General features: G+C 39.0%; 3 protein-coding genes across 5 annotated transcripts; 1 reads left to right on the top strand and 2 right to left on the bottom strand.

The window, feature by feature from the left end:
* Positions 1–22975: 22975 nt before the first annotated feature.
* LOC107793428 (alpha-galactosidase) lies at positions 22976–31803 on the bottom strand. The gene is made up of 15 exons (XM_016615778.2): positions 31398–31803; positions 30908–30966; positions 30748–30804; positions 30441–30475; positions 29174–29277; positions 28676–28751; positions 28514–28572; positions 28262–28327; positions 28089–28172; positions 27840–27904; positions 27662–27744; positions 27478–27568; positions 27312–27361; positions 23808–23948; positions 22976–23227 (listed from the first exon to the last, which is right to left on the bottom strand). The coding sequence occupies exons 1-15, from the start codon at positions 31580–31582 to the stop codon at positions 23138–23140; spliced, it is 1245 nt and encodes a 414-aa protein (XP_016471264.1). The 5' UTR covers positions 31583–31803; the 3' UTR covers positions 22976–23137.
* A 1882-nt stretch (positions 31804–33685) lies between these two features.
* On the bottom strand, positions 33686–38590 carry LOC107793427 (uncharacterized). Of its 3 annotated transcripts, none has more exons than XR_012710896.1 (5): positions 38304–38542; positions 35073–37320; positions 34360–34706; positions 34186–34261; positions 33686–33969 (listed from the first exon to the last, which is right to left on the bottom strand). XR_012710896.1 is itself a non-coding variant. In XM_016615775.2 (2 exons), the coding sequence occupies exon 2, from the start codon at positions 37263–37265 to the stop codon at positions 35334–35336; it is 1932 nt and encodes a 643-aa protein (XP_016471261.1). In that variant the 5' UTR covers positions 37266–37320; positions 38304–38590; the 3' UTR covers positions 34883–35333. The 3 variants fall into 3 exon arrangements, 1 of the variants encoding a protein (XP_016471261.1); XR_012710897.1 differs by having other exon boundaries at positions 38333–38516; XM_016615775.2 differs by lacking the exons at positions 33686–33969; positions 34186–34261; positions 34360–34706 and having other exon boundaries at positions 34883–37320; positions 38304–38590.
* Positions 38591–56728: 18138 nt separating this feature from the next.
* Positions 56729–57187, top strand: LOC107811472 (uncharacterized). Its single transcript, XM_016636403.1, has one exon. The coding sequence runs from the start codon at positions 56729–56731 to the stop codon at positions 57185–57187; it is 459 nt and encodes a 152-aa protein (XP_016491889.1).
* The last annotated feature ends 14902 nt before the right edge of the window (positions 57188–72089 follow it).

Genomic DNA, 72089 nt, shown 5'->3' with positions numbered 1-72089 from the left:
ATCCCCCGTGGGTTGGTTTGACCCGGGTGACGGTAGATTATTGGGCACAGACTTGGTTTAGGATGCTTTGGAAAAGGATAAGGTGATTCAGGATAGACTTCGCACAGCCCAATCCAGACAGAAGAGTTACATGGATCGGAAGGTTCGTGATATTTCCTATATAGTTGGAGAGTAGGTTCTGCTTCGGGTTTCGCCTATGAAGGGTGTTATGAGATTTGGGAAGAAAGGAAAGTTGAATCCGAGGTTTATTAGTCCTTTTGAGATATTGAGACGTGTTGGGGAGGTTGCTTATGAGCTTGCCCTACCTCCCAGCTTGGCAGGAGTTTATCCGGTATTTCATGTTTTGATGCTCTGGAAGTATCACGGTGATGTGTCTCACGTGTTGGATTTCAGTTCAGTTCAGTTGGACAAGGATCTATCTTATGTTGAGGAGCCAGTGGAAATATTGTACAGGCAGGTTCGGAAGCTGAGGCCAAAGAATATTGCATTAGTGAAGGTTCAGTGGCGGGGTCAACCAGTCAAGGAGGCGACCTAGGAGACCGAGCAGGATATGTGCAGCCGTTATCCTCATCTTTTCACCACTTCAGGTATGTCTCTATGCTCGTTCGAGGACGAACAAATATTTTGAGAGGGGGAGGATGTAACGACCCGTCCGGTTATTTTAAGAATTTATCCCTTGATCCCCTATTAACTGCTTTCCCCGTATTTGTTTCTGCTATTTTGATTTGCCAGGATGATTTGTTTTGAGTTTTGGAGTGCTTTGGGACACTTAGTACCTAAAAGAGAGTTTAAGCTTTAGAATTTGGACCGTAGTTGGAGCAGTGTGAAGACGGCCCCGGAATGGAATTCTGTCAGTTCCGTTAGCTCCGTTGGGTAATTTCGGGCTTAGGGGCATGTTCGGATTGTGTTTTGGAGGTCCTTAGCTTATTTATGCTTGAAATGCTGAAAGTTGAATTTTTGAAGTTTCCGGTTCGATAGTGAGATTTTGATATCGGGGTCGGAATGGAATTCCGGAAGTTGGAGTAGCTCCGTAGGGTTGAATGTGATGTGCATGCAAAATTTCAGGTCATCAGACGAGGTTTGATAGACTTTTTGATCGAAAATGGAATTTGGAAGTTTTAGGAATCCTTAGGCTTGGATTGGAGAGCGATTTATGGTTTTAGCGTTGTTTGATGTGATTTGGGGGTTGGACTAAGTTCGTATGATGTTTTAGGATTGGTTGGTGTATTTGGTTGAGGTCCCTGGGGCCTCGGGTGTGTTTCAGATGCTCAACAGACCATTTTTGGACTTGGAGAAGGATAAGATTTTTTTGGTTTTTGTTGTAGACATTCCTTCATCGCAATCGCGAAGACTTAGATGAGGCAGAGGGGATTTCGTTCTACGTGATCGCGGGAAAAGGAGTGCGAATACGTAGTATTGGTGGAAATTGAATCGCGAACGTGTGGGATACGCCGCGTTCGCGAAGAGGAAGAAGTGAGGCAGCTGTGGAGTGGGAGTTTCTCTTGGCGATCGCGTGATGTCAACCGCGATCGCGTAAAGCTGAGCAGTGCAAGCATCGCATTCGCGTAGGGTTAATCTGGGGGTCTGTGAAGTTGCTCTTCGTGATCGCGACGCGATCGCGATTAAGGTCGCGCCTGGGCAGATTACAAAATTTCAAAGTCGAAAGTTTAGCTATTTTTATAAAACCAGAATTTGGGAGCTCAGATTTGAGCGAGATTTTGAAGAATTTTCAGAGATATCGATTGGGTAATGTATGATGACCTAAAAGATCATCACTTGTTTTAAAATAAATTCTGCATTCTGAGGCCTTAAAAATCTCTTTCAGCATCACCTCGATATGCGTATGCAGTCCGGGCGCATAGCCGGGAAGCCATTATGTGAAATCTGTGAAAAAAATGATGAATTTTGACCTTAAAATGCATTTAAGTTGACCTCGGTCAATATTTTGAGAAAACGGACCCGGACCTATGATTTGAAGGTCCTTGAGGATCCGTGGAAAAATATGGGACTTGGGCTTATGCCCGGAATCGAATTCCGAGGCCCCAAGCCCGAGAAATGAATTTTTAAAGAAAATTATTTTTCGGAATTATTTATGAGTTTTGGAAATGAAATGCGTTTAGAATTTGATGGTATCAGGCCTGTATTTTGGTTCTGGAGCCCATTACAGGTCTTATATATGATTTAAGATGAGTCTGTGGAATTTGGTAAGAAACGGAAGTCGTTTGAGGTGATTCGGACCCGTAGTTGTGAAAATTGATATTTTGAAAGTTTTGAGATTTTTCTTAGATTTCTATGCTAAATTCGATGTTTAAGAGGTTATTTTGGTGATTTGATCACACGAATAAGTTCATATGATATTTTTGAGTTAGTATGCATGTTTGGTTTGGAGCCCCGAGGACTCGGGTGAGTTTCGGAAGGTTTTGAACTTAGGAAAAATTGCAGGTTTTTGCTGTCTCAGTGCACAGAGGTTTTGTTTTTCACATTCGCGTGGTCCCACGCGCGAACGCGTAAGGCAATTTCCTCAAGTGCCAGTTTACTCTTCGCGAACGCGGAACTTGGGACGCAAATGCGAGACTGTGGGGGGAGTACCCTTCGCGAAACCGTCCAGGCTCTCGTGAACGCGTAAGGCTAATGGCCTGGGGGAGGGGTTCACATTTGTTCTACGCGAACGCGGCCATCTGACCGCGAACGCAAAGGCTCCAGGAGCTAAAGCTCCGTGAAATGCGAGCCAATGAATGCAAACGTAAACTAGGTCTGACCCATCGTGAATGCGACAGGCCTATCGCGAATGCGGTGAAGGCCTGCCCAGTGATTTTTAAACAGTAGCAAAACACTCGGGATTTCACCAAAAATTTCATAACTTCTTCTTCCAAACTCGAAATTGGGCGATTTTTGAAAGAGAACTTCACCACAAATTCATAGGTATGTAATCTTAGACTCATTTTCTTCAATTTCCATTAACACCCATTACATTTCTAGGCCTAAATCACGTTCTTAAGGGTAGAAAATTAGGGATTTGGGTAGAGTTAGGGCTTTTTGCATAATTGGGATTTAGACCTCATTTTGGGGTCAGATTTTAGAACTAATTACATATTCAGGCTCGTGGGTGAATGGGTGATCGGGTTTTGGTTCCGAACCTCGTGTTTTGACCAAGCGGGCCCGGGGTCGATTTTTGACTTTTTAGGAAGAATGATGGGAAATCTATAATTAAGCATTGGAATTGGATTGTTTAGCGTTTATTGATGTTATTAAGTCGATTATGTCTAGATACAATTGATTTGGAGCCAAATTCAAAAGGAAAAGCGGTGCTTGAGGCTTGAGTTGGTCGTGGAAATTCGAGGTAAGTGTTCGGTCTAACCTTAGCTTGAAGGATTAGGAGTTGTATCCTATTTGATACATGTTACTTGTTGAGTACGGTGTATAGGCATGGTGATGAGTATCTATACGTTGGTGTCAAGCATGACCATGAGTCTTAAATTGGAATTGTTGTGTTCTTAACAAATACTACGGATACCTAAGTTGTTGATTCACTGTGTTGAGCAAGGATTATGAATATTCTCGTGGAGATTACTTATGATTGAGTATTGGCAGTAGTTGAGGTAGTTAGATGTTGGAACAAGTTTGGTTATAGCTGATTTTCTCTTGCCGGAACGTATTTACTTATACCGTTGATTCCCTTGCCGGGATAGTGTTGTTTCTTTATTGATCCTTTGCCGAGACTCTTGTTGTGATTGGTGTTGAACTGTATATGTGGATCGGGTTGCGCGCCGCAATAATATTATAATTGGATCGGGTTGCATGCCACAACAGTGATAAATAATATGGATCGGGTTGCACGCCGCAATAGTGTTATTATATTTTGGGATCGGGTTGCGCACCGCAACAATTGATAATACAAAGTGTTTGTGGATTGGTTACGAGTTCCTTAATATTTTGCTGTAAATTATAGATTTGTCCTTATGCTTTTCTCTTAATTTACTGTTGGTATTGATATTCCTCAGAAGCATGTACCCCCTCCCATCTTTACTTGTTTATTCCTATTTTATTTTCCGCTGCATATTATTTAACTGCACAGGTTTATTTGGTAGTCTGGTCCTAGCCTCGTCACTACTTCGCCGGGGTTAGGCCAGACACATAACAGCATATGGGATCGGTTGTGCTAATACTACACTCTACACTATGTGTAGATCCCGGAGTAGCAGCTTTTGGACCGTCGCATTGGGTGGCTGCCTTCACTCCAGTTAGAGATCCCGGGGTAGTCCTGCAGGCATCCGCAGGCCCGACATTCTCTTCTATCCTTATATGTATTCTATTTTTATTTACTTCAGAGACAGATTGTACCTTTCTTTCCAGACATTTGTATGACGTATTCGTAGATGATCTGTGATATTGTGACACCGGATTCCAGGTAGAGATGTATGTTTGTATTATCATACTGGTTTTGGCTAAGTTATCAGATTAAGTCTTCCGCATGTATTTATTTATCGTTAATATTTCATTATTGATTGCATGTTAATTTAAATTGTTAAAAAGTCTAAATAAAAGAGTTTGTGATTCCATATTACGCGGCTTGCCTAGCTTTCATGAGTAGGCACCATCACGACTCCCGATGGTGGGAAATCCAGGTTGTGACAAGTTGGTGTCAGAGCTCTAGGTTACATAGGTCTCACAATTGACGGACAAGCTTAGTAGAGTCTGAGGGATTGGTACGGAGACGTTTGTATTTATCCCCAGAGGCTACAGAGTTAGGAAAAACTTCACATTTATTCTTTCCTGTCGTGCGATTTGGTTTCTCAATGCTAATTAAATTTCTACTATGTTCTTTCGCAGATGGCTAGAACACGCGCTTCCTCATCCACCGATCAACAGCCCAAGCTCCCAGCAGCAGCTCCCACGAGGGGTAGAGGGTGAGGCCGAGGCCGTACTAGGGGCCGAGGTAGGGGCAGAGCTCAGCCCAGAGCAGCAGCACTAGCGGCGGAGCCTCAGGTTGACTTTGATGATGAGGTTTCGGCCCAGACAATTCCGGTGGGCCAGCTTAGGTCCCAGAGGGGTTTATTGCTACCCCAGTCCTCCAGGATACTCTGGTCCGTCTAGTGGGACTCATGGAGAGTGTCACCCGGGCAGGCTTGTTTCCTATAGCACCAGCCGTCTCTCAAGCTAGAGGAGGAGCCTAGACTCCTGCTACTCGCACTCCGAAGCAGATGGCTCCCCCATTTCAGACTCCAGCAGCCCAGCCAGTTAGAGCAGTTCAGCCGAGTGTAGTAGCTCAGACTGGTGATGGAGCAGCTATGTCTGCCGATGCTTTGTGGAGATTGGACAGGTTCACCAAGCTCTTTACTACCACTTTCAGTGGTGCATCTTCTGAGGATCCCCAGGATTATCTAGAGATGTATGTTGGTATTGTCGTACTGGTTTTGGCTAAGTTATCAGATTAAATCTTCCACATGTATTTATTTATCGTTAATATTTTGTTATTGATTGCATGTTAATTTAAATTGTTAAAAAGGCTAAATAAAAGAGTTAGTGATTCTATATTACGCGGCTTGCCTAGCTTTCACGAGTAGGCGCCATCACGACTCCCGATGGTGGAAAATTTGGATTGTGACATAATAATTCCTAACTCCTTTTTACTTATAACCCATTAATGTAAACGTGAATTCATCATCTAATTTGGGATTTGAGGTGAGAAATTGGGGAAAATTTTGGAAAAGTTCTTAGGCCTAATTTTCGAGTTTTGATTGGGAATTTGACATCGAATTTGGATAATTTTGGTATGGTTAGACTCGTGAGTGAATGGGAGTTCATATTTCATAACTTTTAACCGATTCTGAAATGTGGGCCCAGGGAACTTTTTGGGCGATTTTCCTAATTTCGCGTATTAGATTCGAATTAATTAGTCGAATTAGTTCTTTGAAGTTATATTTACATTATGCAATTGATTTAAATAGATTTTGACTATTTGGAGTACTCGTGGCAAGAGCGTGGTTTCGGGTTAATTTTTGAGCCGGTTCGAGGTAAGTAATTTGCCTAACCTTGTGGGGGAGGGGGGAGGGGGGAACTCCCCTTAGGATTTGGTATTGTTGATATATGAAATGCCTTGTAAGTGAGGTGACGAATGCGTACATGTGGTAATTGTTGAAAATCCTGTTTTCATTAAGTAACTATAACTGTGTTTCCATTCATACTACTTGCAATTTAAGCCTACTTTTAGCTTAGGAAAGCATGTCTAATTGACTTAATTGCTTTACTTGCTCAAACTGCTTTATTTGAATTCTGTGCAACATGCTAGGTTAGAAATACCTGTTTTACCTTGGTATGAAATTGGATTGAACTGAATATTCTTCGTGTTGTTGTTGTGTGTTTACTTTGGGACTACGGGACGGTATCTCGGGAGATTCCCCTGCATGTTTCGACACCCGGGAGATCCACTGGATATTTATATTTGGGGACTACAGAACGGTATCATGGGAGATCCCCGACCGTTATCTTTGTGTTGAGCTGTATTCCTTCTGTGATTATTTTGTCTTTGTTGTAGATGTTGCTACTCTTATTACCTTGTGTTACTTTAATACTGCTTCTTTCCCTTAAATATTATTGTATATGACCAGTAGGGCCCTGACCTTCCTCGTCACTACTCGACCGAGGTTAGGCTTGGCACTTACTAGGTACTGTTGTGGTGTACTCATGCCATTTCCTGCACATGTTTTTCATGTGCAGATCCAGGTACTTCGACTCAGCCCTACTACCCTTGAGGTGAGGTGATTCTCCAGAGACTTCGAGGTATATCTGCCGCGTCCGTAGACCGAAGAGTCCCTTTCCATTCTCTCTTATAGCTTTAGCCCTTCTGTACTTATTTTGATTTAGACATTCTGGAGTTAGAGAATAATGTAATATCCATAGCTTATGATTTTATGAGATTCCAGGTTTTGAGAAGTTGTTCAGTTTGAGAGTTATATTTGTATATGCCTAGCGGCATTTTAAACCTTCATTGTGTTTATTCTATAGTTTTTATTAGCTTTCTTTCTTATTTTTTTTTCCTTTTTCGCAAATTGTTAGACTTACCTAGTCGTAGAGACTAGGTGCCGTCACGATAGTTCACGGAGGGCCAACTGGGGTCGTGATAGATTCCAATAATTACTACCAATAAGAATACTTAAATACTTTAATACCAAATGGCTTTCTACCATACATGTTTGTTGTCGAGTTTGTTATTTCTTATGTATGTTAGTGTCACCGTATATATAATAGACTAAATTAAAATTGATCTTCCATTGTATATAGGTTAATTTTGAAGAAAATATGGCCGTCATGCTTAGAAAAAACTTAGATATGCCGAATAGCTCATGTAATAGCACACAGATAGTATATAGAAGTTTTGACAATAACGTCACACATACAAAAAATTATGATACTGGTTAATGTGCTTCTAAATATATTATTATCCCTGAATTCAACTTTCGTCTTCCGAAACTAAGGAATATCCTTTTAAATTTGTGTGAAAATAATTTTTAGTATGTTTATGTTTTGCAAATACAATAAATAAAGCACAAAGACAAAAGTTGCACGAACAATTTATCCACTATATAGTCCACTATATTTATCGTAATATATTTTCTTGCACGAACAACTATATGTTGCACTTTCAAAAGGGATATCAAGATCGACAACAAGTTCTGGTTAAGGCAGAGAAACAAACACTTTAGGAGGAAACATACACACAAAAATATTGTCCACAAAGAAGTGTTCGTTAAGTTACCATCACATTAAATACTTTTAAACTACAATATATAATTATCTAACTAACATGACAAAATTGAGCATTGATGTAAGTTTTGATGATCTCCTTTTATTTTAAATTCATGCATTATGCTAATGTAATAATATTTTTCGGTATTTAGATGATTGTTATATTATTATACATAAAATTTCTCTCACTAATTAAATTTTATTGCTCCTTCATATAAATAAATATTTAAATCATCACGTGTCATTATTAACGTGCAACGTACGTTCATAGAAACTAATAGTTATGAAAAATATAACTAATATGAGAAAAGCTAATTTTATTCTGCTTGAGAAATTCATTTAAACGTAAACTTCACGATCATGACGTGTTTTGTTCAGTAACTTTCTTTCAGTTGATGAGCCTAGAACATTTTCAAAAACTAAGTATTTTAGTTGAATGGTATTTAATCAAAACTAAAGTCATTTATTCCCTCTCAAAGATGAAATTTTATCCTCTATCATCTGAACAAGCCGACTTTGACTTTTGTTGTTTGGATACCATATAAAGTATTCAGAGTTTGTCGTAATTTTTGTGCTACTCTCACAATCCAATAAGCTTTGATTTAAATATCAAATTATACATAAATATAAGCGTATAAAAATATAACCTTATGTATAATCGTAGTTCTAAACTTCTAATTGTAATAAGTATTGATTATGCCGTATTGAACATGGTTATACCTCAAAAATAGTTTACTGGATACTGCTACTACTATTACTACTTCTCCTTCTTTTGATTTGATGGGCATATACAAGATGCACAACTAAAATCAACGTTTTTTTATATAAAATATTCTTTTTGGGTTTATTCTTCATCATCACAATTAAGGAATGGATTTTCTCTCTTATATATAAGTAGCAGTTGTAATATAATTGGACATTGAGTTGAAAATTTCTAACTACAAACAAGTAGAGGAACTAGAAAATATGAGAGGACTGAAACAAAAAGAGGTACAAGAAACAATCAAACAAATATGTTTCATCTAAAACTTAGTGATTACCAGCTTTACATGAAAAAAGGTAAAAATGAAATTTGTCATCCATCATTCGATATAGTTGCAAGTGAAAATTTCGTGCAATTAAATTGGACAAATTAAATCATATTATATATTATAGACAATGCTAGAATATTATTTCTATGATGGCATAAAGAGGATTCACGGCTAATAAAATAGACAAAAAATAGTAGCACAACGTTTATAAAAACTTGGAATTGATTCATAGGAATATAAAACATCATTTATAATTAAGAAAAAATTTCATGGACTTGATATTGAAAACATCCGTTATAGACCACCACAGGATGTGGTGCAGTGGATAGGGCTACTCCTCCCTTAACCAGAGGTCTCGAATTCGAGCCGTGGGTATAGAAAAATCCTTGGTAGGGAGCGCTACCCCCCGAATGGGGCCTTACCCAGTGCGAATCAGGATATAGTCGGGCTCCAATGCGGGTACCGGACACCGAATGGAAAATCAAAAAAAGAAAACATCCATTATAGTTAAAACGGAAAAGGGTCGTACATGCCAGCGAACTATGCGAATTAGGACAGATATGCCCGTCGTTAATAGTTTGGCACAAATATGCCCAATCCGTCCAATACTTGCTCAACTGTGCCCTTAGTTTAACGTAGGGGTGTACATGGACCAGGTTGGTTCGGTTTTTATCAAAACCAAACCAAACCAACTATATCGGTTTGGATTGGTAAGGTTTTGTCGGGTTTTTCGGGTTTTCGGATTTTTTTATTACATGAATATTATTTCAATCTTACTTTGTTAAATTTATAGATAAAGCTTTGATAAGTGAATATATTTTAGTAAATATGGAAAAAATTGACAAACATATGATCTATTAAAATATTCTAATGGGAGAATTTTTTTAGTAAAATATGATAGTGATTTTCTTAGTTGTCTAACAATAATTTTTCGTTAATTTACGCTTTCAAGCTTAATACTATGAGAGGATCCCAAATATTTCTACATTTTCTAAAGAAAAATCACTATAAAGTCTTAAAAATATAAATAAAATTTATACATTTATATGTCGGTTTGGTTCGGGTGATTTTACTCAATACCAAACCAAGTCAAACCAAACCTAGTCGGATTTTTAATCGGTTTGGTTTGGTTTTTAGTTTGGTGCGGTTTTCCGATTCGGTTTGAACACCCCTAGTTTAACGGAATCACTATTTTGTCTTTCTTAAATAATTAATACCGGACTCAACCAAAATATGTTGACCCGACCCATTAGGACCCGACCTACCCTTATTTCAAAGATGTTTTTTTAATATATTATTTTTGTTTGATTGAGAAATTGTGTGATAAATTATATCTATTTATTTGAATAATTTGATAATCAATTTTTTTTTTGTTATACATCATTTTGGGACGTAATCTTAAAAGTAGTAATTGATATTTATTGATGATTTTAATAATATAATATTCGAATTAGTTTTTGCTTTCTTCAATTATTTTACCATCTATTTTTATTTTTCTCACAATCTATTTGTATTTTTCACTAATACAAGTACAAATAACTCCATGTTCATTATAACTTAACCTGATGGATCCATTTTTTTTTTTGCTTAGATAAGTGATAATTATATGATTGATTATTAGTTTATTGGATTATTTTGTGCATTACAAATTTGTTATGAAATAATAAATAAATTATTAAGACAGTGGTGCTACTTTTTCATTTTTATATTTATTTTTTATGCTCCATCATCTTTGATATTAGATCCAACAGGCACCATAAATCTCATTGTTGTCTCGGTCATCAATCATTAATTACAACAGTCACGACCCAAATTTCATTATAGGTCGTGATGGCGCACAACCATTGTTAGGCAAGCCAAACCTAATTAACTATTTAGTTCTCAATTATTTTATTTAAGTATTTCCAACATTCACATAACTTATATTTTAACAGATTGAAAATCAACAATTTCATAACAATAGAAACGTAACCCAAAAATAATAGTCTACAATGTGTGCCAGGAACTAGTGTCACAAATACTAGGGCAACTAGTAGAATATACAAAATACCACTATCCTACTGCTTGAAACAGAGTAGACAACACATAATCAACGACAAAAGAAGAGAATCTCCGGTATGCTGCAGAATGGCTCAGAAAGGGCAGCTCACCGTGGGATCGCGATCAGGAATCAGGAACGCGCACCGGAGGGGTAACTAGATGCACCTGTCTTAGATCATGTACAATTAAGTACAGAAGCATAGTATGAGTACATAAACAACATGTACCCAGCAAGTATCCAGTCCTAACCTCGAAGAAGTAGTGACGAGGGGTCGACTTGACACTTACTAAGGTCAATATCAATAATAATATATAAGGCTTACACTAAGCATGATTAGTATGAATATAATAACAATCTCAGAATTCAGAAGGAAACGATATGTCAATTTCAGTCATGTCATATAATAATTTGCACTTCAAAGCATCTAAACAGAGTAAATCATGGATTTATTTCCACATAAATATCATGCGCACGTTATGCCGAGGTCGTACGGTCGGGTCAAATATAATAACTACTGTGCACTACCAGAGGGTCGAATGGCGCGAATCATAGATGCATCTATTTCTACCGAGGTGATCGTCCCGATCCACAAATAGCAATTATTATCAAAGAGGTACATAAAGGCGCATTTATTGTCAAATAAATTCATACAAGTTCTCAAGTAAGTACGTACATTCGTTCATTTTATTTTAAATCCCTAGCATGTCCTAAGTGATCTCATTAGCAAGTAAGAACATAAGCATTTGCAAGTATAGCATGACACGGGTCCTAAACTACCGGAATATTAGCATAATAGTAGCTACGCACAGACTCTCGTCACCACGTGCATACGTAGCCCCCACAAACAATCACATACATTAATTAGATTCACCTAGGGGTTTATTTCCCTCTTACGAGGTTAGAAAGGAGACTCACCTCACTCCAAATCTTACTTCCAAATATCAAGAACGCGCTCAAACCCTCAACTTGGAACCGAACGATCCAAAACTAATTAAACGTAGTAAGAACTAGTCAATACAAGCTCAAGAGTTCATATTCTAACCATTAAAGAAATTTCCCAACCCTAAATACAAGTTTCCTAAAATTCATCCCCGGGCCCACATGCCCGGATTCCGGAATTTTTTAGGAAAGTTGTTACCCATAACCTAAGGATCAAGAATATATGATTTCTACTTCATTCCATAACAAATTTTGTGATAAAATCTTGTTTTTATCAAAACCATAGGTTTTACTATAATCCCATAATTTTTACTAATATTTGTATGTTAATCTACCCATAAACCAAGTATTGAACTCACATTAAGTAGAAGTAACTTACCTTACAAATGCTAGGTTGAAATCCCTCTTTGGAAGCTCCCAAATTGCCCAAACAATGAAGGAAATGTATCAAAAATGACACATTCCCGTATTAAATGAAGGCACTGCCTTCAGCGATTTTCACACCTGCGGTTAGGGGACCGCATCTGCAGTCTCGCTTCTGCGAGGGAATGTCCGCATCTGCGGAGTTGGGTTGGGCTAGCTGGGACTGCTTCTGCGGTCTGGGGGCCGCTCCTGTGATTCCGCTTCTGCAGAAGAGGAGCCGCATCTGCGGTTCCTAGGCTCCTCCCCTTGGCCGCATCTGCGAAGGCTCGACCGCTTCTACGGTCTCGCACATGCGGCTGCCCAACCGCATATGCAGTTATGACAGATACCAATAGCTTCAGCTCCTTCAAAAACTTTCCAACTTTACTCGAGCCTCGCCTGATTGACGCCTAGGCCCCCCGGGCCCCGTACGAAGATACCAACAAGTTTGAAATCATAAAACGGACTTGCTCGAACCCTCGGAATGCCCGAAACAACGCTAAATCTAAGAATCACCCCCTAAAACTAATTGAATCAAACTTATGAACATCAAGTTCTTCAATTTATATCTAATGCGATGAAACACACTTATACTACTCGTATTGACACCAAATTTTGCGTGCAAGTCTTAAATGACAATATGGAACTATTCCTAGTCTCAGAAATCCGTTCGGACCTCAATAACACAAAAATTCACTCCAAACCAAATATTTACGAACATCAAAATCCTTAAGGAATCAACTTTCACTATTAGGCACCAAAACGCTCCCGGGTCATCCAAAACCCGATCTAGACATACGCCCAAGTCTGAAATCATCCTACAAATCTGTTGGATCCTTCAAATCCGGATTCTGAGGTCGTTTACTCAAAACATTGACTGAAGTCAAACTTGGCCTTTTAAGCCGACCTTAAGGAACCAAGTGTTCCGATTTCAATCCAAACTCTTCCAAATCTCGAACCAAACTCATAAATCAGTAAAAGCAAGTATGAGAAGTCTTATCTAGGGGAACGGGGTTCTAAAAAGCAAAATGACCAGTCGGGTCATTACATTCTCCACCTCTTAAACAAACGTTCGTCCTCGAATGGGTTTAGATTCATACTTGAAGTGCCGAATAAGCGTGAATATCTTCTCCGCATGTCCTCCTCGGATTCCCAGGTCACCTCTTTGACTGGTTGGCCCCTCCACTGGACCTTTACCGCAAAAATCCTTTTGGATCTCAACTGGCGATCCTGTATATCAATAATGACAACTGGCTCCTCATCATAACCCAAACTCTCATACAACTGTATAGTACTGAAGTCTAACATATGGGACAAGTCGGCATGATACTTCCAAAGTATAGATACGTGAAAAATTAGATGAACTCCCGATAAGCTGGGAGGTAAAGCAAGCTCATAAGCAACCTCCCCAACTCGCCGCAACACTTCAAATGGGCCAATAAACCTTGGTCTCAACTTACCCTTCTTCCCGAGTCTCATAATACCCTTCATCAGCGAGACTTTCAAGAGGACCTTCTCACCGACCATGAATGATACATCGCGTGCCTTCTGATCTGCGTAACTCTCTGTCTGGACTGAGCTGTGCGGAGCCTTTCCTGAATCAACTTTACCTTTTCTAAAGCACTTTCACCAAATCTGTACCATACAACTTAGCCTCACCGGGCTCAAACCACCTGATAGGAGAATGACATCTCTGGCCGTATAAAGCCTCAAATGGAGCCATCTCGATGCTGAACTGATAACTGTTGTTGTAATCAAACTCGGCCAAGTCAATCACATATGCTCTAAACATGTCCTCCAAAATCGAAACTGTCCGCTCCGACTGCCCGTTGGTCTGAGGATAGAATGCTGTGCTGAGCTCCACACGGGTCCCCAACTCATTCTGAATAGCTCTCCAAAAATGTGAAGTGAACTGAGGGCCTCTATCTGATATGATGGAAATGGGCACACCGTGCAACCAAATGATCTCCCGAATATAGATCTGTGCCAACATCTCTGAATTATAAGTAGTCACCACTAGAATAAAGTGTGCCGACTTGGTCAACCTGTCGACAATGACCAAACTGCATCAAACTTCCGCAATGTCCGTGGCAACCCGACTACGAAGTCCATAGTAATGCGCTCCCACTTCCACTCAGGTATAGGCATCTGCTGAAGTAGGCCACCCAGCCTCTGGTGCTCATACTTAACCTGCTGGCAATTCAAACACCTAGCCACATACTCAACTATGTCTTTCTTCATCCGTCGCCACTAATAATGCTATCTCATGTCACGATACATCTTCGTAACACCTGGATGAATGGAATACCGTGAACTGTGTGCCTCCTCTAGAATCCTCTCCCTTAAGCTATCACCATTAGGAACACATAGGCGACCTTGGAGTCGTAGAATATCATCCTCGCCAATAGAAACCTCCTTGGCACTACCCTGTAGCACTGTCTCTCTAAGAACTGCCAAATGCGGATCATCAAACTGCCGAGCCTTGATTTTCCCCAAAGGTGAAGACTGAGCAACAACACACGCAAGGACTCGGCTGGGCTCCGAGATGTCCAACCTCACAAGTTTGTTAGCCAAGGACTGAATGTCCAAACTAGTGGCCTTTCCTCCGGTGAAATGAATGCCAAGCTACCCATACTCTCTGCTTTCCTACTCAAGGCATCCGCTACCACATTTCCTTGTCCAGATGATAAAGAATGGTGATATCATAATCCTTTAGTAACTCCATCCATCTACGATGTCTCAAATTGAGGTCCCTCTGCTTGAACAAATGTTGCAAGTTGCGATGATCGGTGTAAACCTCACATGACACCCCAATATAGATAATGCCTTCATATATTAAGAGCATGAACAATTACTGCTAACTCCAAGTCATGCACATGGTAATTCTTATCATGAATCTACAACTGACGTGAAGCGTATGCAATAACTCGCCCATCCTGCATCAACATATATCCCAAGCCAACATGTAAAGTGTCGCAATATACCGTATACATCCCCGAACCGGAAGGCAACAAAAGAACCGATGCCGTAGTCAAAGCTGTCTTGAGCTTCTGAAAGCTCGTCTCACAATCATCGGACCAATGGAAAGGAGCACCCTTCTGGGTCAATCTAGTCAGAGGTGATTCAATAGATGAAAAGCCCTGCACGAATCGACGATAATAACCTATCAATCCTAGGAAACTCCTGATCTCGGTCACAGAAGTAGGACGTGACCAACTCTGAACTGCCTCAATCTTCTTGAGATCCACCTTAATACCCTCTCCTAACACAATATGCCCCAAGAATGCCACTGACTCTAGCCAAAACTCACACTTGGAGAACTTAGCATAAAACTTCTACTCTCGCAAGGTCTGAAGCATTACTCTCAAATGGTGCTCGTGCTCTCCCAAGCTACGTGAGTATTTCAAGATGTTGTCAATGAAGACGATAACAAAGGAATCAATATATGGTCTGAACACCTTGTTCATCAAGTTCATAAATGCCGATAGGGCATTAGTTAAGCCAAAGGACATCAACAGAAACTCATAACGACCATATCTAGTACGAAAAGCAGTCTTCGGAACATCAGAGTCCCGAATCTTCAACTGATGGTACCCTGATCTCAAGTCGATCTTAGAGAACACCCTAGCACCCTGAAACTGGTCGAACAAATCATCAATGTGTGGCAACAGGTACTTGTTCTTAATAGTAGCCTTGTTCAACTGGCGGTAATCAATGCACATCTACATGGTCCTGTCCTTCTTCTTTACAAACAAAACTGGTGCACCCCAAGGTGACACACTTGGTCTAACAAACCCCTTTACTAACAACTCCTCAAGTTTCTCCTTCAGATCCTTCAACTCTTTTGGGGTCATATGGTACGGTGGAATAGATATAGGCTGGGTACCTGGATCCAAATCAATATCATGATCCGATGGCATGCTAGGAAGGTCAGAAAGAAACACATTGGCAAACTCCCGGACTACTGGTACTGAATCAATCGTCAGAGACTCTGCAGTGGTGTCCCGAACATAGGCTAGATAAGCCAAACAACCCTTTTCGACCATATGTCGAGCCTTCCGAAAAGAGATCACCCAACTAGAGGCACTAACTGAGGAACCCTTCCACTCCAACCTTGGCAACTCTGGCATCACTAAAATAAAAGTCTTGGCATGGCAATCCAAGACGACGTGGTATGGGTATAACCAATCCATGCCCAGGACGACCTCAAAGTCGGTCATATCAAGAAACAAGAGATCTGCTCTAGTATCGAAACCACAGAATGTGACCACAAAGGACCGGTAAATCCGATCCACAACAATAGAATCGCCCACAGGAGTGGACACATGAACGGGAGTACCCAAGGACTCACGAGGAATATCCAGGAAATGAGCAAACAAAGATGACACATATGAATAGGTAGACCCTAGATCAAATAGCACTGAGGCATCCCTACCGCAGACGGAAATAATACCTGTGATAACAGCATATGAGGCCAATGCATCTAGTCTGGCTGGAAAAGCATAGAATTTGGATGAAGCGTCGGTTGGCTGGCCCCCACCTGACTGAGCAGTACCTGGCTGAGCAGTACCTGACTGATCTCTCCCTATCTGGCCTCAACCTCTAGGACGGCCCCTACCAGTCTGTCCTCCGCCTCAGGCAGCTGGGCAACCGGTGTTGTAATCATCGGCTACTGACTCTGCTATACTGCTTGCCCCGAAGACTGGGGCAATATCTCCTCATGTGACCGAGGTCTCCACACTCAAAACAACCCCGCGTTGCAGTGACCTACTGCCCTGATGTCTGACCTTGATGGCCTGTAGATCCACTGGAAGAATCCTGAATAGCCGGTGAACGGTATGAACTCTCCGGCATAGCACTGAAATACGAACCAGAAGAAACCTGGGGACCTGAACACCCACTAGAGGAACCCTGAATAGCTGGCGGGCGGTAAGAACTCTCTGGTATGGCGCTGAATTAAGGGCGTACTGGAGCACCTCAAGGAGGTGGTGGTGCTGAATATCCCAAACTGACCTCTGCCCCTAGCTGGGGCACCTATGAACTCTCCAGAGAATCGAGCCCTCTTGTTCTGCTGCATCTGCTCTCTACCTCTCAGATGGTAGCCCTCAATCCTCCGGGTAATCTCTACTACTAGTTGATAAGAAGTCCCCATCTCCACCTCTCGGGAAATGTTGTCCCAAATTCAATAATGTAACCCTGCAACGAATCTCCGCACCCTCTCTACGTCAGTAGGAAGTATCATCAGTGCATGGCGGAATAACTCAGAAAACCTCGCCTCATAGTCGATCACCGACATCTGACCTTGCTCAAGCTGCTCAAACTAATACCGCAGCTCTTCCCTCTCAGAGGGTGGAATATACCTGTCCAGGAATAGCTGTGTGAACTGACCCCAAGTGACGGGAGGTGAACCCGCTGGCCTGCCGAGAACATAAAACTGTCACCATCTACAGGCCATGCCCTCCAACTAGAAAGTAGTGAAGTCAACCCTATGAGACTCCAATATCCTCATGTTGTGCAGTCTGTCCCTGCACCTATCAATGAAATCCTGGGCATCCTCATGACGCTCGCCCCAGAAGATAGGAGGGTGTAGCCTAGTCCATCTGTCCAATAACTTCTACGGATCTCCATCCGCAGCTGGTCTGGGCTTGGCTACCACTGCAGCAACTGGTTGAGCCCCATCCGCGGGTAATGCACCCGGAGTCTGATACACTGCAGCTGCATGACCAGGAGCCTGAGCAGTAGGGGTATGTGCCCCCCCTTCCCGCCTGAGATGTAGCTGGATCTGCTGGAAATAAACCAGCCTGAGTCATGGTATCCATGAACCACAGTATATGGCTCATGACCTCCTGGAAACCAGGTGCCTTCATAAAGTCCTCCGGGGTAGGCTCAGCTGTGGGCACCTCTCACTGCTCCTCAATGATAGGATCCCCTACAGGATCCGCCGGTGGTGCAATTATGACAGCTCTGGGATGCCCTCGTCCCCTACCTCGGGCCGGTGCCCTCCCCCGGCCTCTTCCTCGACCTATAGCAACGGGGGAAGCATCTCCTCCCGGGTCTGGAACATTTGTCGTGCGCGTCCTCACCATCTGTGAGTGAATATAAGAAGGAAATTTAGTATACCTTCAACTGCACGATAGAAGATGAATAACAAATAGCTTCCTAATACCCTATAACCTCCTGAAGATAAGTACAGACGTCTCCGTACAGATCCGCAAAACTCTATTAGGTTAACCCATGACTTGTGAGACCTACGTGAACCTAGTGTTCTGATACCATGTTATCAAGACCCAAATTCTATTATAGGTCGTGATGGCACCCAACATCGTTGTTAGGCAAGCCAAACCTAATTAACTAGCGAGTTCTCAATAATTTTATTTAAGCATTTCCAACATTTACTTAACTTATATTTTAACAGATCGAAAATCAACAATTTCATAACAATAAAAATGTAACCCAAAAATGATAGTCTACAGTGTGTGCCAGGAACTAGTGTCACATGTACTAGGGCAACTAGTAGAATATACAAAATACCACTATCATACTGCCTGAAACAGAGTAGACAGTATATAATCAACGAAAAAGAAGAGAATCTCTGGTATGCTGCAGAACGACTCAGAAGGGGCAGCTCACCGTGGGATCTCGATCAGGAATCAACAACGCGCACCAGAGGGGTAACTAGATGCACTTGCCTCAGATCCTATACAGTTAAGTACAGAAGCGTAGTATGAGTACATAGACAACATCTACCTAGCAAGTATCCAGTCTAACCTCAAAGAAGTAGTAACGAGGGGTCAACTTGACACTTACTAAGGTCAATATCAATAATAATGTATAAGGCTTACACCTAGCATGATTAGCATGAATATAATAATAATCTCAGAATTTGGAGGAAACAACATGTCAATTTCAGTCATGTCATATAATAATTTGCACTTTAAAGCATTTAAACAAAGTAAATCATGGATTTATTTCCACATAAATATCATGCGCACGTTATGCTGAGGTCGTACGGCCCGGTCCAACATAATAATAATTGTGCACTGCCAGATGGTCGAATGGCGCGAACCATAGATGCATATATTTCTACCGAGGCGATCGGCCCGATCCACAAATAGAAATTATTATCAAGAAGACATATAAAGACGCATTTATAGTCAAGTAAATTTATACAAGTTCTCAATTAAGTACGTTACATTCATTAATTTTATTTTGAATCCCTAACATGTCCTAAGTGATCTCATTAGCAAGTAAGAACATAAGCATTTGCAAGTATAGCATGATACGAGTCCTAAACTACCCGGACAATTAGCATAATAGTAGCTACGCACGGACTCTCGTCACCACATGTGTACGTAGCCCCCACAGACAATCACATACATTTATTAGATTCACCTATGGGTTTATTTCCCTCTTACGAGGTTAGAAATGAGACTCTTCTCACTCCAAATCTTACTATCAAATATCAAGAATGCGCTCATACCCTCAATTTGGAGCCTAACAATCCAAAACAAATTAAATAGAGTAAGAACTAGTCAATACAAACTCAAGAGTTCATATTCTAACCATTAAAGAAATTTCTCAACCCTAAATACAAGTTTTCTAAAATTCAACCTCGGGCCCACGTGCCCATAACCTAAGGATCAAGAATATATGATTCTACTTCATTCCATAACAAATTTTGTGGTAAAATCTTGTTTTTATCAAAACCCTAGGTTTTAATCTAATCTCATGATTTTTACTAATTTTTGTGTGTTAATCTACCCATAACCCAAGTATTGAACTCACATTAAGTAGAAGTAACTTATCTTACAAATGCTAGGTTGAAATTTCGCTTTGGAAGTTCCCAAATCGCCCAAACAATGAAGGAAATGTGTCAAAAATGACACATTTTTGTATTAAATGAAGGCACTGCCTTCAGCGATTTCTGCACCTGCGGTTAGGGGACCGCATCTGCGGTCTCGCTTCTGCGAGGGAATGTCCGCATCTGCGGAGTTGGGCTGGGCTAACTGGGACCGCTTCTGCGATCTAGGGGCCGCTCCTGCGGAAGAGGATCCGCATCTGCAGTTCCTGGGCTCCTCCCCCTGGCCGCACCTGCGAAGGCTCGACCGCTTCTGCGGTCTCGCACCTGCGGCTGACCAACCGTAGGTGCGGTTATGACAGATACCAGCAGCTTCAGCTCCTTCCAAAACTTTCCAACTTCACTCGAGCCTCGCCCGATTGACGCTCGGGGCCCCGCCCGAACATACCTACAAGTTTGAAATCATAAAACGGACTTGCTCAAACCCTCGGAACATCCGAAACAACGCTAAATCTAAGAATCACCCCCTAAAACCAATTGAATCAAACTTATGAACTTCAAGTCCTTCAATTTACATCCAATGCGACAAAACACACTTATACTACTCGGATTGACACCAAATTTTGCATGCAAGTCTTAAATGACAATACGGAACTATTTTCGGTCTCGAAACTCCGTTCGAACCTCGATAACACAAAAACTGCTCCAAAACAAATATTTAAGAACTTCAATATTCTTAAGGAATCAGCTTTCACTATTAGGCGCCAAAACGCTCCCGGATCATCCAAAACCTGATCCGAACATACGGTCAAGTCCGAAATCATCATATGAACCTGTTGGAACCTTCAAATCCGGATTCTGAGGTTGTTTACTCAAAACGTTGACCGAAGTCAAACTTGGCCTTTTAAGTCAACTTTAAGGAACCAAGTGTTCCGATTTCAACCCAAACTCTTCCAAATCCTGAACCAACCATTCCCACAAGTTATAAATCAGTAAAAGCAAGTACGGAAAATCTTATCTAGGGGAACAAGGTTCTAAAAAGTAAAACGACCAGTCGAGTCGTTACAACAATATTTTTGTTGTCATGAATTGTCAATATTAGTTGTCAAACAAGCAGCAACACGGAAAAAAAAATTAATATCCTCTGTCTCATTTTATATCAAACTGTTACTTCTTCTTTGACATTATTAATATTTGAGGAGTTAAACTAGAAAAAAATTCTTTGAGTATGATTTTCAGATTTTCAATTACAAAATAATAATTTTGGTTGGGTCCGGTTATTAATTATTTAAAAAAGATAAAATAGTGATTCCATTAAACTAAGGGCATGAATGAGCAAGTATTGGATGGATTGGGCATATATGAGCCAAACTATTAATGACGGGCATATCTATCCTAATTCGCATAGTTCACTAACATGTATGACCCTTTTCCGTAGTTAAAATTGTAATCCTTCATTCTAACTAAACAGATAGCACCAACCAACTCAGGGATCTGATTTGTGTTATAATAAAATTACTTAATTACATTAATTTGTTCTATTCCAAATAGTGAAGCATCCGTTGTTTCCACAAAGAAGTTTAATTAAGTTAAATATTTTTCGTTTTGAGTTTTTCAATAAGATTTGTATTTTGTACCATTCCAAATAGTGAAGCATCTGTTGTTTCCATTGAGTCAAGAATTTTAAGTTCCATTTGTTTGGTTGAGTTTCTGTTTTATTTTTATTAATATTAGATTTACAATAATCCAACTAGTTAAGCAAACGTTGTTTCTACTAAGTATCACGACCCAAGTCTATGGCATGTATTGTCCATTTTGGCCCAATTGACCTCACATATTGGTCTCGGGCTACGACATCATCGAGTCCAAAAAACGTGTGTATCATGTGAACTTGTATTGTGTTTCTTCTCTCATTCTAATGTGGATTCACCTTTCTTCAGAAGCATAACAACCTAAAAGCCTATTAGTCTTGCTCGACTCACCCTCCATCGTGGGTGCGTCATCACTGAGGGTTGCTCCTCCACCGTCGTGAGAGAGAGTCAGGCTCTAATATCATATTTGTCATGACCCAAGTTCATGGCATGTTTATCTGCTTTGGCCTAATAGGTCTGACGGATTTGTCTTTTGGGCTACGCGATCATCGAGCCCAAAAGTGTGTGTACTATGTGAACGTGTGTTGTGCCTTATAAAACTCTTCACTTTTCTCTCATATTTTGATGTAGGATTTGCCTAAGTCAACATGTCCATCTCTTCTTCAGAAACTTACTAGCCTAGCAGCATGTTAGTCCTGCTTAACTCGTCCTCCGTCGCAGCAGGCGTCACACAAAGTCAAAAAGAAAAGTGCGCATTGTAATGCTCATTTCAAAATGTTACTCCATCTATTTCACTTTGTGTGCCTTAACTGAGTATGAAGGCTAATAAATGTAAAAAAATACTTTTGAATCCTGTGTTTTTAAATTAAAGTCTAAAGGTGTGACAACATCCTAAAAAATATCATTTAAATCTTAAAGTCTTAAACATCTCTGCCATTCCTAGAATATCAAACTTATTTGATAAAGACAGACACACTATTTTTCAAATAGACAAAAAAAAGTAAGTCAAATTGAAAAAGACGGAATATATTTTATTTTATTAGTTGAACTCTAGTATCTCTAGCTAATGTTGCTTAAACTCTATTTAAACAGGTCTCCTGGAAAAAACTCCAATATGGTTATGTAATATAGCCTTTGACTCCCTCTGTAAATTGATCGGATTTATAAATTAATGTAGCCCTCTTATATTTGGGGGAAAAAAATTATATGTTAAGTTTTCATCCTATGGTTGGTGAATGTAGTGTAGAACTCTGTGTGATCATGTATTCCATGTCCGGTTTATTTCCTTTTCTGATAAGTGTAAATGCTAAAAATAAAATCTATTAAGGAAACGGAAATGAAGCAGTAGCATCTAAAGTAACCGAAATTGAAATAATAAAATGATAAACATAAAGTAAATAGAGAGAAAGAAAACATCATGCACTAAGTTCAATACATCTCCATATAGTAAAATGACAGTCTTTCGTGCTAGCTGACAAATAAAAACTACATAACTTATTTTTCTTATTCTAATTAAATGAGGTATATATGCCTCCTTCAGCAATGTGGTATTTTCCACATAATTTATCCAAACATAATTTGGTTGAACTTATTTTGTAGGAGTGAGAACATACATCCTGCAATCATGGGAATCAATGCTAGCTGATATTTGTCCTTTAACTGATCCTTTTGTTGAATGCTGCAAACCAATTCAATTGATATATGTTATTCACGTTAAACTTGCATGTAAATATACAAATACAATGATGCTTATCTTTTTACTATCTCTTGTTTATCACTTTCTCTAAGTAGTCTTCCAAATAAAGTTATACATTTCAAAATCACACTTCTCCTTTGCTTTGGAAATAAAACAAGAATTATAGATATATGACTCTTTTCATGGGACATTACATGAGATAGGTAAAAAAGATACATGAGATCTTTGAAGGATTATTTTCTATTATTTAAATTATACCTAGTCATACTAAAGTATTTCCTTATTCAACTGGACCGTACCATCACTACAAAAGAGTAATTACTACAATAATACCTTATATTCATTAACTAAAACATAAAATCCACCTCTGCGTAAAGATTTATTTCTATGCACTGTAGATAGTTCTAAAAATTTTAACAAGTAATAAAGACATAATTGGACTGGAATTAATCTTTCAACTTCTTAGTAACGTCACATATTATAAAATCTCAATATTGATCATGTTAAACTAATCATATGTGAGCAATTTAAATTAGAAAAAAAGAATAAATGAAAGACTTACAGCCCACAAGTCTCGTGCATCAACAACAGTGGAAGAATCAAGGCCTATATCAGACCAATAAGCAGTGATATCAGCTTTCGATGAACTTCTATTCCATAGCACCACTGCTACCCTTTTGCCACTTAAAGGTCCTGCCCAAACCTGTTATAGTGTATTTGCAAGTTTTGTGTAATAAAGAAGAGTTAAAAAAGAAGGGGAGCTTGGAGCAACAGCAAAGTTTTTTCGTGTGGTCTATATAGGTTACGGGTTTGAGCTGCGGAAACAGTCATTAATACTTACATTAGGCTAGAAGGTTGTCTACATCACACCACTCAGGGGTGCGGCCCTTCCCAAACCTTGCGTGAGCGTGAGATGCTTTGTGCACCGGGCTATCATATTTACTATTTTTGTTGTAAACAATTTTTCTTCAAACCTATTTTGAAAATATTTTTCTTGAGCCGATGATTTATCGGAAACAACATTTCTACCTTACACAAGGTAGGTGTGATGACTCGAAAGGCCATCTTGTGTTTTAGAATTCAATTCGATGTTCCGAGGCCTTCAAAGCCTCATTCTATTCCCCCTCGATTTGTGTGCACAGTCCGGGCGTGTATCCTGGAAGCTTTTATGTGAAAAACTGAAGAAATAATAATTTTTGGCTTAAAAAGTTGATTTTGTTGACTTCGGTCAACGTTTTGGGTAAACGGACCCGGACCCGTGTTCTGACGGTCCCGATGGGTCCGTAGTAAAATATGAGATCTGGGTGTACGCCCGGAATCGAATTTCGAGGTCCCTAGCACGAGAAATGAATTTTTGATGAAAATTGTTAAAATGAAATTATAAAGGTTTTAAGAATTTGGTCAATAATTGATCTTGTTGATACCAGGTCCGTATGGTGGTTCTGTAGATCGGTACATGTCCGTTATGATATTTATACCTTATCTGTAAAATGTGGTGAAAAACGGAACTGATTTGACGTGATTCAGGCATTTGGTTGAGAATTGAGAAAATATAAGTTTTGAATCATCCTTGAAAATTTCATGCAATTTAATGCTAAATTCGTAATTCTAGGTGTTGTTTTGGCGATTTGATCGCGCGAGCAAGTTCGTATGATATTTTAAAACTTGTGTGCATGGTTGGTTTGGAGCACCTTGGGCTCTAGGGAGTTTCGGACAGGCTACGGGATGTTTTACACTTAGAAAATTTGGTATTTTTGCTACAGCAGTTGTTCTGATATGCCATTCTTCGTGTTCGCGTAGGTAGTATCGTGAATGCGAAACGTAAAGAGGGGGGAGGGGGAAATTCTTCTTCGCGAACGCGAAGGACTAGTCGCGAACGCGAAGCAGCGAGGGCTTTACCCTTCGCGAACGCGACCTGTCTACCACGGACGCGAAGCATTGGACATGAGGGAGGAGAAGTTAACGCATCGCGAACGCGACACTTGGATCACGAACGCAGAGGATGAGGGGATGTGCCTTCGCGAACGTGATGAGTTACTCACGAACGTGAAGGCCAATAGGGCCAAAGCTTCGCGAACACGACAGGCTTCTCGCGAACACGAAGAAGACCTATCCAGTGTTTTAAAAACATAACCAAAAACGGAATTAGGCCATTCTTTCATATTTTCAAATACTAGAAGGTTTAGAGGCGATTTTCAAGAGACAGATTCTTCCCCAAGGTGTTGGTAAATGATTATAAACTACTTTCTTCCAATTACCCATTGCATTTCATCAGTTTTCAACCTAAAATCTAGGGTTTCATGGTGGAAATTGGGGGTTTGCGTAGAATTAGAGATTTTTGTATAATTGAAACTTAGACCTCGATTTGGGATCGGATTTCGAAAGTAATTACATATTTGAGCTCGGGGGTGAATGGGTGAATGGATTTTGATCCGAACCTCGAGTTTTGACCAAGCGAGCCCGGGGTCGGGTTTTGACTTTTTGGGAAAATATTGGGAAACTTATAATTATGCATTGGAATTGATCTCTTTAGCAATAATTGATGTTATTAAGTTAATTATGACTAGATACAAGTGGATTGGGGGTGGAATCTAGAGGAAAGGCGGTGATTGAGCTTTGAGTTTGACCGTGGTAGCGAGGTAAGTGTTGTGGCTAACCTTAGCTTGAGGGATTAGGTATTGTTGTCTATTTGCTATGTGTTTGGTTGTTGAGTACGACATATAGGTGAGGTGACGGGTACCTATACGTTGATTGTCGGGTCATAGCATGCGAGTGGGTCTAATTCTTATGACTGATGTATTCTTTATTTGTATTTATACATGTTTAAACTGGTTATTCTTCGTTTTGAGCAATTCTTATCATGTTTTACCGGAATTGGATATTGGTTGAGTATTGACCCAAAGTTGAGATTGACGTTGTGAAATTGAATATTGAAGTTGAGTATTTACTTGAAGTTGAGGTTGTCATTGGGAATCTAAATATTGATATGGGGCTTATTATTAATAATTCTATTGCTCGGTTATTATTTTTTTGATGTTTGGGGGTGAGGAAGAGTGTAAAGCACAAAGGGTGATGTCGTGCCATTGCATATTTATTATCATGTGAGGAAGAGTGTAAAGCACGAAGGGAGATGTCGTGCCATTGCATATTTATTTTCATGTGAGGAAGAGTGTAAAGCACGAAGGGTGATGCCGTGCCATTTTATATTCATTATCATTATTCATTTCTTTTGTTATGGTGAGGACGAGAGTAAAAGCATGAAGGTTGATGTCGTGCACTTGTTTTGTTGTTTCTCTTTACTGTTTTATTCTCATGATTTCGTACTCCCCTCAACATGTTTTCCCCATCCCGTTATTACGTGTTTTATTTCTATTATCTGTTATTATGCCCGTATATTGTTTAACTGCACAGGTTTATATATGTGTCATGTCCTAGCCTCGTCAATACTTCGCGAGGCTAGGCTCGGCACTTACCAGTGCATGGGGTCGGTTGTACTGATACTACACTATGCACTTTCTGTGCAGATTTCGGTACCGGACCGTGCTGACCCGAGTGAGTTGCTGCCTTCAGTCCAACAAGAGGCCCAAGGTAGATTTGCTGGCGTTCGCAGACCCTGGAGTCCCCTTCCAGTTATCTTAGTTTCCTGTTTTCTTTAGATTCGAGAACAGTTGTATTCTCTTTCAGCCAGTATTTGTAGTGACTCTTAGAAGTTCGTGGATTGTGACACCAAATTTTGGGTAGTCGTGTAGTAGTACTTGGATTATTATGAATTTTCGCACTTCTTTACTCTATTTTGGTTTAATTATTGTTATTTACTGATTTGGATAGTGGTTAGCGTATTAAATCTTTATCTGTTGGCTTGTCTAGTATTCTGAAAAGTTAGGCGCCATCACGATCCCGACGGTGGAAAATCCGGATCGTAACAATAGGGGTAAGATCTGTGTATATCCTACCCTCCCAGGCTCCACTTATCGGAATACATTGGGTATATTATTGTTGTAGTAGTATTAAAGAAGAGTTAAGTGGACATACAAATTGGATTGGGGTCATTTAAAGAATTACTTACCTCCAATTCTCCATCCTGCTTTACTTTTTTACCTTGAACTCCAAGTCTATCTGATCTCAATTTAAACAAGTAGAAAAATGTTATGTTCTAGTCTCCTAGCATTAGTCTTGTTAGAATGCAACTGAAAGAAGAAGAAGAAGAAGAAGAAGAAGAAATTTTTTTTTACCTTGATTAACTGCAATAACTTCTTTGTTGCTTAGGATTTCATGGGCAGTTTGGTCCATCGAACGTAAATCACAACCTATTATTAAAGGCGCCTATAACAAACAAAAGTACATAACAAATTAAAGTCCATTTGCAAAGAGATCTTTTTTTTTAAAGTTAAATTCAGAATTATAATCACCACAGACTTTTGCTAATGCCCATATGCTGAAATGGGAACGATATTCTGCCGTTGTCATTCCTCCATTTCCAACTTCCAACATGTCTGGATCTGTAACCACAAACACCATGCCAAATTAATTCAAAGTTGGGAAAATTAATCTATATTTTATTATCAAATTAAATAAATGAAATTCTAATAATTACCGTTCCAGCCACCTGGACCAGCATAAGATGCCCATTTGTCATTCATATCTGCCCGAGAAGTCATGCTGCCAAGGTTAAATACGAAATGAAATTACTAATTTGATTAAAATGGGAGCCGAATTTAAAGGAAGTTTATATGAACAACCTTAATGAGCTAGGAAAATGGAAGTTTCTATGTTTCTTAATTTTAAATTAAAAATTTGAAGAGCACTTCTCTATCTCTTTTTTTTTTTTTTTTTTTTATTTTACCTGTCCCAATTATCAGAAATATCTCCAGTAGTTCTCCAACTATTTCCAACAGAGGAAGCCCAAGTGGCAGGATCATCATCTCCCCTTAAATTGGGAAAAAAAATACTTATTAAATCTAATCTAAATGTGCTTCCAATGGCATCATCACATTAAAAAACAAGAAATATACTCACCATTCGCATAGGGAATAAAATATAGCCCTTCCAGAGTTCTGTAAAGCTTTGCTCATTATGGGATACCTGTTTCATTTAAGGAAACAAATACTGTTAATTCACATTCTCAAAATAGAAGCATTAACCCAAATAGATATCGTTATAATAAGTTTATAATCTATATATATCGGCTACCGGAAAAATAATAACAAAAGGTAGGTATTTTATTCTTATTGAGAGAGGGGGCAGTGAAGTCTGAATGCCAAGTAGTACCTTTCTCTTGGACTTCGATTCTCGTTGTTACAGTTATCATACTTCAAGTAATCAACGCCCTAAGTAAGATGGGATAAGTTAAGTATTAGAGATTAAATACAAAAGCAAAAATTATATACTCAAATATAATCTGCAAACTGATATTATGTGTAGCAAACATACCCAGGAAGCAAAAGTTTTTGCATCTTGTTCTTCATGTCCTAATGAACCTGGCATTTGTTTACTACACGTCTGACTCCTGCATTACAAAAATACAGCTAGTAATTTGAATGTCGTTTATCAATTCTTGGAAATTTCAAAACTGATTTAGCTGTACGTCTATTTAATGTATGCATTACAATATTACAACCACCTAATGAAGGGATACATAAAATTTAAAGGGAAAATAACACTGTATAGCCGCTCTTAAAGTAATAGCCGAAAAATGTATATTTTTTGTATATATATACATTTTGTATGTTATATTATATACACAAATTATTCAAATATTATACACTTTTCAGTTGTCGAATGTAAATAGTTTCTGGCGCGGGTTAAAAGTGAGAATACCCCAAATTTAAAGGAATTAATAAAATTATGACTAAGATGTATTGTTTTGCTTTGGTGACTAATAAAATTTGATAGTTACCAAAATCAAAAAATAAAACAAATAAAAATTACCCAGCATCAGAATAAATTCCGAGCTTCAATCCTTTGCCATGAACATAATCTGCTAGTGCTTTAATTCCAGAAGGAAAAGTAGAACCTTTAGGAACCATATTTCCCTGTCAAATTTTGTTAAAAGCTTTAGTATCAACTACTCCACGACTTTATTCAAATTATTTTATATATGCTCTACTCAACGTGGAAATTACCTCCAAAAAAAAATTCAACTAAGTTTACATGCAAATTAAGTGTTATAAATCCAGGAGCAGATATACAATATAAGCTGCAAATACAGTTTCACTCATTGCGTTCAACTTGACTTTATAGAATAGTTTTATAACAAAATAGTGTGTGCAGTAATTCTTCACACCTATTAATTTAAAATTTTAGATCCGTCTCTACATTTCAATATTTAAACTAATTGACGTTAGATGCATCCAATGTTTCGTACAGCTTTTTTTTTTTTTTTTGTGAAGTTTTCTGTACTCTAAATAGTCTCATATTTAAAGCGTATTATTGACTATTGGGCTTTTTTCCTTTGTCGGCAAAACATTGGGAGAAATTTAAAAATTGTTAGATTTACAAGTAGTCATTTAAAAATAGCCACAGTTTCAAAAGTAATCAAAATTTAGCCATTTTTCATGTAAAGATAATTTTGAATGAAAACACTGTTCAAAATCCGGAAAAATACTCCAGTATATTATACTGGAGTTCTAGTATAATTTACCGGTCCAGCATAATATACTGGAGATTGGAGCACCGGTGCTCCAATCTCCAATATATTATGCTGGAACTTTCCGCGTGTTGGAGTTTCAGCATAATATGCTGGAAGTTCATACACAAGTGCACCAATCTCCAGTATATTATGCTGGAACTTTCCGTGTTGCAGCAAAATAGTGGTTATTTTTCAATGACTTTGCAAACGTTGACTATTTTTGAATGACCAGTCCGAAAACTGGCTAGCCCGTGCTATTTTACCAAAACATTAGCCGCAAATGCAATCGTGATAATGGTATTTCCTCCTTGTTTGCCTTTTGGCCATTTTGTTAGGTATTGATGATTGAACTCTATCTTAAGTGTTGAAATTCCCTCCTTAATACTTAAATAAAGTTCCATTTACGAGCCTATTCTGTTGCATAAAGAAATTGTAAGATGACATTATTAAAGGCATAACACACAAATTAGTAAGTGTTCTCATTACCTTAGAAAGTAAGTACTAAGTATTACATATTAATAGATAAATAGAGTTAGAAATAAGAAACAGGGACGCATTTTAGTGTACCTGAGAGTCTCTGTTGAGTTCGGCCCAGCAGTCATCTGAAGGAAGAAAATATGACAAAAATTTGATTAGGTGTCAAATTATGGAAGTAAAATTAGTAACAAGAAAAACTATGTTTCATTAAGGATAACACTAATATTCTAATGGTGTAAATTTTTTACACTTCCCTGTAAATTTACCCGTCATAGCAAGTTACTTGCTTAATTTATTTTTCAAGTTTGAATTTCACCTGTTATAAATAATTAATTAAATGTAACTATATGTTTTAGAAGTTAAACTCATTTGTCAAACATGGTAAATATAAAGTTACCTATGTTGATGTATTCATAACCAAGAGAAGCAAGTCCAGTAGATACCATTGCATCAGCTGCCACATATATATATAAAACCAATTTGTGACAACTGTATTGTAGCAAAGAGCTATGGTACATGAATTTGTTCATTTGACTCTTGTCAATAATTTAGCTGACCTGTTTCTCTTATCATTTTCTCCTCAATATTACAAGCAAAATGATTCCAGCTGCTCCATCTGTTTATCACCCACAACAACAACAACACTTAACCATCCAAAGCTAGCCTGTATCTAAATTTAATTGTTTCACATAATTTTTTAAAAAAAAAGACATTTAAATCTTGAATTATGATAGTTTAGTCACTAAACTGACTTCTTGAAACATACCCTTTTCTCTGATTTTGCACAAAAATAAGTGGAGTGGGGTCCACGTGAATGGAAAATCCAAGTCAATTAAGGGGGCTAAATCACTGTCCCATCTGAATAGTTTTTGTTTGTTTTTGCAACAAACAAGTATAGACAACTTGACAAGTTCACGAGCTGCCATTATGAATCTAACATTTGCTTCATGGTTATCTTTCATGATAACAACAACACTACTTATACTTTTCCACTTTCAAATAATGTCCTGTACAAACAAATTTAACTTCTCGAAAACAAAATCTTACCCCATTTGAGGAGTTCGGCCGAGGCCATTGCTCAAGAGGCTTCTGCGGATGAACTCGTCGTTGGAAGTAGTGGAATTTGAATCAACGATCAGATTTCGAGGCTGAGGACGAGCATACGTCGTCGTAAAAACACCACACAAACACAAGCAGCACCATAGTAGCAGTTTTAAAGTTGGTGGCATCATCCTCTGGTTTTCCGGCAAGCTTTTGGCTTTGGCTACGACAGAAATATCACAACCAGTTAAAATATGCAGAGCCCCTTTTAGTGAAATTGGAGCTAGCCTTGGGTTTAATATGAATGAGCAGTTAGCTAGCTATTTATATACACTAGTTACTTAGAATAGAGGTCCACGGACGTGCTAGGCGGGGGCATTCAGCAATATAGAACGGATTCAACAGGTTCAACTGAATTAAAGGAAGTTTGATACAACTTATATACGACACATTACTAAATTTACCATAATACACTAGTTACTTAGAATAGAGGTCCACATACGTGCTAGGCCGCAGCAGTCAATAGATGGAGATTTTATCCAATGGGATCCAACTGAACACGGTATTTTTTACACCAACATACTATAAGTATCAAATTAAATTTTGAATCCAAAAATTTCCATGTAATAATTAATAATAAAATTTTGAAAGTTTAACTCATCAAATTTAAATTTTGAAAATGTGGCGTGGTGGACTGATGAGGAAAGGTTGTTATTGCTTGAGGTGGACAATATGTATATCAATGCAGATTTTTCTATTTATAGAGACATCAGAGTGAACCAAGTAACCAAAACTACACCATGATAAGTGACACTTGCTAGTGGTGGTGCCAACAACCTTTGACTTCCGCGCGCACTCATCAGTCTTAGAATTCAAGAAAACTTTACTTTCATGATACCATTCGTCAAACAAGAAGTACAATTTACAGTCTATAAGTCCTTATATTATGTCAACATTTACTTCCACTATCTTTTTTCATACAAGTTCATTTAATAATGTTTTACTATTACTAAAATGGCAGACCAACGTGACTTGTTGAACTCTCTCGTTGGAAAAAGGATAATATATTTTCTTACTTGCCGACCATATATCATAGGAGGAGTCGAAGTCTTTGCCATGTGTCGTAGTAGTTTTTGTTTGGATAGAAATAATCAGGTGTCATCGAAAGCTAGTAAAGCAAACCCTGATCTACAATAAATCAGACAAACAAAAAAAGAAAATATACCAAAATAGATATAAATATTTAACGTGGTTCGGTCAATTGATCTACGTCTACGGGCAGAAATGAGCAATCCACTATATGAAAGAGAGTACAAAATATTGAGAGAACAATCTCACAAAGAGGCAAACACAAGTGGCAGGTAACACTTGTCCCGAAATTTTCTCCCTAAACAAGACTCTCAAATCCCTTGTGGATGCTACTGAGTAAGAGGAAGGATCTTTAATTTATAGAAGTCAAAAAAATTTACTCAAAGAAAAATAACTGACCAAATATGAAAGAATTATAATTTCCTTTTCGTAAAAGAATAAATCAATTATGATAAATATATTATTCTTCCTTAAAAAAAACAAAAAAAAAACCAATATGATAAGATAATTAGGACAAACACCTAACAGTTTTTATCCTTTAAATGGATGTCACTATATCTTAATCATCTATTAAATATTACAGCGAATTCTCAGAAGCTCAATTTTTTCGTTTTTCTTAAAAATTTGTCAAGGACGGTTAGAACAAACTATTTGTTTTCTTCTTATTTTAGTGGGTCTTGATTCATTGGAAGCCACAAAGGTTGTTTCGTTGTACTCCTGAGCAAATCAGTTGGTAAAAAATGGTAGCAATAACAATCAATCAATTACGTATGCCTCAATCTCAAATATAAATATGATTAAAATAAGATGAAGGAGCTTCAAATTGAAGCACGGCAGTGTCGGCATTGTTTTGTTTTTTGCAAATACAGTAAGGCATTGGTCATATCTCATGTGAACTCTTATAATCTTCAGACTTCAATATTGTTAGACATTCGGTTGTCGTTTGCATTAGCAAATATAGGAGTCTAACGTAAATGCATACGTGACCTCTTTCTTGTCTCATCTCTCTTCTTTTTCGTTATAGCTTCCTACAGGGCTGGCATACAGCTAACTTTCATTTTAATACAATTTTCCTTTGTCCAATCTCTCTTTTTCTTCTGATTTTTGGTTCCCACTTTTTCTCTATCCACTAGTATTTTTGTAACGTAACGTAACGCAACGCACGATGGCATCATTTCTTATGATTTGATTCCAAGAACCTAATCTTCTTGCATTTTGAAAGCTCTTTCCAAAGCGGAGAACTGATTTTCCAATAATTTATTTTACAGCTTATGCTCAGATATATTGTTCTATGTACAAAATGTAGTTGCATTAACTGTTGCTACATTTAAAGGAAGCTAAAATCAACCATACATATATTTTTTTTTTTGAATGCAACTCTACTAAGCTCCTGTTATAACTCCACTAAGTCAGATTCAACATAGGTTTAATCATTCACCATCTTACCTTTTTTCCTGCGAAACACTGAAAGTAGTCCCCCTGCTGATCACTGGCAGAGATGGAGGAATCAAGTTAACAGAAAGCACAAATACTACAAAGCAAAGCCAAGCTTCGAATTAACTATAATAAATAAATACTTTCCTATTATGCCAACTATTGAAGCGAACATCTTATAGTCTTTACCCCAGTCTAAAGCTGAAGCATTTGGTGCAAATGTCCTGAATGGTTGTGACAGTGACAGAAGATGATATGTTGACCTACTTACTCGGTTATGACAAGGTCCAGCTGCAGCCGATCAATTTGAGCAGCTCCAAGATGTCTATTATAATCGCCAGTGTATACTGTAGCAGCATCACCCACTTTAGCATAAAACATTGCAGCACCAAGAACCTATACATATAGTTCCATATCTGATATAACAGGATCAATGTTGATTTACCTTTCATGCATCATTTACAGCTGGATGACAAAATTCTGGCTCTATTCCTTTTGTGCATCATATGTAGAAGGAAATTGAGTTGCACATTCACAAGACAGAATGTTCGTTCTGATATATACGATTGAAGATATTTACAAAATTTTAATGAGAGAGCTAGTTTAGAACAACATGAACTTGAGAGGGATATCAAACAAATTTATTTTTCTTTTGATCATTAATCCAACATTTACTCCTGCACATTTTTCATCTACATTTGCTGGTTGATCAAATGTCTTCCACATGAGAGCACCCATCGCATATATATGCCATATTTACTAGGAAACAAATGAAGGTAGACAGCTGCAAGCCTGCAACGTTCAAAGCTGTTGTATGAGATTTTGCCAGTAAGATTACTAGTGAAAAGTAAATACCCTAACCTGCTTCAGTTAGCTATTTACACCTTTTTTTGACAGAAGGTGAGGAAATATTGGAAAAAAGTAAGAGAAACACAACGAAAAATAAAATCAAGTGAAGCATCTCATCATTTACATCCCCATTTTGCTTTTGTATTCCTTTACTCTATTGAAGTGATAAATGATATTTCAAGACTACATTAAGTACTGAACACATACCATATGCTATGAGATTGGAGAATAGAAAAAGGATACACTACAGATAATAAAGGAATAGAAACATAAGAGCAATGATAACAACACATTGTCAAAACTCAAAACCTTCATCTCAAGTAGCAGTTGAAATTGATAGATCTCTTGCCCTGCAGATTAACAATCCAATATCTCATTGAGGAGATCTTTCCCTTTTCTTTCGACCAGACAGAAATGAACCTCTTCTAAATTATGTCTTCTAAATGTTTTATAAAACTTTTCAATAATCATGAGAGACAGAAAGAGAGAGAGACGGAGAAGTTTATCCCAATGGTATGTGTTACTTGAAGACAACTCTCTACAGACACATCCATGCTGAGTAATGCCATATCATGGAATAACTGGTTTACTATCCCAAGCCTCTCTTACTTCGACCAATTCTGGACGGTATCTCTTAGCTAGAACTTCTACTTGTTCAGCAAATGACCTGTTTCCATGTTGACCTATGTGAAGAACCATTTGGTTCCATCTCTTTCGACATATCTCGCCAGGCCTGTGGTCAAGAACATTGTCCCAGTCCACATCCTCTATGCAGCTCGCATCCAGCTCAAAAAGTGCATCAACTAGGCGATAGTCATCAGTATCTGCCCATTCACCTTTGGCCACCATGGGTGATGTTAATTGGTCATACCACTTCAAGCAGCAAGTTGCATCAGTTCTCGTGGACAATCTGTCACTTATCGCGCCCCAGGCAATATTATCCCGTAACATCCCATGCTTAGATTTCTTCTCTTCAGAAAGCTTCAGTTTCAGATCGGTGTTTACTAAATCAAACAAAGTCTGGTATTCCTCCTGACTCCATTGTCCTTTCTTCTTATTGGCCAGTTTTAGCCTTCGCCATGTATCCTTCACATGAAACCGATGTTTTCCAAGTTCATCAGCCAAGACCTTCCAATTGTTCCCGTGCTCTTTGTGGAAGTTTCGTACCATCTCGTACTCTTCTTCAGTCCATTTACGCGTCTCACTCCTTCGGAACAAGACCTGTGCGCGATAATAAACCGCAGTATACGGCCTGTATGGTATAGCACTCCCTATTTCTTTCCAGCATCCTTTTACTTCAGGATTAGATCTAGAGTTCAAGATCTTGTGCAGCCCTTCTTCGCCCAAGTTATGTATATCTATGTACTTATGAACAGCTTCTTTGACAATTTCATCTTCTAGTTTCGAGAATCGTTTGCCACGCAGTAAATTTTCTTCCTCGGTTTCATGATTCTCGTCACTTGGATCACCGGATGAAGGGAAAATCTGAACATGACCAGAGAATCTCACTCTCTTTTCACTCTTTTCATGTGTAGGATCTTCAGAACTGTGTCCTAACATTACCTTTTTCCTCTTTCTGATATTACCATTATCTGTTCTGCTTTGTTCTTCTATCTCTTCTACAGGTGAAGAAATATCACCTTGATTGACTTCTGCCATGATATCTCCCTGTCCATCCTTGATATGATGCATTGTCTCCTGCTCATCCCGGCAGCTTTTCTTTAACTTATTACTTTTCTTTTCAACATTTTTCAGAGCAGCCTCAGCACAGTCTTTATTGAACGTCCTGCTTTTTCTTTCTTTCTTTCTCTTGACATCATAATCTTCACTCTCTCCTGCTGCTTTAATTTCCTTATTGACCTTATCCTTTTCTTTCCTGGTTTTCACAACACACAGCTTCTCTTCCTCTAAGCTTAAATCACCCTCAACAGCTCTAACATCACTGTTTGTCAGTCCTACACCCCTGGTCGGAGCATTATTATTGCATTTCTTGGATTTCTTCTTTCTCCTAATCTCCTCTACTGCATCTCCACCAGAGACCTCGCTGAGTGCCTCAACCACCTTCTTACTATCTCGTGTTTCACTCGCACTTGCATGAGCAATAGTCTTGGTGTCTAAAGGAGCATCAAGAAGTAACTCTCGCTCATCCTGATGGCTTCTCTTCAACTTATTGGGTTTCTTTTTTTCAACACTTATTGCAACATCTTCATCACTTCCTTTAATGGACTTCCCAGGATGTTTTCCACCCTCTCTTTTTTTCTTTTTCTTGATGTCACGATCGTCACTCTCTCCTACAGTTTTAGTTTCCATTTTTGCCTTATTCCTTTCTTTCTTGGTTTCCACAACAGATAACTTCTCTTCCTCAAAACTAAAATCACCATTTAGCATTTCAACATCAGCCACTTCCACTCCTGGACCATTGGTAGCAGCATTCTTATTGCTTTTCTTGGATTTTTTCTTCTGCTTCGGGAGCATACCCACTTTCTCATCTCCTATTACCATGCTTCTTTCGGATATATCAATTGTGTCTTCCTGCAATGCACCAGAAGAGGTTTCTCTGCAAAAGGAGAACCCAAAAAAAAAAAGGAAAACATGATTAGGAGACAACGCATACTGATGAAATACCCTTCTGAGACTACTCAGAATGCATTGAAAAATTATAAACTATCTTAATCCACCTGTATAATCTACTGAGGCCATAACAGATTGCTTTTATCAGGGGATAACAGATTTTACTTCAGTTACCATGGTTTTACATTTGTCTTCACCAATTGTGCACAATTCATAGGACAACTATCATATAGGAAAACAGACATGGGTTTTACAACTTTGCTTGTTATTCGAAAATTAAAAATCATGTTAATAAAGCATCTTTTTAAAAGAATTTGAACACCATAAGCATCACAGTTCAATCTTTGGCATGATCACACAAAATAGAAACTCCAAGATTTACAAACGAAACATGCTTCAAAAAGCACAATCGAGTTCAAACTCCGAAGTAGAAAAATTATACAAAACCACAAATTCCTACAGAAAAAGCTTGAAATAGCACAAAAACCTTCTGACACTAAGGATATAGGGACATTGAAATTATACTTTCAAAAATCAAAGATTCATTCCCTCATCAAGAGGATGCCTTTGACTTTCTGGGAGCCAATTGAGTCTCGGGCTCCTTCATGACAGCATATTAAGCTCTAATATTTACATAGCATAATAGACTTTAATTCTACAGCAAACAAGAAAAAAAAACATGGCAGAATGGAACTAACTTCGCTGCTAGAGGCTCAGCAAGTTATCACACCAAATAAGTACAATGTGAAAAGCTCAAGCACTATACCAAGAAAAATCCCAAAACAAATGCTGCAAAGTAAGGTCATTCCAACAGCTGAATAACAGTTAAGGATTCACAACACATAGAAATATTTTCTTCTTCTAATTAAGTGAAATTCTGACCCCTAAAGTATGAATAAGCTGAAACTATCTAAGCAATCGGACAATAGAAAGGACGAGAGTAAACAATTCGAAGAAACAATCAAATACCCCAAATAGTGGAAGAATGGTTGGAATACTTGGGAAATTCTGGAATTTTCTGAGACAATCTGTAGATGAATACTCAGTTGACGTCTACGACACCGCCGGATGTGGTTGCGGTTGCGGTTGCGGTTGCGGCAGCAGTGGCGGAGGAGGAGCTGGTGGGAGGGGTTGCTCTGTTAATTTCTGGTGTTTTTAGTTAGTTTTAGGGTTTTTGGACATAACCTTTTCACCACTTAGCAGCCTCCAAATAATGCTCCAAACCAATCTTAAATTCAATAGTAATATCTTTGCTTAACAAGTTTTTTTGCAAAAAATAAATAAATAAATAATCTGAACTTTCTTTTCAACAAATCGTTATTTTCTTTATCCTTTTTTCTATTTGAAAAACTTAAACAAATCCAATGTCTTTTAAGTTTTTGTAAAGTTTTAAAAAAAAACCGTAATTGCTTATGGTTGAACTTATTTTTGAAAAAAAAATAATAATTTTTTTAAAAACTAACGTTGATACCTTTTATCATAGTCACAACACAATTTTTTTTTACCGTGGATAGAATTCTCTCCAACTCAACTATTTTGAAATTAATATTGTTATGATAGTAGTAATTGGTCAGGTAATGATTTATCGCTTAAAATAAGAAGAAGTAATGACTGATGAGACAGGATTGATGGCTTTTGTTTGTTACGTATCTCTCTGTATATATTTGTATTTGATTTGTAAACCTATGTTTTCGGGATTAATAAAGCCTTGCCTAATGGTCCAAATTAAAAAGTGAGGAGGCAAAGGTGTCTCGTCTAAAATTCAAATTATGATTTGTATGCAACAACTAAATTTATTTACTCATTATTGGGAAAAAAGTTGAAATTTAATTATACAAAGTAAATCCGCTAAAACATTATACAGCTCTTCAAAAATTAAATTAAAATCTAAAGACAAAACTATTTACTATAACAAAGGTTCTTAGCTTTTTTAATGTTCATTTGAAACTGTTGTATGCGACTGCACTTACCTTGAATATACTTTTGAAGAAAATTTGTATATGAAAAGGCATACATGTCTAGAAATGATTTATCAAGAAAAGGAAGTCAAAATACTTTATGTATTAGATTAAGAGTTGTTTGATTGGTGAATAAGTTATATTAAAATTGTAATACAAATATGGGGCGTATCGACGGAAAAGAAATTGCACGAGTCGAATGGATCAGAGAAGGTAGGGTTCCCCTACAAACGATTCGAGCGAAAATTGATTATTGCTCTTATACAGTTCGAACTATCTATGGAGTATTGAGCATCAAAATTTGGATATTTCTAAACGAGGAATAATTTTACTACTTGTCTTTCCCTTCTATCCAATGATTGAACAAAAAAAAGATAAATTCATTCTTTTTCTAATCTCTTGTGCTAAAGGTTCTCTTACCACAGGTCACTATTCCATCCTTTTTTGAAAGGGTAGATGCTTTTCTCCTCGATTCATCGAGATTTCAAGTTGACATCTCGAACATAATCCCGTTGTTGGTAATGGCCTTGGCAAATGATTTGCCACGCTATGCTAGTGGGTTGCCCGAGATTCGAACCTGGAACTAGTCGGATGGAGTAGATAAATTCCTTGTTAAATAAAATAAATGTTAATCTTAAATTAAATAAACAAGTTACGACCCTTCCCCAAGTCGTGCTTGCATTTTTCATTGCACACGGCTTTCCCTATGTATACATCAGTTCCTTTCTTATAGAAATTAGAAAGACTTTAAAAAGTTAAATATTCAGTTAATTTACCCTTTAATTACTATTACAATCAACATTTTAGAATAGTGAATTTTTTTTATCTCTTCATCATTTAGAAAATCTAAGAATGAATCATTGATAATTCTCCAGATCATTGATACAAAAAATATCCAAATACCAAATCCGACTTCTATATATTCCCCACAAACTAGGAGAAGCTCGCGGGAAGGTCAAAGAAAGAACTTGTTCTTCCGACGTTAAGAATTCTTCCAACAATTCCGAGCCCGATCTTTTCAAAAAAGTGTGTACGGTACTTTTGTGTTTCCAAGCTAAAGTTCTAGCACAAGAAAGTCGAAGTATATACTTTATCCGATATAAAGTCTTTTTTTTTTTTGGAAGATCCGCTATAATAATGAAAAAGATTTTTGCATATATGCCCAAATCGGTATAATATCATAATCTGATAAATCAGATCAAACCGGTTTACTAATGGGATGCTCTAATACGGTACAAAAGTTTGCTTTAGCTAATGATCCAATCAAAGGAATAATTGGAACAAGGGTATCGAACTTCTTAATTGCATTATTGATTAGAAATGAATTTTCTAACATTTGACTACGTACCATTGACGGATTTAGTCGCACACTTGAAAGATAGCCCATAACGTCACGGGAATGATTGGATAATTGGTTTATATGGATCCTTCCTATGTGAAAGCACAGAGAAAAATGACATTGCCAAAATTGGCAAGGTAAAATTTCCATTTATTCATCAAAAGAAACGTCACTTTTGAAGCCATAATGGATTTTCCTTGATACCTAACATAATGCATAAAAGGATCCTTGAATAACCATAGGGTAACCTGAAAATCTTTAGCAAAGACTTACTTTTGTAATTCCTTACATAAGGATTCAGAAATACCAGATCGCCACCTACACAAGCAAATTGTTGATAAAACTCCAAAATGACATTTTCTTTTGACCCAATTTTTTCTCTCTCCTTATCACTCAGAAAAGACAAAAAAATTTCAGGATAGCAAACATTCTCTAGAATTTCTCTTAGATTCAAACCCATAGTTGATGATAGAACTAGAATAGATATTTTTTGTTTCCTACTTACACGAACCCATATCCTTGCTTAACTATCAATTTCTAATTATGATCTTCCTCCCCAATCTAATATTATGGTGTCGGTATAGACCGAAATTCTGTTATGGTCCAATTCTGATCGGTAATAAATACCAGGACTTTGCAATATTTGATTGATCACAATTCTATATATTCCATTGACTATAGAAGTTACCATGGAATTCATTAGAGGAATGTTTCCGATAAAAATTGTTTGTTCTTGCATATCCCTACTATTTTTCCAAATTAATCCCGCGGATACATATAATTCAGAAGAATATGTGAATGATTCATACACAGCATCTCTTTCCTTTATCAAGGGTTAGACCAATTGATATGTTTCCACAAATAATTGAAATTCAGTTTCTTGATCTGTATCTTTAATTTTTGGAAACTTATAAAGTTCTTCCGTCAAACCTTGATCAATGAACCTACAAAATCCTTCAAATTGTATCTGATTAAATCCAGATATTGTAAATATTCCCTCATTTCCATCTCCGAGCATTTTTTATTTTCCATTTATCAAAAAATACCACTATTAGTTCATTCTTCATCTAATTAAATAAATTAGATAAATGATCTAGCAATGATGGCATTTCTATTTTGTTTACTGAATCACATGAAATTTTACCCAACTCCGTATCTGGAATGTATGAAATACGTATGAACGGAGGAAGAAAGAGAATTTTCTACTTAAATTGAATTGGAATTTATTGGAATTTTAAACAGATACAAATGGAAAGAAATTGATATATATATATATATATAATTTATCCTTACCTAAAGAACATTGGGAGTAAGACTTGAAGAATGTCATCTTGGTCATTTAAATATTTTATTCTAACATTATTAATTCCATGATTGTTATTTCATATTGAAGATGATATAAAAATAAAACCACAATTGTGCTATAACTATTCTTAGAATTGTTAATTGTAAGATAAGAATTTAAATCAAACACGAAACAAAAGTAATCCAACATTTTTATGTGAGGATTGCTATTACTTGTCCTATAACTCAAATGATCACTAACTGTCTATACCTCAATATGTTATTTCAAGCCAAAATCGGGATTAACTTCCCTTGAATATCTATGGATTTGATTTTTTCATATTGAATTTAAGTAGTTCTTGATATTAGGCTATATAGATGATATTTACACCTTAATATTATCATGCTTTATTGTTATTTTATAGGCAAATTGCCAACAAAATGCTCTAAATAGTGTTCTTTTGTTTCGCAGGGAATAGTCTAAATGAGGAAACACCATGGAGTATTTTGGAGGCAATAATGTGAAGAAAACGCTCACTCAAGAAGTACCGAGCACAAAGAAGCAAAAAGATGTACTGAGCAAAATTCCATCGCGACCGCGGTGGAACCGCGGCAGATCAAGAGGCGAGGCAGAATACTCAACATTCACCGCGGTCGTGCCGCGACCGCAGTGCACTGTTCACTCATCAGCAAATTTGGGGACCAAAGTGTAAATTCGGGAAAACTTGTTCCAAACCCTTATAAGTTTTAAAAACTCGCCCAAGAATTTTTTAAGCTTGTTTTTAGACTACTTTGGAGGCAAGAACAAGTGTGAGAAGATCAACCAAACATTAGAGTTTTTCTATCTCTTTTATTTTCTTGCAATTACCCATTATGAATAATTTAGTAGTTTTATCTTATTTTGTCATGAGTAGCTAATTCCTTAGTCTAGGGTCTTGATGGAACCTATTGAAGAATGAACTTCTTGTGATGTTAATATAGTTTGCCAGTTTAATCTCTATTTGTTCAACTACGTGTTTGTTGTAGTTAATTGACAGGATCCTCAATTAGTTGTGCCTATTTAGTGTGCATAACTCGGGAGAGAGTGCATATTTAGGTAATTGTTGAACAACACCACTCCCAAAGTATATGAGGGATCAATAACTGCGGGTTTAAAGGCGAGATTAGGGATAACGAAGCCTTGGGTACATTCTAAAGTGAGTTGTAATAAACAAAGCCAGCTAGCGTATCTCGGGAGAGTGCGTCTAGTAAATTATCGTGATTACTCGGGAGAGATTTACGCTCATAATTGATAGAGATGATTTGGTGAATCTACATGTGTCACACCTCCTTTTTCCGCACCCGCGAGGGCGCAAGAGAGTTTTTTCCAATTAAAGGACAATCGAAACGGGATTTGCTTATTTATTTCAGAGTCGCCACTTGGGAGATTTAGGGTGTCCCAAGTCACCAATTTTAATCCCGAATCGAGGAAAATAATGACTCTATATTATAGTCTGCGTACCAGAAATCCGGATAAGGAATTCTGTTAACCCGGGAGAAGGTGTTAGGCATTCCCGAGTTCCGTGGTTCTAGCACGGTCGCTCAATTGTTATATTCGGCTTGATTATCTGATTTTATACAAGTATGAACTTATGTGCAAATTTTAACTTTTAACCGCTTTATTATTATTGTTTTTACAAGAATGTGAACATCGCTTAAAACACGTCTTTGGACTGCGTCACATGAAATGCACCCACAATCCGGAACGCATTTTATTTGATGTTTTGAGATTTGGATTTGGGTCGCATGAAATGCACACCCGAGCTTAAGAAAATAAATTATTAAACACGCGCCTAAAGAGACTATCGCGTTATTATTTTGCGGAGGCCGTGAAATTCGCTAAACGACCCTCCTGAATTCTAAGTAATTTTAAACAAGTATTTACTGAGGGCCCCGCAATTTGTGTTTTTATTCGGCGACCCTCCTTAAGACTTGAAAATGTCTTATCTGGAAAACTTGGTGGGGATGAATTTTCCCTTTCTACCTTCCCCATTTATTTTTATTATTATTATTATTATTATTTTTTTGTTATTATTATTCTTTTTTTTATTATTATTATTATTAGCTTCCTCCTTTGAAGTCTAACCGCTGAGGATACCGACTTTCCAACCTTGTGTTGGACTACTCGCAGCCGCTAGGGATAACACTGTTGGGAAATTCTTTACTTACCTGTTGGGGGGGTAAAATGTTATCAGCTGGGGGTACCTGACTTCCAGAAAATTTTCTAAATGGAAGGAAAATTTTCTGTCCCAGTTTGATAATATCCCTTGTGGCATGCAGTTTTGGCATCAATGCCATTTCCGTTACCTGCTTCAAATCAAACAAAATTTTGTTAGTTTAAAACGCGGTGGTTGGTTGTGATACTCCTGCTGGGATGGTTTTCCCTTTCTCCCTCCTTGCTCTGTGTTCCACAACTTGTTGGGGATGATATTATGTGTTGGGGATAATCTCTTCCTGCTGGGGGTATCCCTCTTCTTTTGTGACAAAGCTCGGAAACTGGTATTTCCCCGACCTTTTAGTCTAGCATGAATTTCCCAAATATGCTCACTGCTCTCCTTGCTTTGTTCATGGGCCTTGGCCTTGGGATTTATAACCTTTGACTTTGGCTAGGGTGTCCCTCTTGACATTTGTCAATCTTTTTGTCAATTTTGCCGGGGATATCTTTATTGACACTGGCCTCGCGTTTGTTCCTTGCTGACTATACCATTTGGATGTACTAGTCAGATCTCATCTTGAAAAGCTGATGGCATATTTTGAAGTCATTTCATACTTGTTCTGACCGGACAGACTCTATTGGGGAAAATTTTTTATGAAAGGAGAAAGATAACAGAAACAAAATAAAAGACAAAGGAAACGATGACTCTTTTACAAAAGAAACTATAAATAAAAACCTATCAAACGCAGATACCGACTCTAATGGCCATGACATGCATATGGGGCCTATCCTTTACCGTCAATCATCTTTCAAGATCCTCAATTGGCGATTCCCCATCTGATTCTTAATCTTATTCGACTTGCAGTGCCCGAAGGGTTTTCACTATCAAGTCTCTCTCATTTTTGGCTTTTCTCTCAGCTTTCATCGCCTTATGGTGCCTGTGAAGTTTTTTACCGATAAGACTCTCTCATTTTTGGCTTTTCTCTCAGCTTTCATCGCCTTATGGTGCCTGTGAAGTTTTTTACCGATAAGACTCTCTCATTTTTGGCTTTTCTCTCAGCTTTCATCGCCTTATGGTGCCTGTGAAGTTTTTTACCGATAAGACTCTCTCATTTGTATCACTTTCCAGCTGGGGATTTGGAGTGTCGCTGGTATGACTTTTTCTGCTGGAGATTAGAGTCCTTTCTGCTGTGGAACAGAATGTTATGTTCGCCGGTAAGACTCTTCATTTGTCTGACTTGGCATCTTTTGAAGACTGGTCAGAAGGTCTTTCTTTGGACCGTAATGTGGGTTTTGGATAGGGCTAGAAAGAAAGGGTATAAAAGGCTCAAAAATGCATTAATTTTGGGTTATTAGTTACAACCTTCGGAATTAGATTTATTTACAACAAACGCAACCTTTGCCCCAGTTTCTTGCTTGGGGATATCTTAATTGATTTTTTTTCATTTTTTCAAAACTATGACCGAGCCGTGAAGCGCCTACGTATCCTCTTTGAGGAATCAGGTCAAACGTAGTTCCCAATTCCTCTGTTTCATTTGACTTTTTTTCTTTGTTATCATTTTCCTTTCTTTTCTTTTTCTCTTTTTTTTCTCTCTTTTTTCGTTTTGTTGTTTTCTTTCTTTCTCTTTTTCCTTTTTTTTTTCTTCTTTTTCGCTGCTACTGATTCCGAACGAGGGGTATGAAAGAAAATAAATAAGGCTCAAAAGGGTTTAACGAAGGATAAAGTGTTTAGGTAGCAGAACAAAATGCCTTCGTCATTCCAGTCTTCAAAACATTCCAAATGCAAACAACACAATTAAATTTGTAGTCTCTTCTGATGGTGCTGGACTTGACAATTATGTTAAACGTTTTATTTTTTCTTTGTCATTTCTAAAGCACCGTTGGGTGACACTCTCACCCTCATTATCTTGAACGGCCCTCATGCCAATTTGGCGAATCTTGCTTTTAACGGTTTTTCTTTGTGTTTCACTTGCCCCTAGTTCCACATGACTCGGGCTCTGAATAATCTCAAACCATTCTTATTTCCTTTAAATGGTCTGATCACCTTTTCGGGGTTTTATGATTAACTTTAAATGCTAGGCCCAAACTGTGCACGCATGTCATGTCACTAGAATCGGCGTTGAATAAAAATGATAAAATGACTAAACAGAAAGATGACTGGGAATAATCCAAGACTGAATTGTTTTGCATTGAACTGAACAAATGGTTTTAAAAACAAAGCAAACCGGAATAAAATCCTAAACAACTTGGACAAAACTTAAACAAACCGCTATGACAAAACGGAAAGATAAGCGGAAAGATATTGACACAAAACAAATCCGAATTACAATCCTAATAATCCGAACAACGGAAATGACAACAAAATAGACCATCAAAGATCCTCTCCGGTTGAACCAAAATGGAGTGTCTTTCCAACTATCCAAGCACGGCATCTCCGGCTGACCCAAAATGGAGTATCTTCCAACTGCAAAGCATGACATTTTAGCCATTGAGCTCTATATCAACATTGCCAAGACCATCCCCAACTTCAGTATTATCAACATCAATCAACAAGTTCTCAAGATGATTCGCCTGCTCCCTGTCACTGTCGTCGATCACAATTGCCCCTTCCTGAATCATTCTTTCGATTTCCTTTTTCAAAGAACGACAGTCTTCAATGCTATGTCCTTGGACATTAGAGTGGTACATGCATCGTACAGCAGGATTGAACCCTTTTGCATATGGATCTGGAGTATAGCCAAGGAGCGGCTCAATCAGTCCTGAAAGCTTTAGCTTTTCAAACAAACTTGCGTAGGACTCCCCAATTGGCGTGAAATTGTTTCCTTGCCATTGTTTTCCCCCATGCCCCTGTTTTCTAGGGTCGTTGGGTGCTTGGAAACGATGTGAAGGCAAGAATGCATTACGTGGTGTTGGCTCTCGCCAGCGGGGGTGACCTGATGGTTGACCCTGCGACCGGACCTTGTTTGGAGGATAATATTGAGGCGGATTATATGGAGCTCGGGGGCAGGCTTGGGCATGATAGGCTGAAAAGAGTGGCTCTGATGGTGGGTAGTAGGGTTGTGGAAGGTTGTATGGAGTGCGTGGATAATTTGGATGACTGGGTTTGGGCTGGTAGTGAGATGAAGGACCTCTGAATTTGGACCCAGTACCTGCTTCGACTGATGCGACCTCGCGCGCACCTCCTGTGCCGCTCTGAATAGCCTGGGTCGTTGCCTTGAGTGCTGAATAATTTAGGATCTTGTTAGACCTTAGGCCCTCCTCTATCATGACCTCTATCTTTACCACTTCATTGAAGGATTTCTCAACCGTTGTCACCAAGTGACCAAAGTAGGTTGGATCCAATGTTTGCAAGAAGTAGTCCACCATTTCTCCCTCTCTCATGGGAGGATCAACTCTGGCCGCTTGCTCTCTCCAGCGGAACCCAAACTCACGAAAACTTTCCCCAGGCTTCTTTCCAGTCCTCAGCAATGTGAGACGGTCAGGGACTATCTCGAGATTGTATTGAAAATGACCTGCGAAAGCCTGCGCCAGATCATCCCAAGTATACCATCTGCTGGAATCCTGCCTGGTATACCATTCTAGTGTCGATCCACTCAGACTTTGGCCGAAATAAGCTATCAGCAGCTCATCTTTGCCACTTGCCCCTCTCATTTTGCTACAGAATCCCCGCAAATGCGCCATGGGATCACCGTGCCCTTCATATAAATCAAATTTAGGCATCTTGAACCCGACCGGGAGTTGGACGTCCGGGAAAGGGCATAGATCCTTGTAGGCCACGCTGACCTGGTTGCCCAAACCGTGCAGGTTCCTGAAGGACTGCTCCAGGCTTTTGAACTTTCTCAACACCTCATCCTGTTCAGGGGCTTTAACCGGTTTTTCGATCTCTGCCGGTACCTCCAAGTGTGGATTGTAAGCATGTGGTTCGGGGGCATGGAATACAGGCTCAGGGGGATAGTATTGCGTATCGTGAGCCTGAAACAATGGCTCACTGGTCGTTCTGTGCAAGGGGCTGATGTGGGTCCCACAAAAGTGGGAATATCGGGTGTGGGGAGAGGTTGATGGGGTGGTGGAGCCTGGGAATCATGAGGGCTTCTTTCTTGATGGTAACGGGGATTTGGGAGGCTTGTTGAAGGGCCGGAGTGAGGGTATTCCGGCATGTGCCCCAATGGCTCAGGGCTCTTTTGTGCTTTGGCTAGAGCTAGCTGCATTGCATTCATATCTAGTCCCATCCTTTCTATCTTTCCCATCGCTTCCTTTAACAACTGGCTCATCGGCCTTTCTTCCTCGGTACTATTCTCTGAAGTAGTCATGCTTGTTGTTATCGGTCCTTTGGATCTAGTTTGGTAAGGGTGTGTTGCCAGAATTCTTTAACAACTAACTGTTTGAGATTCGGAAAACAACAAACTTGTTAGCGTTTAGAGTGTAACAGATTTGATAACAACACATTGAGGATGCAATGCCCCTAGGCAGTTAACCGTTTCTAACATGCTTTGCTTCAAACAACATGCGTCATCCCGGCTTCAAACAACATGCAATGCCCCTTTGAAGTACTTTGGGAACCCCTGTATTTTATTCTATTCGTATTTTCTTTTTCTTTATTACTGGCGGTCGAATCTTATGGAGATTGCCTACGTATCATGACCCCGCATGAATCAGACCTTGCGTAGTTCGGACCAATAAAAGATAAACAACAGTAAACATTTTTCAATTTTCATATTAGAACAAACTGAGTTTCAAAGGTTTGAAGATGACCTATAAACTTGAAACTCAAGCAACCCACATTATTCTAATCAAGAGATTTATAAACTCAAAAACAAAAGGCTAGCTCCCTTTCTCTGTTCGACAAATGCAACCAAACAGTTATTTTTGCAAATGTGGCCCCTTCCAATTTTCACATGGATTTTGAGGCCGGGGAGGATTATTTTGACACTTTACAAACTTGTCCATTCTTTTACGAAAATAACCTTTCGACAACTGAAAGATACTCTAAGGCTATTTCGGCAAGAACGGTTTAAGACGCGGCCGAAGCTGGCTCGGCTTATTATGACAAAATTCAAACGGTATTCACTTGACCGTCGACTCTTTTTTTCAAATTATAATAAAAACTTGGTGTTGCAAAACACGGCCCTTCAGCGTCTCGGGGACGAAGCTTTTTAAGGGTGTGTGGGTCCATATCTCAAAATGACCCAAAGGTGGCTGTTTGTGCCAAGTCAGCCTTCCGGCGTCCCTTTCGGGAACATTCGGCTATTTATGACAAAACAACATCACCTGACTTATTTATAACTCTTTTTTCATCGTTTTTCAAATTAGAAAAGTCAATATTGCCAACACGGCCTTTCAACGTCTCGGGGACGAAGATTTTTAGGCTGTGGGGGTCAACTGGACCAAGTCTTAAAAATGACCCAAAAGTGGCTGTTTATGCAAAGCCAGCCTTTCGGCGTCCCTTTCGGGAACATTCGGCTATTTCTTGATAAAACAGCGGCACCCGACTTCTTTATGACAATTAAAATTTGACAGATTTGTTTTTGCTATATTTTTTGTAAAAGGGGAAAGTTACATCACTAGACTTATTTACGACAAAATTAAAAATCTTTGACATATTTTTTTTGTTTTTCATTATTATTTGTTTTTTGGCTTTTTAGCAAAAAAAAAAGGGGGTTGGACCCGATGAGGGTTGCCTACGTATCTCACATCCGGTGAGAATCAAACCCGCGTAGTTCGGGCAATCAGGAATAAGTAGATGAACTAATTTTTTTTTCTTTTTTTTTTTTCGTGAATTTGTGAAAGACCTACTTTAAAAGAAGAAATGAAGTATATATTTTTTTTTTGATTGATCTTTTTTTTTTTTGAAAGAAATACTTCTAAGATATATTTTTGAATTTCATTTGCTTTTTTTTTATTCTAAAGAAGAAGAAGAAAATATTTTTTGAAATTTTACCTTTAATAAAAGAAATGCTTCTAAAATGTTTTTTTTTTTGAATTTTGAATTTTCTTTTCAATTTTTGAAAGAAGAATCAAAATATTTTCGGATTTTTTATTTATTTATATATATTATATTATTTTTTGAAAACAATTAGAAAGACTTCCTAAAGAAGTCAATAATGGAGAAAATATTTTTGGATTATTTTAATTTTGTCATTTTCATAAACAAATAAATAACACAAATTTTAAAAACAAGACTCTTTTTTCATTTTTATGGCAAGACAAACTATTTTCTTTTCTATTAATGTTTTTTTTTAAAAATAAGACAAAACAATGATTATTTTTTCTACCTTTCCTTTGCTTTAATAAAACAAACTAATAAGACATATTTTTTTAATTTTATATCCTCAAAATTCCGGCAGAGTTTCGACACTACTTGGACATTTGTTTTTTTCTAATAATAAGTAGTTATATCTCTACACTGTTATTTTCTCCTATTTTCCACTATTTTCTAATTTGTGGATGATGATGAAAACATACACAATCTTTTTTTTCGAATTTTCAATGTTTTTTTATATATATACATATATATTTTATTTTTTTATATTTATTATATTTTCAAAAATGTGGCATGGGGGACATAAGGAATTTCAAGACTTCTTGGATTCCGCAAATGTTCCCCATGTGCTTTTCCCAAAAATGAAGCGTGGGGGACATAGAGAATTCCAAGACTTCTTGGATTCTACAAATGTTCCCTAGGTGCTTTTTCCAAAAATGAAGCGTGGGGGACATAGGGAATTCCAAGGCTCCTTGGATTCCACAAATGTTCCCCATGCTTTGATTAAAATAACACCATGCTGGAAATGACCAAATGACCCATTTGCCCTTGACTAAATACAACATGTAACACATAGGATGCCAAAAGCTGGTCTATTATTTTCAGGTTGCTTGTCCTAGACGGACCCAACCCCTGTGTTGAGTCCCCTAAGTCAAATGCACATGATGCAAATAAACGTTCCTACTAGGGATCCGGCATGTGGCTTCGTTATACTAAGTTCATAACCTGGGTATTTGTTCTAGACCTGGCTTACCCGAGCGGACAGCTCGAGCTGAGGGGGGGCAGCGTACCGGGAATACAGAAGCTTCACCGGCTTAGCAACTTATCCGAACCTCGTTCTAAATTGGGATTTGACACTATACAGAAAAGAAGTCATGCGAAGTATGCCCTTCTTCATGATTTAGAAGACTCAGAAAGGATATGGGTTTCGGCACAGTTTATATACAGTTCAAATAATATCAAAGCGGTAAAAGAAGCATTTAACACATTAGGCTCAAACATGTAAAAATCAGATAATAAATAAAGCCAAATAATAACAATTATTTCAAGCTCGAATTCTTAACCCTGAACCAGTGGTTCTGGGTCCTATTCCCCAGCAGAGTCGCCAGAGCTGTCACACCTCCTTTTTCCGCACCCGCGAGGGCGCAAGGGAGTTTTTTCCAATTAAAGGACAATCGAAACGGGATTTGCTTATTTATTTCAGAGTCGCCACTTGGGAGATTTAGGGTGTCCCAAGTCACCAATTTTAATCCCGAATCGAGGAAAATAATGACTCTATATTATAGTCTGCGTACCAGAAATCCGGATAAGGAATTCTGTTAACCCGGGAGAAGGTGTTAGGCATTCCCGAGTTCCGTGGTTCTAGCACGGTCGCTCAATTATTATATTCGGCTTGATTATCTGATTTTATACAAGTATGAACCTATGTGCAAAATTTAACTTTTAACCGCTTTATTATTATTGTTTTTACAAGAATGTGAACATCGCTTAAAACACGTCTTTGGACTGCGTCACATGAAATGCACCCACAATCCGGAACGCATTTTATTTGATGTTTTGAGATTTGGATTTGGGTCGCATGAAATGCACACCCGAGCTTAAGAAAATAAATTATTAAACACGCGCCTAAAGAGACTATCGCGTTATTATTTTGCGGAGGCCGTGAAATTCGCTAAACGACCCTCCTGAATTCTAAGTAATTTTAAACAAGTATTTACTGAGGGCCCCGCAATTTGTGTTTTTATTCGGCGAGGCTCATCTCATTCTTATTTTTTAAAAGGAATTTGCACCGTCATGGACGTGCATCTCGGGCCACGTCACAATCAATGTGCCCGTGACTAGAGACATATTTCGACTCCGTTGAGATTTGGATTTGGGTCACATAAATGTGCACCCGAGTTTAGGGAGATAACATTATTAAAGGCGCGCCTAAAGCAACTAGCGCATTATTATTTTTTGGTAGGGCCGCGAAATTTGCTAAACGGCCCGTCCCGGAATCTAAGTATTTAATACACATATTTTGTGAAGGCTCCGCAATCTGTACATTTTTATTTTTTTGGCGAAGCTAGTCTCTTTTTTTTTTTTGTTTATTCATTTATTTATTTTAGAAAAAGAGACAAGGCTAAAATAACTACATTTTTTGCTACTTTGCGAGGTCATGGGTTGTAGATTAAACTTATTTGATGAAACGAATATTTTTCCGTGGGATTAAAATTACTCCTATGATTTTAACATTACTACTATACGTACAAACAACTCTTAAGACAAGCATGTAGATAACAATAATCTTAGCATGAAGAAACAAAATGCGGAATAGCTACTTAAAATAATGAAACAAAAGAAGAGACATCCAACAAATCCGATACACAAACAGTGCATAGGAAATCCATATCATTTCATTCCATTTAAGCAAATATAACAAGTTTGGAAATGTATATGCACCTGTTTGAAGCAAGAACAACAACCAAACTGTCTCGTCAACTATCAGAAACCTCTCCAATGACGGAACCTCGATGTCGAACTCAACGATATCAGACCGGAAGCCACGAGCACAACCCGACGACGACCTCAGACAGTCTGCGCGACGATAGCGAAGAAACGGCGGCAGCTGGGCATGCTCATGCTAATGGCGACTGGTTCGTTGCTAGGTGGGTAACGATGGTGGTTTTGTTCACTGCTGGGCGGGATGGCTGGAGCTAGTGGTGGTTATGGCGGTTGACGGAGGTGGAGGAGTGACGATGATTATGGGTGACGGACTGGTCGGGAAGGTGACACAGCAGCAGCAGCAACAGCTGCTGCTCGACGGGGCCGGTGGTTGCGATGGAGTTTGGGTGGGTGGTTTGGGCAGTGGTTGACGGGGAGGGCTCCTAGGTTTTTGCTAGGGTTTTGTGGTGAGGAAGAAGGCGATGGGGCTGGTGGTTTGCTGGACGTGAGGAGGAGGGGGCTCGACTGCTGGGTAGTGACGACGAGGTGATGGTTGTTTGACGATGGTTTAGGGTGGTCGGAGGTTTTTGTGGACTGGTTTTTGTCGACTGCTCCTTTTGACGTGGGGTGGCGTTCGGACAGTGGAGGTGAGCGATGGAGCTGGTGGTTTCACTGGTTTTTCGTGGGTGGTTTTACGGGAGGGTTTGGAGCTTGGTAGTGCACGCCGGTGGTCGACGAGGGGAAGGTGATGGTGGGTCGTTGATGATGGTGGAGCTGGGAGGAGGAGGGTGTTTCGTTTGTGACAGTAGGTCGATGGGCCTGTTTGGTTTTTTTTTCCGTAGGGTTTGCTTCTTCTTCTTTTGAAGAAGAAGAAGAAAGGTGAACAGTAGTATCCAAAAAATTCCAAAGTCCTCTCTTTTCAAAATGCTTTTGTCCGTGTATTTAGCATGGGTTTGCCCAGAAAAATGAGCCCACGCGTGGTGGGGTTCAAGGCATATGTCCTCCACACGTGGTGGGGTTCCCCACGTGTCCTGAACACGGTTTATTATGGGCTAGGTCCGAAAATTAGGCCTAAAATCGGGTAGTTTGAACCCGAATATTATTCTTTTGCCCGGACCCGAGAAATAGGAACACGTTGCTTAACTAGTCCTATGTAAGCAAAATAACTACCAAAAATAAGACTAGTATTTAAACAAAACTATATCTTTTTAAATATTTTTTCAAGATTTAAAATAGCTACAAAATATTAATGAAACTATTTTTTTGTAATTTTCGTTTTAAATATTAAGATAAAATATGAGGTAATATTTTTGTATTTTTCAAAGTTAAAATGACTATAAAACCTTAATAGAACTATATTTTTTTTTTTTTTTGTAATTTTCGAAATTATATAAAGTACAAAAAAAAAGTGCAATTTTTGTATTTTTCAAGTTTATGAGAGATACATAAACTAAAATTTATATATATATTTTTTGAAATTTTTTCTTTTTTGCAACGAAATAAAGTAAAAATAGTTAAAATAGCTATACTAGACCCAATTTCACATATTCATGCTAAAAATGTGAAAATTCTCGGGGAGGGTCAAAAATCACGTGCTTACAACATGAAACATAACCGGAAGGGATTCCATCAATAGAGGAAATCATAATCTTAGAACCTTCTCTTAGTTGTTTACAACTTAATCATGGTTAGTTTTCAGTTGCTTATTTACTTTCATTCTTAGTTAGTAGAAATACCATCAATTGTTATTGACAACATTTGGGAAGTTGATTTCGGAGAATTTAGTAAATCCAACGAAAGTAATTGATAGGTTAATTCCTTGTGGGTTCGACTCTGGGCTAAATACTCAGGTTATATTTGCAACGTCCGCGTGTCTTTTTTATAAGGCATAGTTGGGCGTGATCAAATTTTGGCGTCGTTGTCGGGGATTTAACGGTGTTATCAATTACAATTGAAACAAGTACAAAAATTCTTAGTGTAGTCAGTTTTCTCTATACCCAATTTTTACATTGAAATTTTAACGTTTGTTGACTTGGTTGTACAGGTGCATGCCTAGAAACTCATCGAGAACTGGTGAAGTATTTGAAGCATTATAGAATCCCGAGAAAGTTTTCAAGGCCTTGAATCGGGCCAACCGGAAAAGCAAACAACTGAACAAATCGAACCAGACATGGGGGACAATGTGGTAGACCCAGCAGCGCCAATAGCACATGTGGCACCTCTCATGCCAGAGGCTACTCTCTATGACTGGGCACAACCCACAGCTGAAAATTTGGCCACAACAATTGTAGTCCCACAAATACAGGCTAAATCATTCTAAATCACGAATAACATGATGCACTTGTTGCAAAACAAGGGACTATTTTCGGGGTCACAAGTCGAAGATCCTCAACAACACTTGTAGAATTTCCTGTCAATATGCAAAATCCAAAGGCAGCCCAACGTAACTCCGGAAGCAATCAAGCTGTTATTGTTTCCATTCTCAGTGACAGAAGCTGCCCAGACCTGGCTAAACTCACTTCCCATAAATTCCATAACAACTTGGGAGGAGTTAGTCAAGTAATTCCATAACAAGTTCCACCCACCCAACAAGACTGCTCAACAAATTGATGAAATTTGAGTTTTAAACAGAGACCAATGGAGACACTGCATGAAACATGGGAACGTTTCAAAGGGATGTTGGTTATATGTCCGCACCATGGTATTCCAGATCTGATGTTGGGGCAGCGATTTTACATGGGATTGTCAGATAGCATGAAGAACATTGTTGATGCTTCAGTTGGTGGAGCATTTTTGAGCAAAACATGGAGAGAAGGCCAGAGTCTGCTTGATAAGATGGTGCAGAATTCGGGATGGACAACCAGGAATGCATCTATCACTCCAATGGTTCACTCAGTGCCCTTAGATCCATCCAACTCTATGGCTGAAAATATGGCCACCTTATTGACACAGATGAGTATACTCACTAAAAAGGTGGAAGAGTCAGAGCAGAAGCAGCAGGTATACATCGTAGATACTACCAATAAGGGCTTGTGCACATCTTGCATTAGTCAGCCAATTGGTAACCAGTGGAATGCAGAACATGATCATCATCACTACCTTGAAGACATGAACTATGTGTCTAATTATGGAGGCCAGAGACAGGGTGGTCAGAATTGGGGCCAGCAAAATCAGATGTACAGGCCAGTCTAGCCACAGTTCAACAATAGGAACACGAGAGGTATGAGACCTCCTAACAATATGGCACCTTACCTAAGGCCACATGGATATAACAATCAGAATCAGTAGCAGGGGTATCACCCTCTTCAGCAGCAGCATGGTGGATGACAGGAAGATGGGTTTACTAGACTTGAGGCAATGATGTAGCAGGTTATTGGGTCTAATGCAAAAATTAGTGAGAGAGTAGATGCACATGATTCAGCTATCAAGAATATTGAAGTGCATATGGGCCAAATTTCAATGTCTCTAAACAATCGTCCTCATGGGACATTACCTGCAGACACTCAAATAAACCCCAAAGATCAAGGCCTGAAGCAGCTGATGGCAGTGAGTCTATGGAATGACAGAGATTTAGACGTAGAGCAAGAAAGGGCTCGAGAGAGCAGACAGGCTGAGACTCTCATACCAGTGCCCATTGAGCTAGATGAGTCAACGAAACTGACATAGGTAACAGTCCAGCCTGCTCAGGAAGAACACAACATTCAGATTGAGACTGAGAAAGAAGCTGAGATAGCCCAGGAACAAGTAGTTGAGGTGGCAGCTGATAAAGAGCAGTCCCAAATCATTGGGAAGAAGAGACCTCCTGCACCATTCCCTTAGAGGTTGGCTAAGCACCAAAAAGAGGAACATCACAAGAAATTCTTGGAGATGCTGAAACAAATCAAGGTAAATATTTCATTGATAGATGCTTTGAAAGAGATGTCTGGGTATGCAAAAATGATGAAGGACTTAATGTCTAGAAAATTCGCTTTCCAAGACCTGGACACGGTGACTCTTACTCAGACCTGCAGTGCAGTGGTAACTAGACTAATTGCGGAGAAGCTATCTGACCCAGGGAGCTTTACAATTCCCTGCACTATTGGTAATTTTGCTTTTGCTAAGGCACTTTGTGATTTAGGGGCTAGCATTAATCTTATGCCCCTGACGATTTATAAGAGGCTGGGGATTGAAAGAGCTAGACCCACCTCTATGCTATTGCAGCTGGCTGATAGGACTGTAAAAAGACCCTCTGATATCCTGGATGATGTGTTGATTCAGGTGGGGAAATTTGCGTTCCCTGCAGATTTTGTGATCTTGGATTGCAAGGTAGATGAAGAAATTCCCATAATTTTGGGAAGGTCGTTCTTGGCCACTGGGAAAGCTCTCATTAATTGTGAAACTGGGAGCTCAATATGAGATTGAACGACGAAGAGATAACATTCAATGTGCAGAAATCCAGGCGACCAAGTGAATTCGTCAATTGCTCTCTTATTGATGTCGTGGATGTAATTGTCGAAACTGATGATTCGATGTTGACTATTGAGGACCCTCTTGCTGTATGCCTGATGAATTTAGATGAGGTGAATGGAGAAGAACTGACAGAATGGGTGTTGGTACTAGAGGGCAGAGGGTTCTGGGACAAAACTCTTGAATTTGAGCCCTTGCACTTAGAAAATAGAGAAACTCCTCCAGCCAAGCCATCCATGGAAGAACCCCCAAAGCTGGAGTTGAAGCCACTGCCCGCCCATCTCAGGTATGAGTTCCTTGGACCTGACTCCACATTACCTATTATTATCTCATCTAGTTTGTTAGATGTGCAGGCATAACAACTCTTGCAGGTACTCAAGGAGTGTAAGACTGCCATTGGGCGAACCATGGAAGACATAAAGGGGATCAGCCCCGCCTACAGTATGTATAAAATTCTGCTGGAAGAGGGCCACAAACCTTCCAGGAAACACCAAAGAAGGATGAACTCCAACATAAAGGAAGTGGTAAAGAAAGAAGTGATAAAGTGGTTAGATGCGGGAATCATTTTCCCAATATCTAACAGCAGTTGGGTTAGCCCGGTTCAATGTGTGCCTAAAAAGTGTGGCATGACAGTAGTCAAAAATGATAACAATGAATTGATCTCGACGAGAATCGTCATGGGCTGGAGATTTTGCATGGACTACAGAAAGTTAAATCTGGCCACCCGGAAGGACCACTTCCCACTTCCCTTCATTGATCAGATGCTAGACAGACTGGCAGGGAGGTAACACTTCTGTTTTCTGGATGGGTACTCAGGTTACAATCAGATCTCCATTGCACCTGAGGATAGAGAAAAGACTTTTTTCACTTGCCCATATGGCATTTATGCCTTTCGGAGGATGCCATTTGGCCTATGCAATGCACCCGCCACATTTCAAAGGTGCATGATGGCCATATTCACTGACATGGTAGAAAACATAATGGAGGTATTCATGGATGATTTCTCAGTGGTGGGAAATTCATTCGATGAGTGCCTAATAAATCTGACGAGTGTGCTGAAACGGTGTATTGAGACTAACCTGGTTCTTAATTGGGAGAAGTGCCATTTCATGGTACAAGAGGGCATAGTCTTGGGGCACCGGGTGTCAAGCAAAGGAATTGAGGTGGATCGTGCTAAAGTGGATGTGATAGCAAAACTGCCCCCTCCAACTTCAGTCAAAGCAATCAGGATCTTCCTCGGGCATGCCGATTTCTACCGGAGATTCATAAGAGACTTCTCAAAAATTGCCAACCCTCTCTGTAAGTTGCTAGAAAAAGATCACCCCTTCTTGTTTCCTGATGATTGCAGGGTAGCATTCGAGGAGCTGAAGAAGAGGCTAGTCACAACACCTATCATTGTTCCCCCGACTGGGAGCAACCTTTCGAACTCATGTATGACACTAGTGACTACGCAGTGGCGGCAGTGCTGGGATAGCGGAAAGACAAGCTAATACATCCAATCTACTATGCTAGTAGAATGCTGAGTGGAGCCCAACTGAACTACACTGTGACTAAGAAGGAGATGTTGGTTGTGGTGTTTGCGCTTTCGACAAGTTCAGATCATACCTAATTGGCTTTAAGGTAATTGTATACACTGATCATGCAGCTCTCAGGTACTTGATTGAGAAGAAGGAGTCTAAGCCACGCCTGATTCGTTGGGTGTTGCTACTTCAAGAATTCGATCTCGAAATTCGTGATCGTAAGGGCACAGAAAACCAAGTTGTTGATCATCTATCACGGCTTGAGGGAGCTGAAAACTCAATTGAGGTTGAGGATATTCTGGAAACCTTACCAAATGAGCAGCTGCTCGCTACTAGTCTTGAGGAAGTGTCATGGTATGCAGACTTTGCAAATTACCTGGCCAGCGGTATAGTTCCCTATGACCTTTCCTCTGTACAAAAGAAAAAGTTTATCGTGACTGCCGCATGTATTATTGGGATGAACCTTACCTGTTTCAAATATGTGTTGACAATATGATCCGGAGGTGCGTCCCCGAGATAGAACAATCTTCTGTTTTGCAGGCATGTCATGCATCAGCGTATGGAGGGCATTTTGGAGGAGTCAGGACAGCTGCGAAAGTGCTAGAGGCCCGCTTATTTTGGCCAACAGTGTTTAAAGATGCGCACCAATGGGTGAAGGGCTGCAATGAATTTCAGCGGACTGGGAACATTTCCCGTCGCCATGAGTTGCCCATAAACCCGACTCAAGAGGTGGAAGTGTTTGATGTCTGGGGGATTGACTTCATGGGACCCTTCGTCAGCTCCTTTGGCAATAAGTACATACTTGTTGCTGTGGATTACGTGTCCAAATGGGTAGAAGCTGCAGCGTTGCCCACTAATGATGCAAGAGTGGTGGTGGGATTTTTGAAGAAGAATATATTCACCTGCTTTGGGACACCAAGAGCGATTATCAATGACGGAGGCACCCACTTCTGTAATAGAGCCTTTGAGAAGTTGCTAGCAAAGTATGATGTACGCCACAAGGTGGCTACCCCATATCATTCCCAGACTAGTGGGCATGTTGAAGTGTCCAACAGAGAGATAAAGAGTGTGCTAACCAAGACTGTGAATGTCACAAGAACTGATTGGGCGAAAAAGCTAGATGATGCACTCTAGGCTTATAGAACTGCTTTTAAAACACCAATTGGTATGTCACCATATAAGTTGGTGTTTTGGAAGGCTTGCCACTTGCTAGTGGAACTTGAACATAAAGCTTGGTGGGCACTGAAACAACTGAACCTAGACATTAAAGCTGCGGGTACAACAAGAATCACTGAATTGCATGAGCTCGACGAGTTCAAACATCTTGCTTTTGAGAGCACAAGGTTGTACAATGAGAGAATGAAGAGGTTGCACGACCAGAACATTGTTGAGCAGCATTTCAAACCCAGGGACATGGTATTGCTCAATAACTCAAAATTACGGTTGTTCCCTGGTAAGCTTAAGTCACGATGGTCTGGTCCATTTCGAGTGGTCGAAGTCTTCCCTTCAGAAGTTGTGGAGATTACCTCGGAGAAAGATTCTCACACATTTAGAGTCAATGTGCAGAGATTGAAGCTATACATAAGCATGAAAGGACCAAAAGAAGTGTCTGAGATCCACCTGACGGAACCTCAGAGGTCGAGCGAGCCTTAAATGCGCTTGTCTGCATCGTGCCGCAACGTTAAATCAGGCGCTACGTGGGAGGCACCCCATGAATGTGTTGTTAGCGTTCTTGTGTAACTTCCTATATATAAAAAAAAGCGTCAGCACCGCGACCGTGGTAGAATCGCGGTGGGAGGCGCGAATTCTGCCTCAGAACTAGGCAGTCCACCGTGACCGCGGTAGGACCTCGGTGAATGCTTAGTTCACTGCCTCAAACTTTTGACCCACCGCGACCGTGGTGGGACCGCAGTACGACCACGGCAGTCGGCGTCAGGTAAGTAGTTTTTTTATTTTTTAAGTTGTTTTCATTTTTTTTATTTTCTATAACCACCCTCTCACACTATTAGAACCCCCCCCCCCCCATTTTTATTTTACTAAAATACCCGATCCCCTATCCTATTTCTCCATATCTCTCTCTCTAAACCCTAACTCCCAAAAAAATCCCCCTCTTTTCTTTTTCTTCTTCTTCTTCTTCTTCACTCATACTACTCCTTCATCTCCATTCCTCTCAACTTTTCTTCCATTAAGGTATGCTATTCACTCCCCTTTCTCTTTTCTTTTTGTATTTTGTTGTAGTTTATGCTAGTTTAATGTTGTAATGGTGTAGTAATTGTTAGTAAATTTTTGTTAGTTTCTTCTTGTTTTTCTTTTGAATTTCGTTTTTGAGATTGATTGGTGAAGGGGCTGTGTGTTTAATGCGGTGGAAAGTTATATGTTGGTGGGTGTTGAATGAAGTATTATGGGGTGTGATGGTGTAGTAGTATCTTTGATTTGGGAGAAGTTTTGATGTACCCATGAGGGCGATATGTGTTAGGATAGTGCCTTGCCTACAAGGTGTTTGGGAAATTGCTCCAATGGAGTTATAAGGGCTAATGTGACATGGTTGTGGTAAAGTCTGAGTAACCACCCATAGTCACATATTTCACACACTCACTAATAGGCGTTTCTCTATTTGACAGGTACAATGAGTTCATCTAGGAAGAGACGCAACACTGGGTCCTCCGCTAGTGGACCGGGAGGCTCCTCGAGAGCTAGGAGCCAAGCCAGTGCGCCACAGTTTGACAGCACTAGGTTTGTATCCAAACCGGCGGAGGATAGGTGCAATGCAAAGGCAGCTAAGAAGTTGCTACATGAGGTGCATATTGACTGGGCAGCCTTAGAGGTGGAGTGCCCGAATATCTTCAATGAGTTGAGGAGGTGTCAGATGGACATCTTTTTCGAGGTACCGGAGGAGGCTAATGTTCAGATGGTGAGGGAGTTTTATGCGAACTTGCTGGAACATGAGAATGGGGTTGTTACTGTGCGCAATACCCAGGTAAATGCGTCCCTCGAGGCCATCTGCCGGGTGTATCGCCTCCCAGCATTCACGGGTGAGATGGATGCTTATATAGATCATCACCGCCCAAAGATTTATTGGACACCAATTCTTGATGTCATCTGTATCCCTGACAAGTCATTTATATGGATAAAACATCTGATCACTTTGAACTCACAGTCCCTTAATTGGGAGGCAAAGTGCTGGCTCACCATTTTTAGCACCCTCTTGCTACCCTCCTGCAACACGACTTATGTTAATGGGCCACGGGTAGCGGCTATCTATTGTTTTATGACACACCAGGATTTTGATGTAGCCCGGCTCATCTACGATGAGATGTTCATTAGATCATCTGAGCTAATCAAAGGCCATTACTTCCCTTCTCTAGTCATTAGGTTGTACCGTCTTGCTAGAGTCCCCGAAGACCTTCGAGTTGATGGGAAATTTCCCCTGAAAGCCCCGTTCCTGGCAAGAAAAATTGGAATTGGAAGAAAGCCGGTGGTGAATGTTGATGACTCAGACGATGATGATGATGATGATGCTGAGGCAGCTAAGGTCCCCCCACCTCCAAGAGTTGACGAGGCAGGCTCATCATAGCCACGCCGGAGCACCTGCATGACAGCTTTAGAGCAGGAGATGGCTAGGTTGCGTACCTTAGTCACTGATTTGGGTGCCCGTGTAGATGTGGTGGCTGACCGACAGGTGAAGTCGGAGAAGAAATTCTTAGGCTAGCTGAGAGCTCTGGGTCGTGCTTGCAATGTGAACCCAGATACCGTCTCCAATCAGGAGTGATCTTTCAGGGAAGTTCCTTTACCTCACTGTTCTTTAAATTTTTAAGCCATGAGGACATGTCTACATTTTAAGTGTGGGGTGGGGGTTACTTTATTGTATGTATGTAATTATAACAATTGACTGTTTCATTTTGTTTTGTTTTGCTTTGCTTTGATTGTCTTGGTGTTTTGAGTAATAGTTCATTAGGTAAGTTAAAATAGGTAAGTGATTTGTCCCGACGACGAATCTCTTTCGGCGGGGTTCTTGAGGGACTAAGTCGAGAAGAAAAAAGGGGGGGATATAGAGACTCTTCCTGATGACGGATCCTTTAGACAATTTTCTTGAAGGAAGTTAGTCTAGAGAAAATACCAAAAAAAGATTTTTTATTTTATTTTTAGGTAGTGTAGTAACTCCCTCTTGGTTTTTCTTTAGGCCATGGTTCTTTTCCAAGGGTTTAGCTTGAACCGGGTATAGGTAGTTTTTGTTCATTTTGTTTCTTTTTAGTTTTTAGATTAGGATTAATGGGCTACGAGCTAAAATCGAAGGAGAAACCCTTAGCGTTGATACACATGAACACAATAGACACTAGAGTGCAACGCTCAGTCTCAATGGTTGAATCTTGCTAAAGTACCTTAAAATTGTATGTTTGTATCTAACTTGAACACTCAAAAGAGAATGTCTTGATAAATCAATCCGGAGTGAGTCATGTCCCATGTGTGTGTGAGTTTTACTGTATTCCATGATTCACATTTGATGCCTAGAACTTGCCCTGTGTGTTTGCAAAGCGAAATAGTAGTTTCATTCTGTTTTAGAAGTGATATAAGCATTTCTTTGTTGAGCCAGACATATAAATTAAACTCACCTGAATGTAATACATCTTAGTTAACCCTGTTGAGCCTATAAGCCTGTTTCTTTGGTAACCACATTGCGAACCTTACCCAATTATTTGAATAGCCTGTTGTTTGAACCCTTTTACCTCCTATAAGCACTTGAATGGTATTTAAATTATGCAAAAACAAAAGTGTGGGGTGGTGGTTTGGTTTTTGAGAGGAATCATTGAAATAGAGAAAATGTGCAGAGTTTTGAAGAGTAAAAGAATAAGAAACACAAAAAAAAAAGAAAAAAAAAAAGAGAAAACAAAAGATGAATCAATGTAGTAATCGATAAGTGGTGGTTGTTACAATTGCACTTAATGGATGAGGATGTTTTAAATAAAAAGTGGTGGAGTGTTTGGTTGACATAAGTATGGTTTTGAAGGTTAATGTAATTGTATTAAAAATGCGTATGGAGGTTAGTCACTATATCCAAATATATCCTACCCGTCCTTTAACCTACATTACAACCAAGTGAAGTACTATTGATCTTGAACTGAGTAGACTCGATTAGTAGAGTAGTACACTACGGGCAAGCTTATGGAGCATCTTTGTGGCATGTGAATGTTCTTTTTGAGAGTGAGTGAATTTTATCTATCTAAGTTCCTAGTTGTTCTAAATATTATTATATGTAGAACTACTCTCTTGTGTGATGTGATGACATGTGATTTACAAAGGAAAGGTAAGTTTTGACTTTTGTATAGAGTAGTTTGAGTAAGTGCGAATGTTGCATGGTACGAGAGATTCGACTTTTGAGGTAAATGTTGTTCACTACTAGGTGCAACTTTGGTAAAATGTTCAAGGCGTGAGTCGTTAAGGGAAAAGCTTAGGGGAGGAACTTTGATGGAGTCTAGTGGATTGCTCGAGGACTAGCAATGATTTAAGTGTGGGGTGTTGATATTAGGATATATAGATGATATTTACACCTTAATATTACCATGCTTTATTGTTGTTTTATAGGCAAATTGCCAACAAAATGCTCTAAATGGTGTTATTTTGTTTCGCAGGGAATATTCTAAGGGAGGAAGCACCACGGAGTGTTTTGGAGGCAATAATGTGAAGAAAACGCCCACTCAAGAAGTACCGAGCACAAAGAAGCAAAAAGATGTACTGAGCAAAATTCCACCGCGACCGCGGTGGAACCGCGGCAGATCAAGAGGCGAGGCAGAATACTCAACATTCACCGCGGTCGTGCCGCGGTCCTGCCGCGACCGCGGTGCACTATTCACTCATCAGCAAATTTGGGGACCAAAGTGTAAATTCGGAAAAACTTGTTTCAAACCCTTATAAGTTTTAGAAACTCGCCCAAGAATTTTTTAAGCTTGTTTTTAGACTACTTTGGAGGCAAGAACAAGTGTGAGAAGATCAACCAAACATTAGAGTTTTTCTATCTCTTTTATTTTCTTGCAATTACCCATTATGAATAATTTAGTAGTTTTATCTTATTTTGTCATGAGTATATAATTCCTTAGTCTAGGGTTTTGATGGAACCTATTGAAGGATGAACTTTTTGTGATGTTAATATAGTTTGCCAATTTAATCTCTATTTGTTCAACTACGTGTTTGTTGTAGTTAATTGACAGGATCCTCAATTAGCTGTGCCTATTTAGTGTGCATAACTCACGAGAGAGTGCATATTTAGGTAATTGTTGAACAATACCACTTCCAAAGTATATGAGGGATCAATAACTGCGGGTTTAAAGGCGGGATTAGGGATAACGAAGCCTTGAGTGCAATCTAAAGTGAGCTGTAATAAACAAAGCCAGCTAGCGTATCTCGAGATAGTGCGTCTAGTAAATTATCGTGATTACTCAGGAGAGATTTACGGTAATAGGAGTGCTCATGATTGATAGAGATGATTTGGTGAATCTATATGAAACATAACTGGAAGGGATTCCATCAATAGGGGAAATCATAACCTTAGAACCTTCTCTTAATTATTTACAACTTAATCATATTTAGTTTTCAGTTGCTTATTTACTTTCATTCTTAGTTAGTAGAAATACCATCAATTGTTATTGACAACATTTGGGAAGTTGATTCCGGAGAATTTAGTAAATCCAACGAAAGTAATTGATAGGTTAATTCCTTATGGGTTCAACTCTGGGCTAAATACTCAGATTATATTTGCAACGTCCGCGTGTCCTTTTTATAAGGCATAGTTGGGCGTGATCAGTTCTTATTGGATCTAAGTAGTTGAATGCCAAATTAAGATCTTTTCACTAAATTATGTACTTTTGGTTTGACAGTTTCAGATCAAGAAATTATTTTCTTTTTTGTTTGAAACCTTAGCATATATCTAAACTTTTTTTTTTACTTCTTTGTTTTAGAATTTCAAAATTATAGAAAACATATTTGTAATGCGGCTTAAGGATAAAGCATAACGAAAGTCATATTACACGTGTCACACATGCAGAATGCGAGTATAAGTCATATACATCGCATGCTATTTATAAATTGCATTTTTCGAACACAATTTACATGTCATATTTTGCTATATATAATTTATAAGTCACATCTGGCAATGCATTTTATAATTTTATTGAATGCCATTTGTGTTTGCTAACTTACACACTTCACTTTCTTATAGAGCAATGAATTATTCTCCAATGTAGTATAACACACTTACAAATTGTTTGGATGGTTGTTACACATCCTTTCATAATGTATCGTATTGTACTGTATTATTTGATAAAAATAATGTTTGGATAGATTGTCTCGTTTGCCATCATTTCATGCTATCACGCACCAGCAATATGAAGAATAAACTTGTAATATTATAAAGAAAAATTATGATACAGGATAAAATTACTATATAAAAAGGTAAGGTAAATAATAAAAATAAAATTATTTAAATAACAAAGGGTGAGATTGATAGAAAAACACAAGGTAACTACGTTGTTTAACCAAAAAATGAGATTTCGGTCAAAGCTTTAATTTTAGAAGAACTAGGGTTACTGATAATCAAAAGTATATATGAAAGAGAGTAATTTTACTAGCAATGATATAATCAGAAGAAAACAAGTAAACCAGTATATTCAGATAGTTTTTTCGTGTGTCTTACAATTGACCCACTCTCCCCTTTTATAGCTATTTTGGGAATATGCGTTTTGTCTTTGTCATAATAAGGTCATTATGGACAATTAAAGACATTAAATGCTACGTTACATAATCATTGCTTTTAGTACAGATTCTCTAACGTTTTTAGTATTTAAGACTCAATAAATATTGTATCTATACTCCCATGTAATGTCAGATTCATTCCCCTTAATTCTTGGACTTAAATAAGCACGAGCGTTAAGTCTTTTACATAACCGCTCGTGCCTCTTCCTTTGCCTCTGCTCGCATCTGTTGCAACTCGTGCCTCTTTGCCAATTGTATCTCTTTGACCAGTCTATGTGTCATGACACATTATCTTTACACTACTCTAATATATAAACTCAATTTTTCCTAATACAGATAGTCCCCCCACTTGCCATTTGTTCATCGATTGAATATTTGAAAAGTGGATTTCATTAAAAATGAGGATTTTTGTCACCATTAATGCTATGACAGAATCGATGCTTTAATTGTCCCTTCCATTTAATACTCTTCACATGTGTCATCTTTTCATTAGTTCTGCAGTTTTGCAGCTCTTTTTAAGGCTTTTTCATGGCTTCACTATTCACGAAGCGTCAGTTATCATTATTATGGTCCTTCCATCATTGTACCTTTTCCTTTGGCGGTTGCTTATCAGTATAAATATAACTTCCTTCTTTGTCTTTACCACATAAAGTTTTCTGAACATCCCATTTTCTCAAATCTCTTTTTGCTTCTTCATTGTATCATCATGTCTTCATCAAACCCTAACCCTAGAAGGGTCCCCATAGTTGATAACTTCCTTGATGTCCCCAGTAGGAGCAGAAGAGGAGGTAGGTTTCGTAATTTGGGATCTTCATCCTTGCGTGGTTCTTCTCTTCCTTCGCCTAGTTCTGGCCCCTCTTCTAGAACTAGGGGTTCTCTTTCACAAAGATCTTCTTCTAGGGGTAAAGAACCTTCTGAACCTCTTCGTGAACCTTTAGTAGAAGAAATAGTTCCTGCGAAATTATCTTTTTCAATGACAGAGAATCTCTTAGAAATCAAGTGTCTTCTTTAGACCGTACTGACATCTATCCCACTCAAATTACTGAAGGTTTGATTTCTTTAGTTCGTAGAGACTGCCATTGGGATCATGACTTTCCTATCATTATTCCCAATTCGAATCAAAGAATTACCTCCTACTTAACCGGATTTTCATTTGTCTATACGTACCCTTTCACTTTAGGATTCAAACCTGCTATCGATCCTATTATTCTTGAGTTCTGCCGTTTCTTTGATGTTTGATTGGGTCAAATTAGCCCGATAATATGGAGGGTTGTCGCCTGTTTGAGGCATTTGACCAACACTGCCAATGTGCCTTTTACTTTCCCGCATCTAATTCACCTTTACTCCCCTAGACTCTTTCGCAATGGTATTTTTACACTAGTATCCAGGAGTAAAAGAGTTCTAGTTAGCCCTGAAAATGACAAAGACCGTGGCTGGTATGCCAGGTTTGTTGCTGTCCCCACTATTGGTTTAGTGGGTGATGAGAACATTCCCTTCCTTGAGAAGTGGAATTTTGCACGTGAGTCTTCTAAATTTCTCGTACCTTTTTTCTTCAATTTTGTTGATTTTCTAATTTTGCCTTTCTTTTTCAGCAACCATGGGAGTTGTAGAAGATGTTCCCAATTTTCATGATTGGGTAGACAAGCTATTGAAGATTGCGCCAATGGATGGTAGATCTTGGAAAATCATTTCTCAATGATTTGGTTGGAAAGTAAAAACTCATGGTAAGAGCTTTCAACTTACATATATTTTTTTTATTTCTCTGAACTAATTTCAATCCTTCTTTTTATCAGGATTTGCTATTTGAGGAGTTACTGCCGAGGCGGTCACAACTTCTCATATCTCTTTGGAAAGGGCCCAACTTGGGTTCTTCATCGAAAAGAAAAGCCGTTAATGACCAGGGCTTTGAAGAAGAGGAAGACGAGGGCTCTTTGATAACAAGGCCACGAACTCGAAGACGTATCATTTCTGATAATGAAGAAGAAGTATCCCCCCGCCGTTCTATTCCCCTACATATTTTAAGTTCGGCCGGGACCCACTATTGTGGAACGCGAGGGGTGCCTAACACCTTCCCTTCAAGATTATTTTGAGCCCTTACCCTAATCTCTGGTAATGTGAACTAGTTACAAAAGTTAATTACTCTAGGTGCCTTAACGTACCTTAATCTGTTAGGTGGTGACTCTTAAAATTCAAATACCCAATTCCCAAAAGGAACCGAGTTGTTCCCCCATGAATGTCAAAACCCGGACTCCGCAAGGAAAAAGGGGGCGCGACAGCCTGGCGACTCTGCTGGGGATATTTTAGGCTCTTACCATAACGAACTTATTTTTGAATTAGAATAAGCATGCTTTATCCCGTGTACCCTTTCCCCTTTCTTTGGATTTAACTGCTTATTTATGATTTCTTTAATTTCCTGAAACTGACCTTGAGTCTCTCGTACAACTGATCAATGGGTTTAGCAATGGTCGTATACTGTTTAAGAGGTCTGCGGTCAAAATTTGGTCGGGTCTAGGAAAGTTTTGGCGTGTAAGAGGTGATTGATAGTGGGATGGTTGATCATTGTAGGCTTGGTAAACATGTGCGAGTTGGAATATTTTGGTGAAGTAGGCTAATATGTGGGAGGTGGAGGTGATTGATAAGTGGGTGGTGAAGTTTGGTAAGAGGGTGAGGGTACTTGGTAGTTTGGAGCAGGCTGATATGTGAGTGGAGGCATTGGATAGGTTTGGTATTTGATAGGAGATTTGGTTCTCTGTGCGACCATTACGGCCCCTACGTCCCTTTTCTTGGATGAACCACCGGATTGTAAGGCCTTATTTGTAGCTTGCAAGGCCTCAAGGTTCATAACCATACCGTTTTTGATGCCCTCTTCGATTCTTTCGCCCAACTTGATGATGTCAGAAAATTTAAGACTCTCAATCAACATTAGCCTTTCATAATATTGCGGGTCTTGAGCCCGGACGAAAAATTTGTTCATCTGTTCTTCTTCTAAGGCAGGCCTGACTTTAGCAGCTTCAGACCTCCAGCGAGTAGCATACCCGCAGAATGTTTCTGTAGGTTTCTTCTTTAGATTCTGAATGTAGAACACATCCGACGCATTCTCTGTGTTGAACCTGAACTTGTCCATAAAGTCGGACACCATGCCTACCCAGTTCGACCATTTCTTTGGATCTCGACTAATGTACCAAGACAGAGCATCTCCAATCAGACTTCTCATGAAAAAGTTCATGCGGATTTTTTCGTCTTTCCCTACTCCAACCAGCTTGTCACAGTATGTTCTCAAATGTACTGTTGGATCCCCTTTACCATCAAACATCTCAAACTTAGGAGGTTTATACCCCTCGGGCAGTTTGATATCGGGCTGTATACAAAGATCCTCACAGTTCAGCCCTTCAATTCCCTTGCTTCCTTCAACGCCTTGAATTCGGCTAGTCAATTTCTTAAGTTCCTCAGCCAGGTTCCTATTGAGCAAGTCTTTATCATTAGACTCGGGTGTGCCTGAGATGGGTTGCGTGGAGTGTGGCATGGTCTCCACATAGATAGGGGTATTATGGTGGGTGTGAAAGTGGTCATTTGTGGAGTTTTTGAGTTCTGGGATGGGCAACGGGGTGTTGTTTGAGTTATAGCAGGTGTTGCAGTGGTGGTTAGGAGCGGGATGGTTTTGTCGCTTTGGGATATTTTGTGGAGGTGTAGGGTTCTGAGTATTTGGGAAATTGACATCTGGAGTGGTGAGGGAAAATGACAGATTTGCCAGATTCCGAACCTGATCAAGTTCTTCTTGGAATTTCAACAGCTTTTGTTCGAGTAGGGATGCATTTTCTTTTGAAACCTGAGTACCGTGACCATGAGTGACCTCTACCCGTTCAGTTGAGTTCTCTTTTCTAGCGTTGTTCAAATCTTCCATTTTCCCTTTGTTCTTGTTTTTGACAGGACTAAGAGGAGGAGTGGGTGGAGGGCCCCTGAATCTCGTGGAATAAGATGATGTTGCCAGAGTGCACGAACCAACCTTTGGGGAGGGGAATAACAAAACAAAAGGTAATCAAGTTAGTGATGATTATAAGAAAATGTTGCGATATTTAAACACATAGCGCAAGAATGTAAATCGTGTCCTAATTTGGGGACCTCTTTGTACCCGAGGTAGGCCTAGCGGAAAATTGATTTGGAGAACTTAAAATGCTAAATGCCACATTTTATTGATAAAAGTAGACGGATCACAAATCGACACTAAATAACAAGAAATAAAATATCATTAATGGCCATTGGCCTTATTACTTTTCATAAAGCAAAAAAAAGTAAATTCCTATCTACTTGATCCCAGAAAGACCTTCCTCAGGTTGAATGCTCTCATTGATCAAATCCTCTAGCTCGCGTAAGTTCACCAGTAAAAATGCCTTCGCCAGGTGTTCTCCTTCGTTTCCCTCATAGTTCTAGCAGTCGGTGACTCTCTTCCTCACTTTTTCTTCCAATTCCAGCAGACTGTATTCCAGATATTCCAACTTTACGCTAGCTTTGACGACCCTCTCTCTCCACTCATTGATTTGGTCATTTGATGGAAGACTCCTCCACCAGTCTAGCAAGAGTGGGGGCATACTAATCATCCCGAAACTGGGGACCTCGTACCTCATATTCCTGCAAGACAAATAAGGTTAGACCCTTACCCCCACCAGACGCCCTGGTAGTGATTCTTGACGATGATGTTGCTCCCGCTGCTGCTCATGACTCTGTTGAGCAGCTTTTTATCAGCGGGTTTGGTGGTGAGGGCTTAGGCCCAGTTTTGGATGAAGCACCTCTGACTTCTTTTTACTCCTGTATCTATGACTCCTTCTTTGTCGATCTCGGCTGTTTCCGTTCCTCCCCAGACTGTCTTTACTACTTCCACTGTCCCTCCTTCCACTGTTTCTACTTCAACAATTCCTCCCCCCAATCATTCACCATGTTGAAGTTGGCTCCTCAAGTAGGAGTGGTGCTATGAGGCAAGTGATCATTGAAGTCCCTGCTGAGGGCAATCTCTTAAGGAAATCGGGTCAAGCAGATGTATGGCTAAAGCCCTTAATCGGACCAATTGAAAGAGTCAAGCTAGAGAACCATAGCTCTTTGACTTTGATGAATGATATTGTGCACGCTTCTTTAAAGGTATTCCCTTTCTCTTTTTTCCTTTGTTGTGTTTTAAAATTTTCCTATATTTGAGATTCTCATTTCCCTTCCTTTTCTTTTTTTATAGGTCAATCTTATCGGCACGGAGATGATGAAAAGGGTTGTCCTCTCAGAGAAATTAGTGTGTGATTCTCAATTAGAGGCGTGCAATTGGAAAGAACAATATGAAAGCCTTTAAATTGATGTGGAGTACTTAGAAGAAAGTAAGAGTACCTTGGAGCAACAGGTACATGCCTTGACTTCAAAGTTGGCAGTTGAAAAGGCTTCCTCAAGTCAAGCGGATAAAGAAAAGGCTCATCTTGAAAACTCTTTCTCCGAGCAGTTGTCCAAGGCAAGTGAAGAGATTAGAGAGTTGAAGGCTCTCTTGGGTGGGAAAGAGGCTTATGCTGGAGAGCTCGTGCAGAATTTGACTCAAGCACAAGAAGACCTCCGAGCTT

This window comes from Nicotiana tabacum, chromosome 6, assembly GCF_000715075.1.
Source record: "Nicotiana tabacum cultivar K326 chromosome 6, ASM71507v2, whole genome shotgun sequence".
Classification (NCBI taxonomy): Eukaryota; Viridiplantae; Streptophyta; class Magnoliopsida; order Solanales; family Solanaceae; genus Nicotiana; species Nicotiana tabacum.
This window is presented reverse-complemented; position numbering and strand designations above follow the sequence as displayed.

Bases quoted from the DNA above. Each gene is read 5' to 3' on its own strand.
- LOC107793428 (XM_016615778.2), bottom strand. From the start codon at position 31,582: ATGATGCCACCAACTTTAAAACTGCTACTATGGTGCTGCTTGTGTTTG. The intron at 30,967-31,397 runs GTAAGATTTTGT...GGTGATAAACAG, and splicing joins GGCCGAACTCCTCAAATGGG to ATGGAGCAGCTGGAATCATT. The intron at 30,476-30,747 runs GTAACTTTATAT...TTCTTCCTTCAG, and splicing joins TTATGAATACATCAACATAG to ATGACTGCTGGGCCGAACTC.
- LOC107793427 (XM_016615775.2), bottom strand. From the start codon at position 37,265: ATGGTAATAGGAGATGAGAAAGTGGGTATGCTCCCGAAGCAGAAGAAA.
- LOC107811472 (XM_016636403.1), top strand. From the start codon at position 56,729: ATGATGAAGGACTTAATGTCTAGAAAATTCGCTTTCCAAGACCTGGAC.